A 63,737-nucleotide genomic window follows, 5' to 3' on the forward strand; every position below is an offset into this window, starting at 1 on the left:
GTCCGGCCTATGTAACTTTTGTAACTTTTGCTCTTCACCAACACACTGGCATTTAAAAAAATGAAAATAAAAATAAAAATAAAAATAAAAATAAAAATAAAAATAAAAATAAAAATAAAAATAAAAATAAAAATAAAAATGAGGGATGCCTGGTCTAAAAGTGCAAGGTGCAAAGACTTGAAAGGACAGGTGTGGCAGGAGGAACAGAATTTACCAAACTTATACAGCTTATCAGGTGTATAAAAGAGGCAGATGACGACTCAGCTATGTATATCTGAAGTATTGCTCTAATGATTAAATCCAAAAAAAACCCAAGTCCATAAGAAACATTAGCTGTGATGGGTTACCCTGTGACATGTGTAGCTGACCTTTCTAATCAGATCAGTGGGGAAAGTGAAATGCAAACCAGCAGCAGTGTTCGAAACACACCCCAATGAGTCACTGTTACAGCAGGCAACATCAATGAGAAATGCTGACTGCCACTTTTCCATGCCTTCCCCAGATATTGCTTCCTTAACAGTGCCCTTCACACATCTCTTACGCTGCTGAATGTGTTCCTCTGAACAGCTCCTTCCTGCAGCTCTCACCAGCTCCCTGAGGAGCCAGAAATGCCAGCAGCAGCTCCAATGAGAGTTCGGGCCCCTGGGAATCCTTGTTTGTAATCCAGAGATGGAGATCAGTCCAGCTGCCTACATCAGGCAGCTGTAAGGAGCAAGGCACATTATTTTCTCAATTCCATTTGCAGAATTTGCAGTAGCAGCACTTATGAAAGGCTTTGCCAGACAACAGGCTCCCATTGATTTAGGGCATTCATTCTGTAAATATGAGTGACTGTGACAGTTATGTGGCTGTCATCACAGCAATGGTAATAGAGAATGACATTTTGTCTGTCTCTCCCTCAGATGTTTAGGTCTTGTGCTGCCACATGTGGGCTCAGTCATTCTGCAAATAGATTAACACAGAGGTTACATGGCATATATCTATTGAGTGTGTGTCTAGCCAAAAATATATCTTATGCTCAATGAGGATGGGCAATTTGTTTTCAGCAGGTAATTCTTTCATTGGAATATAGAGCTGGAGGAAGATTGTTCTTTGATGTGGATGAAGAAGCTACTTATGTCCTGTGAACAACTGCAGGAGGGCAGAAAGTAGTGAAAAATATTCCAATAAATTCAAAAGTTTTCTTTTTTCTTCTCCCTCTTTTTTTTTTTTTTTTTTTCCTTCTTAATGAGTTCAGCATGGGCTGTAATGAATAGTTTCTGGTCAAATAAAATCTTCCAGATGAACTAGCTCATTTGAGGATTTCTTTTTCACTTTTTTTGAGAAGTATTTTCATTTTGAGTCATCCCTGAGTAATTTATCACTCAATGAACTGGAATGTTCATTACTTACATGACTTTGGATTAATACTTCTCTTTCACGCTGGAGGCCGGAGCAGACACTTTGCTATTAACCTTACTTTGACTCAAACTCAGTCACAGTACCTGCTGAGATGCCCAGGGATGCAGGCAGAGAAACTCGACATCAGCATTTGCAACCCAGAGCATCACCCCCAGCTGTGCCTCTGCCCTTTGAGGCAGTTACGCAGCAGTGAAGCTGAGATCCAATGTAGATCCCAGACCAAGACATCTCTGCTGGATGCTGCAGCTGAGATCCCAGGGACCTCCTGGCTGCTGCCTGCCTCAGGCTGAAGGCACCGCTCACGGCGCTCGGAGGCTGCCACCTGCCGGGGGAGGGACCGCAGGAACCGCCCCGTGCCGGGGGGAAGGATTAGGCTGGGGAAATTCACCCCGGTTTTACATTTCAGAACGGCTACAGTTTGGAAGTTGTGGTTTATTTTGTTTCGTTTAATTTCTTTTCTTTTATTATTTATTTATTTTATTTCATTTATTTATTTATTGCTTTGTTTCATGCAAAGTTGCCATTACCTGCCAAATCAAAAAATTAAAAAGAAAAAGAAAAAAAATCACCACTACAAAAGACATGTTGGTAATTTAATACGTTGATAGCTTATAAACAAAATCTATGGGGTATATTAATTTCTATCCATGAATGAATTATCCCAGTAGCAGCCTGATCTCTGGGGAATATATATATATATGTATATATATTAGGAGAAATTACAGTTTGTAAAGTCTTCCCTGCAAATCACAGCTCTGAACTTGCATTCCCCTGCACTATGTGCCATATAAACACCAGCCCCCAGGGGTTCCTACCCCATGCCATATGGCTGTAAGATTGAAGAGAAGGATAAGGCAGAGAGGAATAAAAGGTGTAAAACAGGCAATAGGCCTCTTCTAATTGTGAAAGGAGGTTCAAAAGGTTATCACTTCCCCAGGTAAATATTTCTACTGGCAGCTGGTTATATACAGGTGTTTCTAAGGAGGAAGCTTACAGCTCTGTAGTGGAAGAGGTGGTAGCAAAGAACGAATTTCTTCTAGCCTATTTCTCAACAGAAATCTGAGGTGAAATCTTGGCTCTCTTCTAAAGGGCTTGGGCATGTAAATGCCCACAATTCAGAAACTGCAGAGCCTTGGCGTGCAAACAGCTTTTTTCCTGTTTGTCACAATAGAGCTGTAGAAAGTCTGGCTCCAGTGATAGCTTTGCTCCATCTGTGAGATTTCTCACCAGCCCTGACTCACCTGATAGTGATTCAGCGCCTTCAAGGTAAACTTTAATTTTATTGAATTAGGAGGAAAAAGTGATGTGGAGAGCTGTCACCATTATTTACTGGCAGCACTGACAGTAGCCTATGAAGAAGTCATTTAGAGGATAAAGAATTGTGCACACTATAAAAAATAAACCCAACCATTGTGAAAACCATGCTTCAACATAAAGACCTATGGGGAAGAATAAAAGTAGGATACAGTAAATACGAAAAGACACCAGTAGCAATGGGCAACAAATTAATCATTTGATTTGCATTGTAACTACATAAAAAGCTTTCAAAAATATATGAAGCTACATTCATAAAAAACAAGGGAACTTTCTTGTGATGTCTTTGGAATTAAAATGACATTTATATATCTAGATTACATACGTCATTTCCAAATTGGCAAAGGAGAGAAAGGCTCAAGAATAACACCCAAAATGGACTCAAACTACACAGAAAAAAAATAAAAATAAAAATAAAAAGTCTTCTTTAAGTACTGGATGAAGAGGTGGGTGGTTATCAGAGGAGGGTTAAATTAAAATAAATCATGGAGTGAGAAGACTTTGTTGAGCCTTCGTTAGAAGCAATAAGAGAAAGGTGTCAACAAGACGATCTCTTGCACATCTCTTGCCCCTCAGCTACTCCTGGTTTTGATCAAGGGAAAAAGAATTTGTAGATAAGTAAAATATTTGCACTCTGTATTTCATGTTTTTAATGTATATGTAACTCTCTCAATGTGATATTTTAAAGCTGTTTTTGTGTGTGTGTGTTTTTATGTGCTTTTTTTTGTTTGTTTTGTTTTGTTTTTGTATTGTTTTTGTTTGTTTTTGTTTTTGTTTTGTTTTGTTTTGTTTTTTCACTGTAAAGTGCAGAAAACTCCAGGGACCTCTTGAAAGGGTTTTTGGATCTCCCCAAGATGTACATGTGCCGAAAGGCTTCCAGTCCACATATCTCTGCTCTGAGCAGGATACAGGAAAACTGCCGCAGGCAGGGCACAGGAGGCAGCGACAGGGCAGGAGGCTGGCACACACACCTCCCACTCTGCCACAGCCCCTGCAGGACCAGTCTCAGGAAAAGGTGTGCAACTGTGTGGGCAACAAGTTAGAGCAGTTGCTTGTAGACTTGGGATCGCTGTGCTTTGACCACGCCATCTCACAACACCTGCCTTTGTAGAGTTCCTGCTGTGCTGAAATTATTTGGCAACCGATTTCTCAGTGTTGCAGTGTTGTTGTAAGCACAGTTATACAATTAGGCATCCTTAATCATCCTCGTGAGCACGGTGCAGCCTGATACACGCAGGGGCTCACTGGAAGGTGGGAGCACAGCGGCCCTGTGCTCCTACAGACTGGTCCATCGCCTCCTGGAGCACGTGGTTGGCTGGCCAAGAAGTTCAGGTCATTTCCAGTTATCAGCCAGTGTTTATTTCCAGGGGAGGGCTAGCTCACACACCTTCCAGTCAGCCATGCCTAGATCCGTGCGGTTTGTTTAACAACGTTTAAACACCTGTTCATGCCTTGGACCATCTGGCAAGGTGGCAGCAGCAGCTCTCCTGCCTGGAGCAGCTGCAGGAGGGCTGGCAGAGCACTTCTCACCCCCCACATGGAGGAGCAGACCAGGCAAGGCTTCCTCTGCTTCATCTACCCAAGCCTTTACAAAAGCTGGCCAGCAGATGTGCTTTTCCACCTTGAGGGCATTCCCTTTGGCACTTGTCCCAAAGGCAAAGTGCAATTGCTCTGTACCAAGACCAATAGGTGTTTTCACCCAACCCACGTTTGCTCCTGCACTTTGTTTATTTATCTGATCTGCAATTTGCTTACTTTTGGGTGCATTACTCATTCAGCTATCACCTGGATTGTTTTATTGTATATCCTCAATGTTGATTTTTAGGGCCACACAAGAGTTTGTGATACTATACCACAGCATTAAGAATCTAGACAATATCAGCTAGAGATACAAAATGGGAACAAACCTCAAGTTTTATTGAAGTTTATGACATTATAAATCCATGAAATTCAAGCGAAAGTCATTTTGGTCAGGCATCTGTATAATGAGCTGCTTCCAAGGAACCTGACTGCACAATGTGTGTTTTCTGAATCCCACACAGTCACCTGTGCTGCATAAAAAATCCCTCTGTCACAATTATTTCAGCACCTCTAATTCAATTGCTAATGTAATGTAGCACATATTGACAGATTAACAAAACCCCTGAATTCAGGCCAGTCCTCTGATGCTCACCGAGGAGCGCAGGAAGGGCTCCCCACTGTTTGCCCTGGAGAAATCCCTCTCATGGGAGGGGTGCCACAGCCTGCCAGAACTTCGCCTCTGCCATCCAAAGCTTGGCTCTCAGCTGAATTTTGGGTGTTAGGAGGACTGCAGTGGGGCAACAGGTTGGAGAATATCATCACAACCAGTCCTAAAGGACAGAGAAAAAAAGAGTTGGATTTTTCACCTTAAAAAAAAAATACATCCAGGGGAAACAGCTTAATGAGCTATTGGAGAGAAAGCCTTCAGCAGTGTTTGGGGATACATGTTTGAAATAGAGAAAGAAAACAAGTCTTTGCATTTCTTTGAGTCTGGATGTCTTCTTCTTGAACCCTAAGAGCAAGAACTTGAGCTTTGTCTTCTCTTTGGACATCTGGGAGTCCATTTGCAGCAATATCTCAGTACTCCCCAAGCCTTTACAAAATGATGCTGTGTGTGGTTGGGAGAGAAAGTTGTCATTACATTTTACGAGTGAGGGAAATGAAGTACAGATTTGAAAATTATGCAGAAAGTACAAATCCAACCTCGAGGTCTGTCCTGCTTCCCATAGATCAAGCCATGTCATGGTCACTGAAAGGCACAGTGTGTCAAATACTAGCCTGTCACTTCTGGAGAGCTCCATTTAAATTAGGTGAATCTTCACTTAAAGCACAAAAACCGATGCATGATTTTGAATCCAGAAATAGTTATTCCAAGCTGCATCAAGCCTAGAAAGATTTAATTAATTTATTTATTTTCCTTCCTAAATTTGAATCGAGATAGAACAAATTAAAATGAATGCAGTTTCATTTCTGCCCCAGGGAATACTGCTACTTACTACAAAATTAATAACAGAGAGCTTTCACTGCAGCAGTGATCTCTTGGAGGAGGAATTGCAGTGGGAAGTTAGAGCTAAACTGCAATGTCAGAGCTACAGATGAGAGAAATTTGCTTAGCTGCTATCTTTCTTATACATAACTCTCACTTTGCTATTGAGAATTTACAGTTTTAAATATTAAATTAAGTTGTGAAGTTATTATCTGGTAATATTATCCCCTACAGAAAATGTAAAATATTACTGGATTTATAGAGTTACAGTAATACTGTAGAGCTCTTGAATAGCAGTATGAATTCTGAAAATCTGATAACACCTCTTTTTTTTTTTTTCTCATATCAACAACTTTTTTTTCAAGTTGAATTATTGAAAAAATAATTCACGTCACCTGCATGGCTGCTGGCACCAGGAATTTGACAAGCTAAAACCTGACTTAGGGACTTACAAAAGCCCTAAAAGCCAAGGCAGGTCTCCATCCCATCCCATCCCATCCCATCCCATCCCATCCCATCCCATCCCATCCCATGCCCCATGCTGGGGCAATCTTAACCCCACTTTTGGCTCTCCTCAGGACAGCAAAGCATCATAGGCAAGATCCCCATGCATCAAGCACACTCTTTAAGATAACTGCATGTTTACTATTAGAGCTGCTGCAGGTTCATGCTGTTTGTGGCATTGCTAGTTTCTCTGTAAAATAAGAAATGAAATGCACAGTCTGCAACGAACCTCTTTTTTTTTCTTTTTTCTTTTTTTTCTTTTTTAATTATTCATCTTTTTTTTTTTTTTTTTTTTTTTCTTTTTTTTTTTTTTTTTTTAATTGTTAGTAATCCAAGCTCCTCACATTTTATATTTTAGGCTTGGGAGGAAGAAGGGTAATAGACTGCTGGGGGAAAACACCATCATCAGGCTCCAAAGCTGTGACAGCTGGCAAAAGCAGTGACCCAGCCTTTGCAGAAGCTGTATTAATGAAGTGAAATATTTAACATAGTATTGTTATCATCAGTGCATATTTGATGGAAACATAAAATGCTCATACAGGAGAGTAATTGTGGTTCAAATGCCTGTCCCACCCACTAAGGAACTATGTATACAATAACTCTCTGTTTCAATCCTGACACAGTCACTTTTTATCTGTTCTAGAAGCTCCCACATGAAGAAATAGCTGGTGTATATTTTGTAATTCTTCCTCAAAAAAAAAAAAAAAAAAAAAAAAAAAAAAGTGGCAGCAGGAACCTGATTTTGTGATGGGAAAGCAGAGGCAATAACAGATCACCAGTTCTCTTCTTACATCAGCACTCTGAACCACAATCAAAGTCTGGAGCAACCAGAGGCCATGATACATAGCTTGGAAAACCACGTTCAGGCTCTTTCTGGTAAGCAGCCTGAGCAAATGTTTCTCATTCAGCTTTGCATTTCAGCTGAAGCATCTGAGCCAAATTCTGCTTTGGGATCTCATGGAACCAGTGGGATTCCGCCCAGCCCAGTGGCGTTGGCTCAGCGTGAGGCCACAGCAACTGCGGCCACAGCCGCACTTGCCATCCCCCTGAGATACTGGCAGTACACGGCTCTAACTCTCTAACTGCTGCTCCTCCTGCTTCCCCGGGGCCCCCCACACTGAAGCAATCACTCACTCCTTTTCATTACCCGTTCAGACTGCGTTGGCTTAAATACAAGACAGATTCAGCGATTAATATGGGCTCTGTCAGAGACAGTGGGGGAAACCTACTTGCTGAAAACATAATTCTTCAGGAATAGGAAGCGCTAACTGTGAAGGAGCCAGATTCAATAAAGTTTAAAACTTAGGCATAATTTAAGCAGAAACAGCTTTTGCTGTAACTCTGAGTCAGGCATGCAAGTTTTGGAGGGACAGGAGTTCGGATGTACTCTTCTGGGCCTAGCTCATTAGAGCACCTGCTCTCAAGGAGGGGATATTCACATCGCTGGTGTGATGTCTGCAACTAACTGCACATTGTCTCTCCAGCCCATGTCTGACCCAAGAATTATGGATTTCCTCCCAGGGATCAGGTGTGCAGGAGTGCCAACATCACAGTTTGGGAATGCCCAGGTCTGCGAAAAGCTCACTCACACATTGCACTGCCTGCGAGCTTCTGCTCTGCCATTACTGAAGTAACTTCACTGATCTGACAGAGTTGAACCTCGCAGATCTCACTCAAAATTTCTTAGAAATGCAAGGGTCCATCTGAAGACTCAAACTCTTGCTGTGCCATTTGCTCACTGAAGTGTTAGCAAGGATAGGCTCTCTCCCACCCTCCTGAGAGGACTATGCCAGTACAAAAGCCAGGATGGCCTTCCCTGACACAGGGTATCAAATTATGGCAAACAATTTATTTGGGGAAAATTCCCACTGAAACAGTCAGATGATGTTAAATGTAGTTTGGATATTTAGATTAAGCTGAAACCACAGAAAGGGAGGTGGTTATGTAGTTTCTGATGGATTTACAGAGAAACAGTTCCATATCACCTGCTTGATTTCAGTACCCACTTCCTCTGATGCTTCCCTGGAGGCCCCATATCACCTAATGCAGGCCTGTAACTCCAGCTGAATCCTCCTCCCTTAGCCTATTTCTTTGGCTAAAGAAGACAAAAATGTACCCAATTTACCCTTTCCACTGTCCTCTTGGACAGAAATTAAATTGAACTCAATGAACTTGGAATTTTTCACTGTAAGTGAAGTATCCTCTATTTCACAACCCATCGGTGTTTACAGCTGTTACTCAGCCACCAGGATGGGGCAGGCCCTGCAGACCCTGGGATCTGTGTGAAATCCCTCAGGCCATCCATCCAAACCTTCGCTCCTCCTCGCCACCCTCTGGGCAGCTCCTGTGCCTTGGAAACAGGACAAATTGAGCAATGTAAGTGTTGAGCTGGTCTTCCCTCATGGGAAAGAAGAAAGCCTGTGACTCACTTCATCCATCCTATTGGGACTGAAATGGGAAAGTCTGAGTCAAAGCGTCATTTGTGTTTTGTCTGAAGCTGTAAAAATCCAACTGGAGTTGTGCCGAATTGTTTCTTCCCTCGGCTGATCTGGAGGTTCCCTCTTGCAGCTCTCTCTGGTGTTGCTGAGGTTGTACTGCTGCTCATCCCTCCTGCTCTGTGACATAAGCCACAGCAGCCAGATGGATGTCACCTTAAATTGACATCACCCCCTTCTAGACCTCAAATGCAAAACCGTGTGGAAATACAAACCAATGTTAATCTTCTCTTCAATTGTCAATATTTGAATGCTGTTGGCTCCCATGCTGGACTGTAATAAAAGAAACTGGCTAATCATATATAATTGTCAGGAGCTCTGTGCCATTAATTAACAGGAAGTTTTATGCAGCTGTCAGATGCACAAGCTGAGCATTCCCTGCAGGGGAGAAAGATTTATCTTGTGACAGTTTCATTATAGATTTTGGATTTAAAAAATAATAATAATAAAAAAAATCACTGAAAATTCATGAAAAAGCAGTTTCTTCTGCTTTGGAAAGGAAATTCTGTGTCCAAGTCTTCCTCCCTCTGCCAGCATCCTCCTGAGACATTCCCAAGCATAATGCAGAAAACAACTGCCCACCAGGACAGCAAAGCAGGCAGTGCTTTGCCATGGGCACCTCTTGTCTGCCATTGATGGGAACATGGGAAACACATGGGAAAGCAAAATATACTCCAAGAATTAATGAATCTTAATGACATTTTTTAGGGAATGAAGTATTCCTGGAATTAAATATTTATACCTTGCATCTCAAAATTATTTCATAACAATAATAATTAAACACAACAAGAAAGACCAAAATCTAAAATAATAATAATAATTTTTAAAAATTAGTGGAAGCTAGTCCAGAGACACTGAACAGATGACTTATTTTGCAATCAGGTTCGTGTTTTGTGCCATAGCCTGCAGATAATTTTTCTGGCTACCACCATGTTTATCACCCAGAGACAGGATGGACAGGATTGTAAGACTGAACTTGGGCATCTTCTGAGCTTGTAGACAAAGATTTGCAATATCTAAGTGATAAAATAAGGAAAAAAAAATGACAAAGATGCTTGACCTATAATGCTTGAAGACGTAAAAGAATCAGAATATTCATCCAACTTCCCATGCTCTGCTGAGCTGATGGTAACCAGGACCTCTGGTTTCATGCATATTGTTTCTTCATCATCTTCTGAAACAGCTGACACCATTCACAGCCAGCACATCACCCTTGTTACAGATCTGCTTCTGTTTCTTTGTCATGCTTAATAACAAAATTATATTCAAAAACAAAGCACCACAGAGAAATAAAAGTGCCATGTAGATGATATGAGCAAGCCAGCAGGGGAAAAGATTGAGGGGATTGCACTGGTGCTCTAATGTAGTTGAATCCTGAGGCACACGGTGCAGACAATGCGCAACCTGAAACTAGCTGATTAATATATTTGAACACTCGAAGCTGACAGTCAAGTGATCTACGTACAGCAGGCTGCGATGAAAGGAAACCTAAAGAGAACCTCTGGGAACCCCTGGCCTCGGGATATTTCATTAATAATTAAGGAGAATTTGCCATTATGCTTTTAGTATTTTCACATCCTGCCAGCATTAGCAGCATGGCCAATGCCACCCGGTGCGCTGGGGAGGAGCAAGCTCCCTCGAGCCCTGCTGCAGACTCTTTGCTGTTGCTTTCTCAAGCTATCAAATAAAGGATCTTTTTGTTGGTTGTGTTACGAGAGTCTCTGGGAACCCCAGTTCATGAAACCAAGTTTTATTTTTTGTGAGGTAGCAAGAAATCAAAGAACAAAATCCTGTTCCTGCTGCAGACACCCCAGTCCAAGCATGGGCTTCATGACTCACGTGAGGGAGCAGTAAGTCCTGAAAACAGGTTTCAGATACAAAAGCTTGGTCCATTTGCACATTATGGAGGGATATTAAGATCCACTTTGAGTAGAGCAAACAGCCGTGTCAATAAATGCACTTTGTTTTTTCTGCCGCTGTGGGAAACACCCATGTTTAGAAAGAGTTTTCAGGTGCTCAGCACAACGCCACAACTTCCAACACAGTGACTGCACTGGGCTGCCCCCAGAGCCATAAAAATAAATACACATTTGAACAGGTTTGGGTGGCCAGAAAGCTCAAGAGCAGAACATATTTTGTGAAGGGCCGGGAAGGTGGACAACTCCACCCTCTGTGTTTGCACCCAGTGTGTGAGCAGTGCCGGAGTAGAGGCAGAGCCACCAGTAGCACCGGGCCCTGAGCAGATCCAGCTTCCGGGGGACTGGTGCCTGACCACCCACCCTGAGGTAACTCATGCTGCTGCTGCTCTTCTCTGGGCTTTTCTTGGCTTCGCTTCTCTTCTTCCTTCTTCACTTCTGTCCCATGCTTGAACCCTGCATGTGCTCTCACATTAAATGGTCCTGGGTGATTCTACAAGTGCTTGGCTCGTTTTGTTTGGGCTTTAAGGTACCTGCTATAAGTTCTTCCTTTCTTTGCATTGGCATTTCCGGCAAAAGGACAGAAGACAAAAAAGATCGGCGTTCTGATAGCATTTCTACCAGCCAGGTCAGGACTGTTCCCACCCTGAAAGCCTGGGGTGTGAATGTTTGAACAATTTTGCTTTTCCCATTTAAGTACAATGCAGAGTGGCTGAAATAATTGTGTTAAAAACTGCCCGTAAAGCCTCAAGGACTGTAATTTTGCATGTCCTGAATGTACGGCCAGCTGCCTGGTTGCTGCTCAGATTGTTCTTGGGTGTTTCTTGTTTGCTTTGGGTGAGTCATCTCAGTCCTTCCTTCTCCTGTCACTTCTTTGTTGTCTATTGTCTGTCCATTTCTTTGCCTTAGCCACTGACAATCCTCAGATGCCTTTGCCCACTGGTGTCTTTCTACCCAATACGTGTCCAAGTAATCTTTGCCTGCAACAGAGCAACTGAGATCTGCACGGAAGGAAGGTAAGGAGACTTTCTAAAACCCTGTCCTATTATTAGTCCTTACTTGGCTCCTCATGGATCAGAGCAGGATCTGTTCCTCTAGCTGGCCACTGGCTGACACATCCCCAAGTTCACCTGTTCTCCAAGAGGCAGGATTCAGGAGAGGGATGTACTGGGGAGCTGAGGATCCAGTCCTTGCCCTGGGACTGCTTTTTGCGTGAACTGATGCCTCTAGGTTCTTCTGCTGCCTCTGGAACATACACAAGTTTAAGTTTTTCTCCAATGCTTGCAGAGCGGACGTATCTATAATGAAATTATATACAAAGTGAACTAGGCAAAGTTGATCTTTTTCTTTTCTGACATTTAAGTATAACATATGGCAAGTTCTGGCATGAAATTAATTGAATCTGTGTGTACTTTTTATATTAATAAACGCTGCAACACAGGCAATTGTAATATTGTAGGTTGGTCAATACATTAAAAAGGTCAAGCTTATCTGGCTTTAGGCAGAGTACACAGTAGATCATGGATTTTGTTGTAATTTTCTCTCTTAGTTTTCAAAAGTTTTACCACATTACAAAGACCAAAATAATGCTTCCGAGAGCGAGAGAAAGAGACAAATTTTGCCAAGTCTTGAGCCCATGATCGGGGCACACTACAGTTCATGTAACACAAAAATAATGATAAAAACACTATTTCTCTTTTGGATTCCTTTCTGCATTACAATTGAAGCAGTGAAGCATAATTTGGGACAGGAACTGTTTCTGAGCTGTGTCTGACTGGGAGGCTGGTAGCAAATGTTCCTTTTTAAACCAGTCAGGCTGCATTCCAGTGGGTCTGGTTGAGCCCCCCATGAGGATAAAATCCTTGAAACCTAATCAGAAAATCTATATCTAGAAAGGAAGCCCAAGGATAAGAATGTGCTTACTCCAGTTCCTCGTCATTTCTAAGGGTTTCTTTTCATTTTGGAAAAAAAAATATATATACATGTTCTTGCATCAGGATCCTCTCTTTTCCCCTCTCAGTCCTTGAGAATTGCCTTGTCCTGTGTGAATAACATAGACATCATGCCAGCAACACCTCCCAGGTTTGGTGAGGGTTTGCTCTGTTCTCACAGCTTACTACAGAGACCAGCTTTGTGCTTATCACATGCAGGACAGGGCTGCCTGGTGGTTGCACCACTCATAGATAAACCCTGATTAATATCTGAGACATACCAAGAACACCCAACAGACAGACCAAGTCAGCACCCAAGTGACAGTGTAGGACTCTGTACTGGGTTTGGCTGGGATCGAGTTAATTTACCAGGATAGACTCACAGCTGGACACAGGTTTCCAGCAGTTGACAATATCTAGTTCTACCCACTAGAAACAGGTACATGGCCAGATCTTCAATGCTCCTGAAGACCAATGCTGTGTATGTAATTTTTGTTGGCACTGGGAGCCCTTTATTTTTTCCTAAATCCTTGTGGCTCCACATTTAATATTTCTAGCTTCAAACAGACCTGAGAAGATGTTTCAAATAAGAGAAAAAATGATTTATTTGTATAAACTAGAGGCATAAGCACTTTGGGAAAAATGTAACCATTTAATTTTTTCGAGCAGAGCTCTTGTTTTTTGCAAATCTGGAGCCACGTATGCATGCAGTCAGAAGCAGTAGTCTCTGCAGCAGCAATTCCTAGATGCTATGGCAGAAATGAATAGCTATGACATTGCTTGCTTGGCATCTTGAATCTCTGCCAGTTTGATACCATTTTATATTTGTTATCATTTCTGCCAATACTCAGTTTTGTCTATAGGTGGCAGTGACCTTTCATTTTTTCTTTAATATAAGGCAGAAGCATGCATGCATATATATTTTCCTAATTTTACTGGAGGATCTGGGCTAGGACAGTGAGTTCTGTACACATAGAAATGGCCACAGACTTATCACCTTTTTTTCTGTATCCACTTTTTGCCTCAGAGCATGATAAAAAGGCAACTACTTACACCATACAAAAACCAATGCAATGTAATAATCAACTACTGCTGCAAGAAGGTAAGTCTGAAGATTTATAATATACATTCTTGATGGAGCACTGCATTCAGTGCTCTGGAGACATATTCTGAGGTGGTTATGTAGGAAGTTAGTCCTGCTCTTTTATCAAAAATAGCCTCCAAGACTTTTCCAGCTTCTGGTAAAGTGAAAATCTTTTAAAATTCCATGTAGCCTTTGTGCATGTTTTATTTCAGTCTGAATTATAAACTTGACTGTAGAAAATGGGCATTTTTTTCTAGGACAAAATATGCCAGAAATCAGAGCCTATGATCTCTGCTCTGTATCAGTTAAAGATAACTTACTTGACGTGAGTAGAGCTGGACAGGAAACAGGAGTAACTCTGAATCAAGCTACAAATCATTGTAGAAATAAATAAGAAAAAATAGGAATTTGCTTCTCAACTCCCCTCAGATATATGCTTATTTCACAGCACATGTGAAAAAGGAAGCACGTAACCTGCAAATATTCCACCCTTTGCTTAAGTTGTCTCCTGGCATAAACCAGGAGGCCTTGTGAATGGAAAACAAAAGTAAATCCTCCAGATTCAACTGGATACTAAATTTATCACTGAGACTAAGCAGCAGGATTTGAATCTTGTTTTCTTCCGTTCCGATAGGATAATACTTAATGTTGCTAGGAGACAGAACTACATAGCAAGGACAAGAGGCCATTGTACATCCACAGGGAGATGTTGGCTGTTTTCCACAATAAATCAGAAGTTCTGATTTATAGTGGAAATATCAGCTGAGAAGATAAAATCCCTGTAAAACAACTCAGCAGTCTGAAATCAAGGCTCGGTGCTACAGCCACTATTTCTGCAGCGTTTCTCAGCACCACATGTCCTCTGTTCATGTTTCAGCATCAGCGGGGCTGTTTAGTGTCCAGCTCAGCACTGGGCACTCAGAGAACAAAAACCATGCCTGGAAGAGAGGCCCAGCTTCGATTTCATGTCAGCTAGGATGCAGCATAAAATAGAAACCAGATCTGAACTACCCCTGTCAAGCAAAAGTTTGTAGATTGAGGTTACCAAAAAAAGCACAACCAGCTGGAACTCTAAGCAGTAACTGGAAGCCGAAATGAGAGGTTCCCCCTGCTTCCGAGATTCAAATTCTAATGAAGGTGATTTAGCAAAACTGCTCTTTTCCTCCTTTTCTCTAATAGTCAAAGGCTGTTACTGTTTAGTCAAAGCACCAAGGAAGAAGTTGCTCTTCCACGCCCCTGCGGCTACGCTGGTCCATACAGGCACACAGCACAGCAGCAAGGAGCAGAGGAGCACCTGGCACCCATGGTGCCCATGCAGGAAATCCAGCGGGATGAGCACTGAGGTTGGAGTGGGGCTGCAGCCCTCAGCCTTCCTCTCTCTGGAGACCTTCCTATTTCAAGGCATGGCTCAGAAGCATCTCCCCTTATTGTTTGCTTGTGCAGCTTTAATGCTCCATATGTATGTATATCCTGAGCCAAAGTCAACAGGAGCCTTCCTCCACCCTCAGCCTTCAACCATGTTGCAGGGAGTGTGTTTGGTCCCAAGGAATTCACAGTCCACAGGGCACATAAATATACATAAGGGGGAAAAGACAACACAGTTGAATGTATACTTCTACATAGGAAAGATTGAATTGAAAAAATTCTAAAATTGAATCAAATATACTGCTCCTTAAACACACTTTAGGGAAATAAGAACAGTTTAAATAAACATTGAATTATCTAATGACTTAATGTTAATTAACTAGATAGAATTATGCTTTTATTGCAGTCAGAGATCTGACTCCAGTAGGTGCGAACATGAGAAAGCTGTTCCAAACTGCCCAGTTTGGGTAGCAGTAATGCTGCTGTTGTGACAACACAAGATGCAGCTTACTTGAAAAATGCATCCAAGACCACAGATGAAGTCAGTGGTGGCTGGTTTGCATTGCTTCTGTCTTGCTGCAGCTCCAGCTAGCTGAGAAAACATCTGTGTATCTGTGAGCTGCAACTGACCCGTGGATCTGCCTAGAGCTGCCCCATACTTTCACAGCCATATTCAACGGGATAGTTTCTCTGTAGGATTTGCTATACAGAATGACTTACCACACAGGGCCAGATTTTCAGAACTAACACGTGAACGTGTGTGATTTCTTTGCATGCTGCCTCTTTTCTGTTCATCTTTTTCTCACATTTAAAAAAAAAAAAAAAAAAAAATGGCGAAACCCTACAAAGCTGCTATAATTCATTCATATTATTTGGTCTTTGTCATTTTATTCTGCTACTAACTCCACACATCTTTCCTATCTACTGAGTCCTAACAAAATGATGCTGGAGCAATGGTATCTAGTTTTCTTCAAGAAAGAAGAATTCATTAATCTGTGCCATTTGCAGAGAGCAGCTGTGACCCCTGTGTGTAATCTGCTTTGAATACTTCTGGTGGGTGCAGACTGGTGGGTGCAGACTGATGACAAGGACAGGTGCTTTGGGGCAAGCAGGTGGGGCTTACAAGGAATTTAACAGGCTATCAAAGTCTGTTGCCATTGGCTGTCTCTTAATTTTAGTTAGGTAGTAAATCTATTAATGGGAAAGAAGGTACATTTTCTTTTTTTTTTTTCCCCATCTCACAGGAGCTATGGGTAATACAGTGAGTGTCCCAGAGGAAGTTAAAGAAGACAGTGCATGCCCAGTGATAAGTTATCAGGTAATCAAGAGCTGGCCCTTTTCATCTTCTTTGATTACAACTTATTGAGAAGTCAATACTTTTCAAATGTCCTGGTATGTCTAATTCTAAGAACTATTTTATCTGGTATTTCAGGCTCTACCTGAATCTCCTACCAGTGTCAAAAATGGATCTGCTGTATTTGTTCAGGCTCATCCTCCTGCAAAGAACTGTGGAGGTATGTACCGGGCAGCATTTATGTCTCTTTTGCCACCAGACAGAGAGAGAAGTTTATGCTAGAACAACAATAAATGGTGATATACAGTCTCATATTAAAACATGAGATTATATTTTGATTCTTACCTATGAATCAACATATGCAGCTGCTCAGAAACTTGAGAGTTAAAATATTTCAAAAAAATGAAATAGGAAATTAATTCCAAGTCATCAGGAATCTGTTTAATTATTCTAGGAGCTTGGTTCTGCTTTTGGTCCCCCAAAGGGGTTATTAGACCACAGAATTTGGTTAGCATGAAGTATGATAGTATAGGCACATTTTGACACTGGTCCCTTTCAGGGTGTCCTGTGATAAACTGCTTCTGCTGGGGTTCTGGAGGAAATTGTGCCTCTAAGAAGTCTCTGAGGAGTCTCAGAGCACAAACTGGGGCATAATGTGTCAATGACACCAATGCAAGGATGAGCTGGCTTGTTAGCAAGGCTCTGTGTTTGTGGGGGATGCGATGGGAAGCTGTTCTGCAGGATGGAAGGAGGCAGAAGTGCACGTTTCTGAGGGAGAACAAGTTGTCTTTAAATAATTTCATGGCATCCCTAATGCTAGCAGGGAGTTACCAAGTGAGGTCATTGTGCTCAGATGCCAGACTGAAATATCTGCTAGTGTGGAAACTGATAGTCTGGAGAGGAGATTATCAAAAAACAAACAAAGAAGTTACTGAATGTGTCTAAGAATGTAGATCTATGCAGGCTAGAAAGTAAATATGTTAAACTTTAAAACATTTCCCAGCTTCTGTGGAGGAGTAACTTCCAGGGGGCAAATGTCTGCACTCTTGGTCAGGATGCTTTCCTTTGCCAAGCCCATTCTCAGTCAGAGCAGCATACACAGAAGTCTACTTTGCTCTCATTTTAGAGGTAGTACGCCTTGGAGAGAGAGGGGCATGTCTGTCTAATCTGCAGTGGTATCTTCATAAATAAAATTCATCTGTCACCTTAAATTTTCTAGAATTGAGTTATGGCACGGTAGTTTAGAGAGCTAGATAAGTGAAAGCTAAGAATGTAGTACAGCTGAAAATACTGCCAGAGGTTAGTCTTATTTACTAGAAGTTTATTCAAACTGTGTCATAAAAGACTAATGTAACCATGACCACCTCTCTACTGTTACAGGACGTGTTGGATGTTATTCACCAAGTACCTGGGTAACCGGAGCATAAGGGTGGAGTTTTCTCTTTATCTGTACATTAACAAAATCATGTTGATATGCCCTTGTGTGTAAACTGGGGGTGTTAGTCTGGAAGAATGGTATCTAGAATGGCTTGGTTCTTGCACAGTGCTTTTTTATACTTTGTAAAGAACAAAAGGAGAGAGATATCAGGTACTTTTGCAGGGGTGTGGGTACATCACTGCTGAGTTAGTACATCTCATTTCAGACCTATTTCATGGTGTACATAACAGGACACCAACCAGACTTTCAAGTGATGGTAAAGCTGAACCTTGGGCTCCCCAGGGAGAGGTGCCTGTCAGCAGCTGAGACTGCTTTAAATGTTCACATCCTTTTTTGAAAATCTGGTGTGAAGTATATGGCCTGACCACTAAAAATTGGGCTGAAAAATTGGGCTGCAAACAGTCTTAAGAAGTTGTCTCCACGTATTCACGGGCAATTGCTCTCAGCCACAGATGTGTCTCTCTCTCTCCTTGTCTTTCAGCACCTCATTAATTTCTCCTACTACCTCTTGTTGGCTTTGGAGCCTTCTTGACCAGTGTTCAGCAGTGCTCATTTGTAGCAGCGTTGCTACATTTTACAACACTGAAGATCCAGCCAAGTTAATTTTGTCAGTGTTTTCCTCGTATTGGATTTATTTCTGTTCTCAGAAAATAATGAAAGCCAACTATTCTCTCCAATCTCTGTAAGGAGAGAAAAAGTTCTATTACTTGTTGTTAAGAGAAACTTATCAGACTTGCATCTAGTTAAAAAAAAAAAAAAAAAAAAAGAGAAATAATCAAGATAGGTATGGGGATATGTAGATGGTACTGATTACAGTTCAGAATCTCGACTCTGTGACTAATTTCTGAATGTCATCTAGCTATAAGAAATCAGTTTAAATGGTTGTCCACTAAAAAATAATAGCCTGTAGTTGTGTTTCTGGTCGTGCAAGCTAGCAGGGTTCTGGGCAGTAAATAAAAGCCAGATGATTTACACTGTCTGAAGTCTTAGGAAGTAAATGTATGGTGATTTATTTCTTTTAAATACATAAAAGGAAGTATGTTTTACTTAAATGGATTACCTAATTAATGTAATTATTAAACTGTTTTATGTAGCAAGTTGAAAAAATTGACTGGCCTATGATAATATTACACATATTTTAATTTTATTCATGTTTAAGCAGCAGTTAAGTCATTAACTATGTAGACAGCACTGAAATTGCACTAGTTTCTATAATTTAATCAAGGCGTTGGTGATAAAGAAGTGAATGCTTCTTGGAAATAGAAGTTATTCTTATAGAAAATGTAGTTGATATTTCTATTAAAAAAATACAGCGATCTATTTTATATCCATAAAGTAAGCATTTCTAGAGAAGACAACAGAGCTGCAAAAGGCAAGTGAAGCAAGAGGATTTCATTAATAGATGTGTTTGTGGCCTTTGTCTTATTAGCTTGCATTTTTGTGATTGCTAGTGATCTGACCATGTGCTCTGTGTTAAATAGTATAGCTGATAAATGAGTCTATGAAATCCATATCTGCTAATATAATGGGGAAAAAAGTAACGCAGAGAACTAACTTAATATAACTAGGGGAAGTAATGTTATTTGGAAGGGCCCCGTAACCATCTGCTTCACATCTGGGTGAGCAGATTGGTGACTGGTTCTCTGCTGCTTCTGCTCAAACAGGCTGACAGATGTGTGGGCTCAGGGATTCTTTCCATTGCTTGCCTTTTCTGCTTCTGATTACCAGGGCTGCGGACGTTGCACAGTGCTATCATCCACCTTCTCTTTCTGTAAAGCCATTGAAGTAGTAGTGGTGCCCTTACTGCTATTTATTGACGTCTTGCTTTGTGAGCAAAAGGATAGCAAATTTTATCCTGACTTCTTAATGTTTTCTGATGGCCTTTTTGAAGAAGTAATGTGGGACAAGAAAGATTGGAAAAGAATATTAATGTATTTTTTCCTTTTAAGAAAGGAGGGAAAGTCTTAATTTGGAACTCTAATGCTTCTGAAAATTCATGTAGTCTCATCACAACACTGTTTTTTTGGCTTTGTTTTTTTTGGGGGGTGGGGTGGTGTCTCCCATGCAAACACTAGATGGATTTTTTTCTGTTGTCCAAAGCATCAATAGCAGAAAACCTAGCACTTATTTTATGGCATGTCCTTCACACAGTAGTAGCCCATAGCAGGAGATATCTGTGAGGACCTTGGCAATTAAAGCTCTTCCTCATTCAGCAGCTAAAAATGAGTTGCTGCGCAGTTTTTGATTAAAAAAAATTATATGTCAAATCTAGCACAGAAAAATATCCTTAACTCTAGGGTGGTCTTACACAAGTTGGACTTTGCAGCTGAAATACTGTTTTGTTTTGTTTGTTTGTTTGTTTGTTTTTTGTTTTGTTTTTGGTTTTTTTTTTTTACATATCCTGCTGAAGTAAAGGGAAAGGAAGGATAAACCTGTAGTGTGGTTCTCTGTTGATAAACACTTGACAGTGAAATGCCTGTGTAGTAGTGGTAAGAGATGTAATCTCACAGCAGTGCTGCAAATTGTGCGTTGATTTTAGTTTCAGAGCTGTTATTAATCTTATTCAGGGTGAAGTGCTTTGATCCACTTGCAGAAGTGACCTAGAATATTGGAGGCTTTGCTTCTGTTTCTAACTCTGCTTCTTGCAGAGTAATTTGGAAAAGAATGGTACTTCTGTGTTTAAAAAAAAAAAAAAAGTCTGTCTTATGGCTGTCTATCTATGAATGAATGCAACAAATGGTGTGCTTTTATTATCAAGGGTCTGACAGAGAAATGGGATAGTGGAAGCCTCCTGGGTGGGTACAGAGGTTTAAAGTGCTGTAAAATAGAAACAACTGAAAGGAACAAGCAGTTGGGATTTGAGTTCAAGTGCCAGTGAACTTGCTGAGAGGTGGGTTAAGCTTCAGCCAGCTAATTGGGAGAAATCAGTTGGAAAAGGGCATCTGTGAAGGTGTTTCCAAATCTTGTGGACATCATTGTGCATTTACAAGCAATAGTAAGGACTTGGTTAAAAATGAATCCCTTTGTGGGAATGAAAAGAGGCTGAAATGGAAGTGTTGAGGGGTTGGAAAACATTGTCAAAACTGCAACATTTTCATCCAAACAACGTGATTTCAAAAACTTTCTCCTCCACAGTTTGCTGAGAATATGGCATGAGTCAAATCCTTCTGTTCAGCCCACCACATGAATGTCTCCTCTCTGGTGGTAGGATCTGCCTTGCCTGGTGTCTGAGCAGACTTTCCCTGAAACTGTTTGAACTGTTTTGACACAAAAGACATGCTGCAGAGCTCATGCCAGTGATATTTTCCAGGTCTTTCATTCCTTCTATGATAATTAGAGATAAAAGGAGCTTGATAGGTTCATGAGCTACTTTTTGTTTAGTTGGTTTCTTCATGATGAGCTTATATGTCTATTTTTATACTAAAGACAGCTTTTCTGTACTTCATTTTTAATCTATTACATAAAACAGGAGTTCAGCATTTATTACAATTATTTTCCAGTGGATGTTTTTTTTTCTACTTTAGCTGGGGAAGGGCTTGCTTCTTTACTTCCTTCCCTAGTTTCCAACTATAATTAGAAGTCAGTGCTTCAGTTCTTTTCTCATAGTACTACAGGAGGCTTAGGAAACTGACGCCTAGTGGCCGTGACAGATACGATGGTGGTAAAATAGCTAATTATTTGTACCTTTTCTTTGCATGTCATTATGTTGAAATGGGTGTTCATGGAATATTGTAGAAGAATATTAGTGACAAACGAGTCTTGCCAGCATGAGTCATTTTCTTACATGAATAGTAACAAAGAATCCAGGGAAAGAAATTTTCTCTATTAGAGAGCACAAAGAAATGAAAATTTATTACCCTGGACAGAACAGGATGTACTGATGTGCTCTCACCCCTCTGCATGCTTGCATATGCACAAAAAAACAATAAGAAAGCAAATGTCAGACTTAAAATGTTGGAAGCAGAGAAGCTGAGAGGCAGCCCTCCTGGTGGCTGGTGAAGTGCTGGCCTCAGTTGTGAATCTTGCAGCAGCAGGCCTTGCTTTGTCAGCTGTTGCTCCTGCTGCTGGAGAGTATTTCAGTAAATTCACTTGATGTAAATGCTGGCATGTCAGTATGCAGTACATCTTCTTCTTCTTTTTCTTTCTCTTTTTTTTTTTTTTTTTTTTGGAAGCCCCCACCTCCGGAAGCAGGGACTTCCAGTCCCTGGATGCTTGCTGATGGGAACCGGGCAGTATTTGTGGATGTGGGCTCTGCTCTTGTTCTGCACAGAGATGTGGCTAGGAGCCCTGAGCACGGCCACAGGAGGAGAGCATGAAATGGATAAGGACACATGTTGTACCGTGCCTGCTGCTGTCTGTTATGCAAAATCCTTGGTGGGGAGGATCAGAATGTTAGTGTAATTCTGCTGTGAAAAGCGAACTGGTAGTTTTAGAAGCTGTGATTATTCTGTTCAGTTTTCCTTATCATGAAAAGGAATTTTAAAAATGAAACAATGCTGAAAGTGTGTACTGTGGAAGACAAGCATTTTAGTCAAGTTTTATTGGCAACTAGGGTTTCATTTCTGTTACAGTAAAATCCAAAGGGCATAATATTGACTAAAGACAATTATAATTATTTAAAATGATTTCTATTTTACACTGAAACCAGCAATTTTTAAATTAATATTTAGCAAGTCAGTTTGAGACTGACAGTTTAGCACAGCTATAATTAAGTAGACCTAAATTTATGCTTGAAATCTGTGCTGGTTAATAACAGGGAAAATAGATACATATTCCAGTCAAAGCAGAGAATAGAAGCTCAAAATGTAAGATTTACCTCTGTACAAGATTCTTCTTGTTTTCAGGGGTTTCACACCACATGAGCAGTCTGATTTGGCCTCCCATACACAAAGCAGATATAAGAGATTTTTTTCTCATTTTTGTCTTCCTTTTGTCTTCTATAAAGCAAGAACCTACTGTTTCCATATGCACATACAGGATTAGGGATTTTCACCTCAGCTGTCTTACCAAACTGCAATTGTAATAAAAATCATAAAATATACTTCTAAGATAAAAGACTTTTTAAATCTAAAGTGTAATGGCTGTGAGTACACAAGCAGGAATTACTTGAGATTTTTTTTTTTTGTTTATTTGGAAAAGAAATGTGATAGATCCATATTGCTTTTGGGTGAAAAAAGTCAAAAACAAAAGGATAAAAGGCCTTGTTCAGATATGATTTGTAACTATTCGAATCAGGCTTAAACTAACCTACAGAAAATAGAGGAAAAAAGTAGAAACTCTACTATAGAGAGTAGGCAGCAAGGCAACAGCATTGGAAAAATGAATGAAATACGTTGTGACTGCACAGGCCTTGGGGAATTTGGCAAGCCAGGAAACAAAATCAGTCCTCTCTGTCTCCAGTCTTTATTTATGTCTAGTTTTGACAAAGGAAAGTGTAATATTAATGTAAAACTGTCTTAAGTTTTATTGATGCTTTCACATATAATGTATTTAATTGGAAGGTAACATATTCTCAGATGAAATGAAATCACCCAGTCCACTCGATTAAAATGCTAAAGGCATCAGGGCTGTTTTTTTTTTTCTTTTAGCACGTCTGCCAGGTTGAGCGCTCCAAAACCTCAGCCACGACCTGACACAGCTGAGCAGGGGCTGTGTAGAACATAATTTGCGCCAACATCAGTAAGGAATGACAGAGGAAGGAAAATCAGATGGGCAGGTCCAATTGATGAGCTACAGCTCGTGTTTAGTGCAGGAAAACAACGGGGTCCTGAAACAAGCCATGCTGTGTGTGGTCCTCCCTGGGGCTTCACGTTCCGAACTACTTAGTTTATTAAGTAGCGAAGTGACCGCAATTAATTGTACAACCTGTATAACTTTGCTGTGTGGGATAATTGCTGTTTTATGCTTGTTTGCAGTTGATGCGAAGGCAAGTGTTGCGCGGGATAATGCGGCCGCTTCTTCCCCAAAGACAAAGGAGCAGAGCGCCGGCGCTGCAGGCGGGGAGGTTGCTGGGAGCACTGCCAGCAGGGCCCTGCCATCTGCTAAACCCCTCTCTGTCTTCGCGTTTTCATGGTCTGTACCAGGGCGTACTGAAGATCCAGCATCAGACTCATCAGTTGGATCGGCGAAGCTTGATGTCAGCTCGGAGGCGCCCAACGTGAACAAAGCTCCAAGTGACAGCACGGCCTTGCCCACGGCAGCTGCGCCACAGCCTGGCACCCATAAAATCCTGGCCCAGGCCCAGTCAGCTTCAGTGCCTCACCACAGCAGCCTAGCAGCACCTGGGATACCTGACGGAGAATCTACAGCCACACCGAAGCCAAAACAAGTAAACTTTTTTGACAAGATCTTCAAACTGGAGAAGGGGAAGGAAAGGAGCCAAGAGCAGACTCCCACCCAGAAGGAAACAAGGGCTTTAGACGCTCCCGACGGGTGCAGTGAAGTGCAAGAAGCTGCCAGATCACAGAGAACTTCAAATGGCATCCCACTGGGGAAGGCAAGTGCTGGGTTAGGAATTTCCATGTCACAATGACACCTCCTAGGAATAATGATTATAGCCCAGGACAAACTGATGTCATGGTGGCTCAGTGAGTGAGTTGGTTTTGCTCTTAAAATTATTGTAGGTAACCCCTGGAGGGGTGGCTGGGAGAAGAACCAATGGCAGAGCAATAATAACTCTGATGCCTGCTCCATGGCTCAGTGTTGGCACCTGGCTGAGGGTTTCAGTTCCTTTGCATTGCTGTGAAAGGCGTAGGCAAGGTAGCTGTGTTCGTGCTCCAATAGTCTTAATAGTGAACATCAGCCAGCTACAGATGAAGGCAGAATTACCTGAAAGCAAAATTGTTTCTTGTACTTGATGATTTTGGAATTTGATACTGAATGGTTCGAATAAATTAGTATAAGATGGTCACTTTTCTTGAACAATAGCTTATTGTTGCATCCTGCACATACCAGCAAAAGGAATAATATACAGTAACAATTTCTGTGCTCTTTGTGACTTTTAGTCAAACAAATACAGTCTTTAGAAATGATTTTTACAGGAGAATGCAATATAGAATAACCTATCTGAGAGAGCTTGCTAGTCAAAGAAAGGATCTGAAAATAGGCAGGAATTCAGTGTGGTTTGTTAAGCATCATGGATGGAAATTTGTTGCTGCTTTTAGCAGTAGCCACTTTGTAGCCCTAACACTTGCATTTTGTCTAAAGCAGAATGGCAGGTAGTAATAAAGGAGCGATTTTATTCAACTTCTTCCTTGTTTATTCTATTATCATCATAACCAACTGGTCAGACCTAATCCAAGCCCACAGTAGTCCTATGTTACTAGGATAGATGAGTGTAACATCTCAGTTGTTAGATCTGTCACTGGTATAGTTCATTGACTATAGTAAAGTTTCTCTTCAGCCCGGGTGCATACCCAAGGCAAACACTTCTTAAGGACAGCAGGATAAGATTTTTATACCTCCAGCAGAGTCTAATATCAGTAAATGCACTGGAGGATTTATTTTCAGCAACTACTGAAAATGTTCATCCCCTGGATTGTGAACAAGTAGCATAACTCTTACTAGTCTCACTGGAATAGTGTCAGTCCATACTACCTGGTGATCTAGCTCAAGCCCTGTCCAAACCAGGAATGGGAGGAAAGAAATAGTTTCATGGATTCCTTATCAGAATCTGTGTGTAAGTGCCATTCTAATGAGAATTAGTTTTGTTTTAGTTCAGGCTTTTAAACAACATTTGCTGAGTAATCACTAATGCTTTTAATAGTGTTGAACACTTGAGGTGAGCTCACAGGATGCTCACTGCTTGTACTGACAATGCTGCAGGTTATCCCCAAAGGCTTCTTCAATTGCTATTCTTTGTGTGTTGTTTTTTTCTATTTTGTCTCCTCAAAATTGAAGTTTTCATTAGTTGTATAAACTTATTGTGGTATTTTTGAAAATTAGTTTGTAAGACTTAAATGTTACACTTTTGACCCCTGCATTTCAAAGGAGACACCCATCACCAGTGTCTCTGTTATGTATGTGCCTTTAAAGAATTGGTAGTCTCAGCCTAGCAGAATATCAAGTGTTTCACTACAGAAACAGAACTGGGTCAATAATACTGAATGAATAACCTATTCAGTGCATTACTGCCACATCTATTTGCAGCTATAAACTAAAGTTTTTCAGCTTTATAAACTCCCCACAGATATTAATGACTAATACACACAAAGGATAAATTTTGCCTGTGGCTCACAAGAATAAAAAATGGTTATAAAATATATATTTTATATACAAATGTAAAATTCATAATTTCCAATTTTGCTGTGATTGTGAACTACAGACTGTGAAATGTTATCGTTCATGCTGTGTAAGTAGAACATCTAAATTTGATTAATTTTGAATTCTGTTCTATTTGTCATCTTATTCATATGCTGAACTTCTAATGGGGATAATAGGAAATCCCAAGCACTAATCAGCTGTGGGGTGTTTGACATGTACAAGTATTTGCATTATCTTAGCACATACAGCAGCTTTTTTATGCCTGGTGCCTTCTTGAGCACAGGTGTCACACTTAACAAAAGTGCCTGTACATCTTTCACATGCATGCTTAAAGCTGGAGCATTGAAAATGTTTGAGGGCTCATAAAATCAGGGTTTAAGTTAGTATACATGGGTCCTGAAACTATATAACAACATCGAGTTAAAATTTAACCTTATCCTTAGGCTTTCTGTCTATAAGCTTTGTCTTTCATTCCTCAAATATACAAAGGAGTATGTGTTGGGGATGGGGGAGAGTTGATAAGGACCTTTTCTGGGAAAGATGTAGCAGCAAAACACTTCTGACATGTTGCCAGATCTTAACTCTGTTCCTAAAACAAAGGCTGTGGCTCTGCCTTGCAGCACAGTTGCCTTCTGTTTCCTCTAAAGTTGTTCATTCCCATGTAGGATGGAGGAATGACCAAATCTAATTTAATTGCTGTTACTGTAGTAACTTCAAACAGTTACCAAATAATCATACTAAAAATCCAGATATTGCTGCCAACATTTTATTATTTTTTTTTTGTGGATTATTGCTTATAGTATCTGTAAAAGCTAAAGAAAAGTTTCCCTGAACTGGGTGCCAGCACATAACAAATAACATTGCTGGTAAGTAAGAGAGAGACTCCACAGTTGTAGCTCGAGCTGCACAAACATTCTGTGTTTGGTGAACCACTCTTTATTTTTGTGGTCTACAAAACTACATTCAGAAGACAGCATAATTAAAACAAGGACAGAATTCACGAATTCATGAAGCATTTACTATGTAAGCCAAAGAAAAGATAAATTATATGCCTGAAATGTTTCACTGAGCCATGATTCATACAAACAAAAGTGCTGGCAGGAATATATTCTTTTGATATGTTTTTCTAATGACTGGACTAAAGCTACAGTATAAGTATTTAAGGTGTTTATTACCCCCAAATTTGGCTCCCCAAAGAAATGAATTGAGCATTTATACAGGAACTGTTAACTTCTAATGTCAGTTTTCTTCTTCTGTTATTTCTGGAGTTTTCTTTCATTATTATTTGCCTTCGGGACTTTGCACAGAATATTACACAGTGAGCTTCTGGAGAAGTTTTTGTGGTTGTTTGGCTGTGGCTTAGAAAATGTGATATTGTAGGACTTTGCACTATCTCTGCTTGATTTTCACACTGAAGGCCTGAGCCTGTATTCCTTCCTGCAGTGGTATCCCTATGAAAGCACAAGATGGATCACATTATCTGTCAAAGTCCAGATCTGTCTGTCTAGCAGCAGTCTTGGCTTGGGAATTCTGGAGTAGGGGCTTCTTGTGCCATGGGTCACTACATGGCCCGTTTGTGTTCTGCAAGCCTGGAGGGATTTTTTCGATGGCTTTGTGCCTGAAGCTCTGCATGGTTTGCAATAGCTGCCACATCTGGACAGTGTGGCGATAGCAGGAGATGCATTTCTAGTGCTGCCAGTCGTGGTGACTGTCACCTCTGCAACTGTTTCAGGTTGTATCTGCTGCTAATAATAACTGTTTGTTGTAGTGTCTAACAAAAAAGAGCCCTTCCTCCTAAACAGCATGCACCTCAGAAGGGTTTATACATGTGTGAAAATAAATAAGTTTATTTTTCTTTGATAGCATCAAGTACTTTGTTAATGAAATTTTGTTTAGCAATGTATATACTGCTTTTTGCTTCTTCAGTCTCTTGCCTCATGTTTCTGTTGCCCCTTTGATATCTGAAATAGAGCCAGCATTTTTCATAGAACCAAAGCTCTTTAGATGGCATCCCCGGAGGAAGGGCTTCTGGAGCTGGTGTGGCCGTGTGTGTCTGCATGGGACATATTGTTCTTGGAACGACTCAGGCCTGTAGCTGGCAGCTGGACAAAGTGGCGTGTTAGAACCTTTGCGAGCAACTCCTAAATAGCCTGTTGAAACCTTCTGAACTACTGTGCTGTGTTTCTTCATGGGTAAATTTGGAAAATGGTGGAATTAAACTGAATTCTCTTCTTGCAAGTCAAACGTATGTTTAACTCCTTAAATGCTGCATTGAGACTGGCCACTCCACGCTCATTTTTCCTGATCCCAAATTAGCCCTCTGAAGATTTAACTTGTCTGTGTGTTTATTCTCCTTCCTTCAGTGACCTATAGAAATGTAGGGTCTTTGAAAATCCTATATGAATACTGCTTTTAAATTCCTTGGTACAGGGAAAAGAGTCATTGGGGCATCTAGTGTCCTAAAACCTGCTCCTCTAGTCACTGCTTCCTAACTGAGCATGTGTGTGCTTCAGTCTAGCTGAAGGTAAGTTCTGGAGAAATACAGAACTGCTATGATGGTCCATTCAGTAAAATTTCAATTTTCCTACCAAGGTCACCACACTTCACTGCTCTAATAAATGCAGGGCTGGATCTGTCAGTTATAGTACAAACAGATAAACAAAAGGGAAAAGTGTTGTTGATAAGACTTGGATATTAATAATTATGTGTAGTGCTCTTTAAAAGGAAATATTGAATTGGACATGAGAATTTGTCTCAAGCTGTTCTGTCCTGCAAAAAGTTTGTGTTGGCTTTACCTGTGCAGTCTGAAAGCAAAAGTGTCCAGAATGGCAGGAAAAAAAAGTGCAGAAGGGTGCCAAGCTCTCCAAAACTGGTCTAACTGTTGTTTGTTTTAAAAATAAATAAAAATAAAACAGACCCTTGTCTAGGTTTCTAAATAGAAATTAAGTAGTCTTTAAGAATATTGCATACATGTGAGTGCTTGAGCACTGGGAAACTATTCTGGGGCTCTGGTGAATGTAATTCCAGGAGGAGAGGAGACAACTATCTGTCTCAGAAGAATTACTTTGTGGTGGTGTTGTTTTTTTCTTTTTAACCTATACCATGTTGGTATTTACTAGATAAATTATTTCTGGAGTTGCAGAATAATAGGGTGTCGGAAGCAATCTTTGTATGGTACAATCAGACACTGAGCAAGCCATCAAAGGCTAAAAATCTCAGTGTTTGTTCCTATTCACAAGTTCAGCCTTGAAAAGAGAAAAGCAGTGTTGTTTAGGATGCTGTGTGCAACTTTACTTGTGTTTGTTATACTTGGTAGCTCAGAACAATGTTCCTCCAATCAACAGCAAATGCTGAATATATTAGAAAAGAGGGGAAAGAGATGTATAAATGCTCAATTGTTCTGAATACGTAGGCTGGAGAAATATGGTTGGAATTAGGGTTGTGACTTTGAGCAACATAATGCAAGTCACAAATGTTACTTTTGCATTCCACTGGAAATCAAGCAAGCTGGGACTGAGGAAACTGCCCCATTTTTTTTTTCCTTCTAGGAGATAGATGACCGCAACCGAAGCGATCTACGGCAGGACTTGGCAAGTGGCAACAGTCTTGCTGCTGAGCAACCTGCAAAGTCAGAGGTAAACCAAGACAGCCCCCAGGCAGCTGCTGCAGTGGACAACCACTCCGTCATGAGTTTCTTTAAAACACTGGTAAGCCATTGCTCTCCTCTAGGTCTTAAGGCTATGGCTCAAAATGAGTGCTTGTAAAAACCCCTTGTGGATGTGCTTAGCTAAATGTAATGTGCTCTGTCATGAACACTGAGGAATAATGAAGCCAAATAGATGTTTTAGAGAATGGCATGAGATGACAGATGTAGGTATGGTGCAGTTTTGATAAAATGATGACCTACTCTGAGAACTTCCTCTGCTGCACAAGTACTTGTAAACTTGTAGGTATTTAGCTGTCTTAAATATTTTTTGCATGTTTAAATTTTGATTTGTAAAACCTTGAAGTTCATTTTCATGGATTTTTGGTTGTAGAATCTTCAATAACACTTTTCCTCTAGATATTTTTCATCTTTGCCACTGCCTTTAACTTACTCTTAAGAAACGTTTGTCGTAGAAATTTTCTCATATGTGAGAGGGGAAAAAAAAAAAGTACTTTCACCTCTGTGCTGAGGGGAAAAACCTGCTAGTTTCAAACAGATGAACTTTCAGATCTTTTGAAAGATTGAGCTGGGTATGACTGTTTTTTGTGGTGTTTTTCCTCAAATATATTTAAGGTCTCACCAAGCAAAGCTGAAACCAAAAGTGAACCTGAAGACAAGGTAGGCAAATTTCTTGTTCTGTTACTGGTCGCTGTTTTTTAACACAGGTATTTATTCTTCATTGTATTGCCTCTTCCCCTACTGATGATATCATTTGCAGTCACAATTTAAAATATTTTCTGCCTGAATAAATTTGAAAGGAAGATGAGTATGAACAGTGTGATTCCCCAGATCAAATGGTTTAGTTAAGATCAGATTTGTAGCATTTCTGTGAAGTTCATGAGCTGGTAATGATTTTGGCTGTTACTCTGACTTGCCCTTGATCTGAAGAGTCCTTGCAGTGAAACCCTCCTGAGTCCACAAAAGCTCCATTTTCTCATAGAGCTGAGCAAAGTGTATCATTCTTTGCATCCTGTAATGCATGTGCTCATCAATGTTACCTCTTCGTACATCTGCAGTACTGCAGAAAGGACATATGAGGCCTCCTGCCTACAGCAGCTTCTGGATTATTTGGGCAGGGGCAGCACAGCTATCCTGCCCCCCATCTCTGAGTGTGGGAAGATGGGGAGGATCATCTTTGTGTTGAAATCAATAAGGAAGAGTGGGAAGCAGAAGAGAGCTCCCAGTGCTTCCTCTCTGGGACTCCTCTGGCTGAAGCACCCTTGTTTGAACCATGCTACAGTTGGAGCTAGTGATCTGAGGAGAATGGGTGGGCAGATGTTGTTTTTGTGTTTTGTTTTGTGTTGTTTTTTTTTTTTTTTTTTCATATATATATATTTCTTTTTAAATGAAAGTGAAAACATAATCTTTTAAAATGGAAAAATGTAGGTGTTTAAAGTATTTTCCTTCTCCCTTCTATCCCATTGTTAAGCTAGTGCCAAAGCTTGTAATTGCTTCAACAGAAGCAGGAGTTTGCCAGATGATCTGTATTAAGCTGCCTTCTCCTCCTTCAGTGTTTCATTAGCCTACAGGCATGTCACTGACTGTCTCATTGACTGGGAACTCCCAGATTAAATGATGCTATAACTAGAACTGAAATATTTTTTTCTTCTGCAATGCTTGTGATAAAAATTTAAATAACACAAAGAATAAATCCCCTACCCCCCCCCCCCCCCCAAAAAAAAAAAAAAGTTATTTCCATGCATCTATTAGGTAACAAAACTCACTACCTGCATCAACATTTGTTTTCTATCCCATTTTTATCCTTTGTCCTATTCAATCTTTATATAGTACGGTACTAAGATGGTGAATATTTTTTTACGGGACTTTGTAAGTACATTCAATTTTTTTAGCTCAATTCTGGGAGCTGTTAATCAGGGCTGATCTTTAAGATGTCCAGAAAAGGTGGTTATCAAATTGCACTGTTTCAGTGAGGTTTGTGTCTCTTTCAACACATTGTGAAAAATCCAGCTGTTCAGTACAGTTTGCATAATTTATCATGTGCTTCTGTAGCAGGTAACTGATGCAGGCATATCATAATTTGGAAACAAATATGCTGTTTGGGTTTGGTTTGCTATCACACCTGTGAGGGTAAACAAATCCAGATGACTAGCAGGATATGCAACCTTTTTGCATAGAGGTTAATGGGAGTTGCTTTTTACAAAGAATTTCTTTATCTTCACTAGTGCTTTCCTGACACAAAGAATTGAATTTTCACTATATTCAATAAAAATACATGAAAGTGTATTACATACATATGTAATTACATTACATATTACATACATGTCAACAGCCATAGAAAATTTGCAAATTTTATAGCTGATAAGTATAATGAAATAATGGTCAATTCCCCCCTGAAAAAATAATTCGTCTTTAACAGATGTGTTCTCAAGTGTGGCTTTCTGCCTCATTCAGGCTGAGCCGTTCCCAAGTGCCAGCTTTTTGGCTAGGTTGGTTGGCACAGGGGCCACGATGTATTTAAGTAAGTCCTGGTCACGCTTTCATTTTGGCTGCTTACGCGCCCACTTGTTTTGTGTTTTCCCACGGCTAAGAGGACTGACAAGTGTTCTTGTACTTCCGAGAAACAGCTCAGCAAAGCACGGCAGCACCCTCCCTCCTGGTGAAATGCAGAGGTGTGCAGTATCACCAAGTTCAGAAAACCTGCAGTCTGTGCAACAATATGCTGTCATCAGTGGTGCCCCTGGCTTTAATCTGCTGGTTAGAGACATGTATGCTTCCAGCAGCATGGGCGCACCCTTAATGATTGTCGCTTCGTCCGTGTAAACACGAGAGTTTAGCCTACATAATAAATAATACTGAGCTGAGTCAGACATCCTGGGATTAATCGATCCTTTGCAAGTTTATACTAACCAACATGGCATTCATTTGGATCAGATCTGCTCCAGACCACCTATTTGAGCCTTCAGTAACTGCTTCTCATAGTTATGACACTGCACATGTGGGAATGCTGCACTACAGCAGGGAAGCACGGCCAATTCTGAGGCAACTAGCCGCAACCTCTCCATAGTACATGGCGTTCTGCTTCATTCAGTGACATTAGATGCTTCTTACAATCTTGAAACCAAGATCTCAGCTTAACGTGCTCAGAAGCATTATGTTCTTTGTTTTGGACCTTTCCTCCTATCCTGTTCATTGTAGTCAGCTGCAATGCTTTATATTACAGATGCTATAGGCCAATTTGTTTCTTTGGAGTTTGGGTCACTTGTTCCTGTACTTCCTGGAATTCTTGTCAACTTCTTTGAAAGCTCTCAGAAACTAAATAGCCTAAGGAAAATGTTATGGGAATCAGAATGAAGTCCTGGATACTAGCAAGTAACAACTAGAAGAATATTATGTCCTCCTTTGTCCTAAGTAATCACAAATACATCATCTTTAGAACCTGACACTGAAACACTGTAGAGGGAAGAATGCTACCCTGTATTTGTGATTAGTCATATATTGTGGGCATATGTACAGGGCTGTTACCATAGTGCATATACTCCTGTGTTAACTTGTTTGGATGTTGAAGCTTGGTTAAACAACCTTGGATATGTTTGTTTTTTTTTTATTGAAAATTATGAAAGTGATGGAGAAGGAGGGAGGAAAAAAAAGCCATTATTCATAACAGTAAAACTTTAATCTTTTTTTTTCTGCACTAATACACAACCTTGCAGAGGGTTGTGTTGAAGATCTGGGGGAAGGGGGAAAAAAGACAACACTGAACAGTGATGTTTTGAGGAGGTTCTTGGCTTTTTTTTTTTTTAAAGATTATTTTCTAATGGTGTGAAAAGTTAAATAGAACATTTCTTCTAAAACGTTACTCAATTTCTTTCCAAAGACTTGTAGAAAAGTCATGTAGTTGAAAAGACCCACTTCTACTTGATGCATGGTAATTTAATCTGCTGTAAGCTGCAGGTTGTTTGCTATCACTATTTTAAAATAACCTGATATTACTTTTTCCATATAGACATCAGTGTCAAATGTTTTTCTTTGATACTTAGCCCTTTGTAATGCATTTTTCAATGAGGTGCCTAGAGTTCCTGTCTCTAATTTCAATGCGTATTGACTCCCAAAATCAGTGTTGTTTTTTTTGCAGGCACTTGGAATGGAGTAAAAGGGAAACGGTGCTTTTCAATTCAATGCTCTTAGTATCAGTATATCATTAATATTTCTTATACTTTTATTTCTAGCTAATTTTATGTGTATTAATGCAGATTTGTAATATTTTTATGTAGCATATCATGAATATTCATACTGTGCTCTTCATAAACACTTCATCATGCAGAACACTTTAAAGCCCCTACAAAACTGGGGGGAAAAAATGTTCAAAAGGTATTTTCCAAGTGATATATCTGCCCAGTTTACAAATAACCCCAAATTCAGTTGATTACTTATTCATTAAATTTAAGCTTCTGTATTTTATATTTATGTTTAGGCAAATTGATTTAACTTTGAGTGAAGTGGATTACCATAGCTTTTATTTTTCATTCACTACTTGCTGCACTGAGTAATTGGGGGGGGGGGGAGGGATGTTCAGAGCAAAGAGGGGTGTCCAGAGCAAAAAGGAGATATTTGTTTTGAAAGCAAAGTATGAGTGTTTGAATCTTTTTCATGAACAAATTCTACAAGTTCTGTAACAAGTACTGAACTTCAAATGATGTTGTACAAAAGGGATCGAAAGCAGAAAAAGGCCATGGTGGGCAACCTGCTCCGAAGACGGTGCCAGAATCCCAGACTAAAGGAGCCAAGAAAAAGAAGGCAGAGAGTCCCAAGCTAGGACACAGTACTTTTAGCAAACTCTTTAGGCATAAGGTCTGTATGAAACCCTAGGAAGAGCAGAACCCTGAGCAGTAACAGATGGTTCCTGTCACAGAGTGGAATTTAATTGGTAACTGAACTCAGTCTGGCCAGCTGTGCTGTGCAGTGCTCTGAAAACCAACAATGTGAGCATTTCTGAGCCACGCATTATAGAAACAAGCTTAGTGAGCAATGTTTCACTTGTACCATCTGTGAATTCAGGATTCTGAAACAATTCCTCTAACCTGCCGAGCTCCGTGCTGCACAGGTTATGCTTCTTACTAACACCTGCTAAGTTTCATTGGTCTCCTAAAATAAAAATAAAAGGTACTGACAAACAATGAACTGTACGGATATGTACATTTCCTTTACATCTCCTATAGGGCAGGTTTAAGAGCTCAGCCAAACTATAATTAAGGCTTTAAGTTTCATGTTGACTTAATATACACAGTCATGTGGTTGAAATTAGTGATTTGATGAATGGGGGCATAACTCATATGACACAGGGAAGGAATAAGAACTTGCATTCACAAATAGTTACTTTTCACTTGAAACATAAAATTTAATATCTAATTTTAGTTTGGATGGAAAAAGCTTTGTTTTCAAGGACAACTTTAAAATGTTGGAAGAGCACACTCTTCATGCAAGTGGTTTTAGTTTTATTTTTAATAAATTGCTGAAAACATTTCACCAGCTTTTGTCTCAAGGTCCATATGGGCACTTCTATTTTTTTCTGAAGAGGATAATATGCCACGATGTTCTGTGGCAGGGAAGCAGAGAATTGAGGCTGTTTAGACCAAAGAATGCAGAAGCAGAACCCCTTTCACCGGGGGAGGAAAATAATTAATATTTAATGCTCATTTAAAACACCCACAAGGAGTTTTTGGTGAGTAGGGGGCTTTATAATTGACAGTTATATTTGAGCACAAGGCCAAGGGAATTCTTTAACACTTCCAAAACGAGAATGTTCTTTCCACTGTCCTCTCTTTTTTGGAAATTAGAACTATAATCTGAAGGAATAAACTTCCCAATGCATTAGTACTACAATTCTTGCCAACTACTTAAAAAGTTAAAGTATCTACTACATTGATTGTATTTTAAATGTATTAAATGAAAACAAATTTAATTATTCATCATTCATTAGGGCTTGCTTCTAGGTAAAAACATAACCAGTTACCATTTCTTAAGGTGCTAGCCTCTCTTTAAAACATTTCAATCTTGAGATAAGTTCTAGGGAGTGGTGACTTTTTCCTTTAGACTTTGATAGTTTTTTTGTTTGTTTTATATCTGGGTCTGGATGAAAGCTGTTATCTTTAAGAAAAGCAACACTAGTATTTTATAGTAATAAAACTTGTCTTATAAAACCTCTCTATTTTATTTACACAACTTTCTTTCCACATACAAAATACAGAAACAACTGGGATATAATTTGTGACACTAGGAATAAACACGATGGATTAAAATAGTGTTAAGTTAGCTTGTAAGGCTGATTGAAAGTGAAAATTCAAATCAGAAATCAGAGCACAGATGGGACAGGCAAGCCCTGACATTGTCACCTCTGGTTTAAAAACATGTTCTGCTTATGTCTTTGAAATGCCTTATGTGTTAACTAGATGAATAGGGAATTAATTGGTTTGTTTGAAAGGATCATTTTATTTAAGTATATGTAGTCTTTCTCATTAATTTTAGGCACTTTGCAGGTTCTTCTGGAAGTACTGACTCTCAAGCCTTCCAAACTGCACTTACCTTAGTAAAGAAGAGATTGACTCCTAGGTTATCAGAAGCATTGTTTCTCAGTGTCCTGTTTACGTAAATGCTTACAACTTGTAAATATTGTTTGTAAGCAATGTATGCATCCTAATACAAATTAATAACAAAGCTGATGCAATAGGGTTTGGCAATTTGACTTCAGAGTTTTGATGGGATTTCACAGCTGAGGCTGTGTCCATGCTTTTATTCCCATCCACATATGTTTGCCTTGCATTGCATGCCAGTTTTGTAGTGTAACTGTACTGACTTTTGACTGGGAAGAAGAGAGTTAATCACTTACTTTCAGCATTAGCACTGAAGCCAGCTTGTAGCATTTACATTGCTTTTTACCAGTTGTTCTGGATCCTGCTCCTTAGAGCTAACCACAAAAAAGAAGTTCTTGGCTCCTGCAAAATATTTCTTAGCTGTTCTTTTAAGAAGGCTGCAAAGAGTGTAGCAGGCTGCCAAAACCCAGTGGGCTGGGCTGACATTTACCTGTGTCTGGGGCTTGCTGCTGCCCTTTCATACAGAACTTACTTTTTACTGTACAGATACTTCAGTATAAGCAAAGACGGATGTCAGGGTTAATAGATACTTGTATGTATTACTGGCTGGAAATGACTTTAACAAACTGGATTCCTCCTGGCTTCATGCATTTTGATGAAAGGGACCTGTGCACATGAATTAATTTCTACAGGAAAAAAATAAATTACATCTCATTGAGAAAAGTATAAGTGGATGGACTAAACAACCCTACTGCACCTGCAGAGCTCTTCTTTGCAGTGCTGCAACTCCTGCTTCTCAGCTGCTGCTGTTCTGTGCCTGTCGTTCCCAGGCAGTCGTCTGTCTGTGCAGCCCGGAGAGCAGAGCCTACTGCTCCAAAGGCTGACATTAGCACGTCTGTGGCAGGCATGCAGCTCCCTTGGCTCTGGCTTGTACGTGTGCACTGAAAGACACACAGAGCTCAGAAAAAATGTCTGCTAATGTCTTAAAACTCTGCATCATGTCTTCCCTGAAGAGACTGGAAACACATATGTAAACATAGCGTTCTTTTTAGAGAACAAGCTAAGGACTGCAAGCACAATAGAATGAGCATGAAATGATTCAGTGAAAAGCTGCAGCACTGCTGCAGGTAGGACAGGGGCCGGCAGTCCCTTCAGGCAGCCTTGCCTCTGTCAGGGATCAGTTTCCATGGTTGCAGGAGCCAAGACTTCCCACAAACATTAACTAAAAATTAAAAAATAAAAAATTGACAGACAATTCCTGAACCGTGTAACTGAGTGCTGACATTGTCAGACTTGTCTTTGTTTTGTTTCCCTCCAGGCTGCAAAGGAGACCCAACAGACAACTAACACCAAAGTGAGTAGGGTGATGCAAGTTATCTGAATGAATAATGCTGTCAAAGAATGATTAATCTCGCTGTTTTTTTTTCAGTTTCAAAGACTGTGTTTTAATTTCTTTATCAATTAATCATCTCTATTATGAAGGGCAGGTTGCTGTGTAATTTGTTTCCACTGTTCAAGGCACTACTTCAAGACAGGGCAAAGCAGCTCAAGCTGCCTTATTGCTTTACATGTCCAGTGCAGTGGCAGCCTGTTGTGTGCTTACCATTTAAATCAGGTGATGCTTAAACATGCTGTGATTATCTTGTCATTCACATTTCCAACAGCCTGTGTGTTTGTTTATTTCTAGAGCACTGAACAGCAGCCTGTTAGCTCAGTGAAATCAGACAAAAATGTCCCTTCCTCTCAAGAGCTGCAGACAGCTAAGCAGAATACAAAAGCCCCCGAGCCTGCTGCCCAGCAGCAGGCAGCAGCCACTGAAGCCCCCAAAGAGGTGACGAAGGAGAAAGCATCATCCACTCCCATGCCACTGAGCAAACTCTTTTGGAAAAAGGTATGTCTGAATTTCAAAGCTGGTCCATCCCACAGCTCCCTGTTCACATAGTGTCTGGAGACACTGTGGAGTACACAGCAACGGTAAAGCAGTCACATCTGTGCAGCTGAGCACATCCTGCGTGCTAAGTGCATAGGGGCATAAATACTACATCCAGCTGCAAGTGTTTGTATGAGCTTTGGGCAGTCATGTATACACATGGCTAATAATGGCAATTATGATCCTCTGGAAAAATCTTGTAAAACCATAGTCTTTAAAACCTGTCTGTAGTATTTTTGAAAAATATTATTGAAGAAATACTAGGTGTTTTTTTGTTTGTTTTGTGTTTTTTGTTTTGTTTTGTTTTGAGAAATGGTTTATTTCTGAAAACCCTAAAAAAAAAAAAAAAAAAAATTATTCAAAATATTTTATTCAAACAAACAAAAAAAAGTCATACAAGAGTGTATCAGTCTTTAAGTTTGGAGATTGAGGTCAATTGTTTAGAAAAATGCTCTCTCTCATGGTTAAACAGCTTTAGCTAAAATAAAGATTAACTTCGAAAACACATTTCCTGTTTCCAAGATCTTTAGTGCTTTATGAACTGAAAAATGAGAGCATTTTTCTAAACAATTGACCTCAATCTCCAAACTTAAAGACTGATACACTCTTGTATGACTTTTTTTTGTTTGTTTGTTTGAATAAAAATAGACCTACCAGATTCCAGGTTTTCAAATATGAACTTTATGAACTGAAGGATGCTTTCTTCATTTCATTTCATTTAAAAGAAGAGCTGTATTAAGCTTTGCTGAAATATTGTATGTTGAATAATTGCTTTCCTGGGCTTCTGTTTAAATTCAAAACCCAGAAATGAAATGCTTCTAAATACATAGAGGCTGAAGGAGTGGCTAGCCCTGCACAGCTTCTTTAGTTGTTTTTTCCCTACTGGGCAGAAATGGATTGAGTTCGTTATTTGCATATTTAAAAAAGAAAAAAATTGCTTGGATATTTACTGAGTAAACAATCTTCAAAATGATTTAAGCTTGAAATGCTTGTTATTTGGGACTTAATTTCCTGTGGAATTGGGTAGATCAAGTATCTAGAATGACAGGGAGATTTTTTTCCATGTAGTTATTATTGCTACGGAAACCTCCTCCTCCATCTGAATAGTCTGGCTTATTTGAAAATAAATGGGAAGCAGGATGTATGCTGAGCATCATAAGAACGAGTCCTTCTGGCAAATGTTTGCATGAAGTTTCAATGTAAAGCTGAGTAATCCAGTCTGAAGTTCATATTTAATATTATAGCAAATATTTCATATTACAGTTAAGTTAAACTAGGTCTAGGTCTTTACAACAACTTTCATAGAAATTCTGGAATCTCAAGCACCTCAGGCCTTTTTACTAAAATTCCATCTTTCACTTTTTTATTCATAATTCTCCATTTAATTTTACCTACATCATCACTGAAATAAAACTGTTCACCTCAGTGAATGGAAAGCATTGTGGAGAAACACGTACATTCCAGTGCTGAGTTTGCTTGCTATCAAAAATACTAAGGGTTACTTATATCATTGTACCAAATACACAAAATTATATTGGAAAATGAAATCTGACATTGAACTTTGTAGAAAAAGGTTATTTATTCTCCGTATGAACTTTTTGTTTCTGGAATCACCCTTAGACCAAGTGTTTTTGTAAGTTTTCTGAAGTAAATTTCTGCAACAGAGAATTTAATTTGTTGTTGTTTTGTTTTGTTGTTGTTTTGTTTTGTTGTTGTTTTCATTGAATCATTACTTATAAAAGGCTGTTTTTACTTTATTTCTTCTATTTCTTGACAGAGAATAATACTATATTTGCTTTGAAAGACCTGGCTGACCCATTCAACTTGAAGGTTAAAAAAATATATATATATAGATGTATAGAAGTCCTCAGAGTACAGGTTAACCTCAAATTTCAGTTTGGTTTGAGGACTGTATTTTTTTAATCCTGCAGTGATTTTTTTAATATACTGCTCTTCTGTTAGGACAGAGGATTGAAGCTAACAACTGTCCCAAATAGGTACATAATTCAGTCATGTGTAATTCTTTTTTTTGAACTAACAAATGGCAGCTATGGTACTCAGTATTCCAGAATTCAGAACCCACTTCTCTCTTTCCAGGCAGTCTCTCAGATATCTATCTTTTGATGAGCTTTCACTTCAAAGTATAGCTAATGAAGTGCTTGTCAACATGTTGCAGTTAATGCTGAATTGAATAAATATGTTGAATTAGGATATTATTTATTTTTTTTTAACTCTGCAGATGGAAACCGCTTTAACTGTATTTGCCCCACTTCCTGATCAGTCCACAAGAGAAATCTCATGTTACTCAAATGTTTGGCATATAAGTGTTTTTTAGCAAATGCTAAGGGATATTAAGAGAAAATTACAGATAATAATTTCACATATCTGTGTTGGAAAGTTGGTTTCAAGACCTTGCAGATATCTGATCAGGGCAGAAAAACGTGACACTTCATTTATATCTGATCAAAGTATGCAAGTAAATGATGGCGGGAGGGGACTCAGTATTAAGACTGATCTGAATTATCTTTAAAAGCAGTTATATTTAAAATTGCAATTCTGTTGTTACAAGACACAGAAAAAGCACTCTTTTTACTGGAAGGTATTTATGTACTGATAATACAAATAGCAAAATAGTTAGCTGTTAGGTAAAGCAGAACAACACCTTTTATTGCTGAGCCTGAGACCATACTCTGCCATAGGAAAGAAAAGGTAAATATTTGGGTGGAGTGTGCAAGGCAAATGTTAAAACTACCCAGGACTTATCAAGTTCCTGACAGAGTTTACCTGCTCCCATCCTGCAATATACCACCTGGCAGGCAGGAAAGGAGGAGATTCTGGGATTCTGGCATTTTATTTTTTTTATTTTTTTTTTGCTGGATAGCTGGATGCAGAAAAATTTTAAAGAGAATTCCCTCTGGTTCAGTGAGTGAGTAAGACAAGCAATAGGTTTTTGAGGGCCAGTTCAAAACCTGTCTGGTTTTAACCATGATGACTGCTGGTATAGCTGGTGTTCTTATAGCTGGGAGAAGCCTTAACATCTTCAAACCAGTGACTAAAAACAATAGGACTTGAGCCAGCACCATGTTCCTGGCTTGTTTACAGAACAGTATGATTTTCACCATCATCTGGCAGTGATGAATATTAATTAGTCTGAACTGTGAGAGCTGCTTATGTGCTGGGTGACACCTTCAGGCAGCAGCTGCACGTGAGAAGAGGCTCAGGGTGGGGGTCCAAGGCTGCACTGATGGTTAAGGCTGAGCTGCCTCCACTGCAGCAGCCTCTGCTGTCTTTGTGCTGGCAAAGAAGGGCAGGAAGGTGGTTAAAGTCTTGCTAACCCTCCCTGCTTCCTGCCTGAGAGTCTGCAAGAGGCAGGAACAGACCTCAAGCATGACTGCTCTTTTAAGGGGAAACTTCTTGAGCAAAAGGCCATCTCTCATAGCTTTTCTTTTATCTTAAAAATATGTTTCAGATGCATGGTATGATTGACGTAAGACAGAAGAACTGTACCTTGATTCTTATGCAGTGGACTCCAGCATGAAATTAAAGCAGGGTACAGTGTTTACCTCAATTTTGAGGAAAGATGAAGCAAGCAAAATGGAAACTCTTATCAAAGTTATCCAGATCACAAAATAAGTTATGTTATCATAAGGCAACAATTTCTATGGTCAAGAAAGTGGTGTAGTAATAGTTACCCATAAAAACAGGAAGGTTTGTAAGAACCAGAAAGAGGACTCAAAGGGTGAACAAACACTTTCAACTGTAACTGGTTAAGCTTATTACTAGAAGAAAATTAGAGACAGCAATGTTTAATAGCTAGTAGAATGTTTTAGAAACATAGTGAAAGAAAGACCCTACTAAACTACTCTTATAAAGCACATCTAGCAAAGATAGATTAAAATATGTTGGAAAACAGTGGTAGCTCTATAATAGGAAGAGCAGAGAATGGTGCTCATTGTAAATTCAGACAAATTTTTCATTAAATGTATTCTAAACTTGTCAAAGAGTGCCTTTTAAAAAATAACAACAACCTACTATAACAATAGCTGCTGACTCAGGTTGAATATATTGCAGTTTGTATCTAAGGAAACTGGAGGCAGAATTTACACCTATGAATCCAACAACCTCAGTTAATGTAATTATACCTACAAGTAGATAACATGTTCATGAGGACACTTATGTGTAAAAGATACATGAAGCTGATGGAACTTGGTTGTTTGCAAATTATTATTATATACAAGAAGTGGTGTCCTCTTAAAACTAGTCACAACTTTTGATACTATTTGGTTTTGTCCCAGGTGAAGCAAAGGGGAAATTTAGCCATTGCTCTAGAGAACAGTTTAGGTTAACACATCATTCAAAAATTATTGACTATTTATCTTTGTCAGACTCTTCCTAATACTTTCAATTCCTGCCAGAATCACCTTCGTGATTCTCTTGAATGCACAAATGCAAATTTTTCTTCTAGCTTCTTAGGGGAAACAGGAACAAAAAATAAAAATTCTAATCTTAAAAGTGTCAGAAAACCTTCTTAGCAGGAAGAGGTTTTCTCCTCTGCTGAAAGACTATACACAGGCATTCTCTGCGTCTCTGAAGTAATATGCCTTGGTCATTTGTCATTAGTCTCCAAGGATCTCAGAAATAACAAAATCATAAAAGTAAATATTCAGTATTCCATCTTGGAGAGTGAGAAGGGTAAACAAGAATGTTTTCTGGGGATAATTACAAGAAAATTAGCATAAGATGATATTTTTAATTACGAGATAACCTGTAACTTCTACAACAACTTTGCCTAATAGAGCAAAAAATGAAAGTAACTCTAGAGGTAAATGGTTTATCTGTTTAAAAAAAAATACCAATTAAGTATTCTAAAGCATGATTTAAACCTTCCTTAAGCCTTCTGTGTAATATACAAGAAATGTATTAAAAGACACTGAAGATGCTTATTACTTAAAAAAAAAAAAAATCCATCTCTGAATAACTATCACTTAGCTCTCTATTTTATTTTTTAAATAGACAGTGCTTTTCAGAGTTTGGCATTTCCCCTCAGGATGCATTTGTTAGTAGTGACACTAATGTTATTGCATAGAAGTAGCTTGAGAGACAAAACTCATTTGGGTTGCAGCTGTAACAGCATAGCAGTAATATGATGCCAAACTGTAATCTCTGAATGATGAGCTCCCAGAAGCTACGTTGCTGCTTTATTGAGCCAGTGTTCTAACATGTGCAATGAATCTTCTCTTCAAGTAAAATAGATGGTGAATTGATTATATGTATGTGAATGAGGCAGAAGTACAGGCTAAAATTATTATAGATTATCTCAGAAATGTTCATAAATATAAATTAAATATACAATTCTGTGGGGATGGGGGCTGTGGTGCAGTCACCTCAGGTAGTAGGAGATGAGGAATATTTATCCCTGCATTATTGCTCTCCCTCACTCCCCCAAAGTCATTTTATCCATAAAAGGGAAGGAGTAAAGTACAAAGCAGAATCTGTCATGTTGCTCTAGAAGTCCATGGTGAGTGGTGTGAAGCCCTGGTCCCCTCAACACAAAAAGAATATCATTAAACTAAAGGTATAATACTAAGAGTGAAAAAGTCCATGATTATTTTGAAAGGCTTCGTTAGAAGATCTACATACATAAAGGGTTTTTTTTGGCTTAAAAAATTTGGCAGAAACAAAGGTGACAGCAATGCAGAATGACTACTGTAACATTAAACGTGAACAAGAAAGATCAGTTGTTTTTGCTCAAAGTAAAATCAATAGAGTATTAAATGGAATTATTTGGTCACCAAAAGTACTTCCCACACAATGCATACTTCAGCTGCAGATTTATTTAGCTAGTTAGTCACAGGGTGCTGCTGGATATCAGGAGATTTCAGCAACTCAAGGTGTTTAGCTAAATTTAGGTAGGAAAAAATCTATCAGGAGCTGTTAAACTAGAGATACATGGGAATCACTGAGTTGAAGAGGATCAGAAAAGTATTTGAGGGTAGTAGTATTTTAAGCTGCTGCTGCAGGAGGCACCCATTTTTTGACCACAGAGATAACATCTGATGCTGTGGTGAATCTTTGGTCTTATCCTTTAAATTGTTCCCATGTTGTGCATGTGGCTAAAATTAGTTTCATCAAAATTCTTATGAGTATGCATTAAATGTGAGCTACTGCATATATATGTAAAAATTGTGAAATATAAATTATTGAGATTTATTTTCAGCATTCTTTCCTGTAGTAACCAGTATGCATTTCAGCCGTAGCTACTATACTTTTAAACAGAAGTCTGTGTTTAAAATGCCTATAACGAAGGTACCCGCTTTTGTTTGATTTGATATTGAAGGCTGAGTGCAACTTATGCTACCCTTTTAATGTTCTGCACTTTTCTGGGTAGGCTGCAAAATGACAAAGTGCTGGCTTCAGGTCAAATTACCTGGTTATTAACGTAATAGCTTCTTTATGGCAGAAAGGAAGACATTTCATACAGTTTCAGTGGGATGGGAATTAATTAGTGGTTCTTGTGGGCACAGGAGAATGCTATTTACCAGGGCATTTATAAAAGGCAGAAGAATCAGCTAAGGGAAGTCTTGCCCGGCCTCCTGCCCAGGTGTGCTTCCACCTCTTCCAGCAAGAAGCCTCCTGTTCATGCATGCTGCACTGCCCAGCTTTTGTCCTCCCCTTAAACTCATCGAGGACTCCCAGGACAACCTTGACAAGGCTGCAAAATGAGCCAAGAAGGAGATTAATAAGTCTTAGGGAGATCCATATTTCAAAGGAGTTTACAAACTGCATGCCTCCTGTTGAAGTCTTCTTATAATAGAAGGAACTTTCTAGTAATGCACTAAAGCTCAGTGGGATTCAAAATCTTTCCATAAAAGCAAAATTGCTGAGTACCCAGCAGATTTTCTTGAACTCAAATGGGGGTCAAGATTATTGAAGAGGGTGACTGTGACCCAGGGGATTAGGTGCGATAATAAATGAGCTATGTGAATACCGTATACCTCAAGAAGTCTTTTGTCTTTGCAACTGGGAAAGGAAGCTAGTGAGGCAAATGTGGCTGGCCTGAGAACGCTGTGACTGTGATCCTAAGTTTCAATATTTCACTGTCAAAGAAGAGTGTTAAACAGTTTTAACAATTAATGTCTACACTGTTGTGTGTGTTTCTTCTTGAATTACTTAATCTTATTACTGCTTCTGGGTGTGAACTCCTAGGCATGAGCTTTTTCTCATTTTTTTTTTAAAAGGTTTTACCTAAGTGTCACCTACTCACGGCACATACTGCTATAAATAATTGTAGTTAAAATTTCCTTAAAAATTGTGTTTAGGAACTGTTACCCCGCTATTCAAGAACAGCTATTTCTTCAATGTAGTGAGTGCTTAAAATCCCACTGGTTTATACACTTTGTTGAACTGGAATGACTAGGTTTCCTAAAGAACATGTGCAAATGTAAAGAAGCTAAGAGAATGTTTTCACACAATATTTATATTTGTTCCTCTTGTCCCACCTTACTGTACTGCTGAAACATTTTGATTGTAATCTCTTAATGAGTGAATTTGATTTTTTTGTCTGACTTTTTTTTCTGCGTTTTTAATGTTTGCTCAAACTAACCCCCAGAACACATCGGAAGAAGCAGAGATCATAAGCAATGAAAAAACAGATGCATCTTCAGAAGCTGTGGCTCCTGACAAAGACGAGAAAAGCCCAGAAGCAACAGAAGTGAAACCTAGAAAAGAAGAAAGCAAAACCCCCAAAGCAAACCTAAGGAAGTTTTTCAAACTGGTAAGCGGGACGCTGTGAATTGCAGCTCGAACTGCGAGTCTGGGGGGAGGGGGGGGGGGGGTTATGTTTGAAGCTATTTCCAAAGCTCCCTAAGAGGTGCAGGAGCGCAGGCATGCCTGCTTGCAGCAGCCAGGGATGCTGCTACCCACACAGCATCCAGAGCATTCGGCATCCTGCAGCTCCCTCTGGCGGCTCGGCCGGGGGCTGCCCGGGGCTGCCGCAGCTCGGCCGGCTCCGAGCTGGCCCCAGCTCCCCTGCCCAGGTGGGCCAGGGCCCTTCAGGGGCGACCCAGCAGCCTGAAGTGCCTCCGTGCCTTCAGCTTCCCGGCTTGCTTCTGCTGGATGGGAGGTTTGGGGCGCTGCTCCTAGAGGCAGGTGAAATGTCTCCGCACCGCTGTGAGCGCTGGGCTTGCTGCAGGGAGTTCTGCTTCTACCTCTGAAACCCGTTATTGCAGCTTGTGCTCAGTTAGCTAGGCTGGCACGTACTAAGATGCAGTTGCTGCTTCAGTGATGTTATAAATTAGATGAAAGAAAGGCACAAAGTAGAGTTTAATCGTAATAAAAAATTGGAAAGCAGAAGGAAGGCACTGAGGTGATAACATGGCTGGTGTTGTCCTGGAGTTGTAGGTATGAAGAGCTACCCTGACTAATCTGTGCGCAAAAGACAGCCAGACAGCGTTCTTCAAAAGAGGAATGCTGCTAAACAACTAGCTTCTGTAATGCATGTGAGCTAATGATGAACACTGAAAATGAATGAAATGAAATAACCTCATATTATCATTCATTCAAACTCTTTCACTCGGAATTTGGACAAACCTCAACCCAATGCCTACATGTATCTTGTGTTCCATCTCTCACCATTGGTACTGGGGCAGGAGGCTCCTCCAGGAGGGGTAGGAAATGCCTCGAAATGCTATCAGTCTGCACAAACCGTACCATCCTTATGATGCAGGTCACTGACTCATCTGGTGTATCATCTTTGAGCTCTCCTCTTGCTTTGCTGTAGATGAAGCAAGCCATGAAACCTTGTAAGATAGGATCTTAACAAGTGCAAGTTATGGCCTCTGAAACAAATGGTGCTGGGTATGGTAAGGAAGGTGGCAGGACCTCTGCTGTAAAACCCATGCTCCTGCTGTAGATGTACTTTATTGTTCAGTCTCCTGTTTGGCAAGTTATAGTTATATCAGTTACCTATCTGGCTGCTGAAACTTGAATTTATTTATTTATTTTTACATTATTATGATTGTCTACTGTATTTCTCTTCTGCATGAAGGTGATAGTCCCAAGGTTACTTTATAACTTTCTGCAAAGACAGAAGACATTTGTGTATTGCTACTTTTGGTATTGGGCAAGAAATTTTTTTTAAAGTTAAAAACAGGTGGTTGTTTTAGCATAAATTTTCTTAATGTTAGTAAATTTTTCTGAAGGCATTTAAAGACTTGTTGAAATAGAAATGCAAGCTAGATGTTATCACAACACATCTTCATGCACTCTGGACTGAGTTTCTATCCTGCAGTGTTAAGACAGACCACACTGTGCTTCCTCTCCTCCATTTTTACAACCTCTTACACAGATAAAAAGAGTCACGAGCAGAAACATGCAAGAGACTGAGCAGAGGCACGTTCCAGAAAGAGTATCTTCCCCACAATTTGTGACAAGTAATTAATTGTCATAGTGAGTCAGTTTTATACCATGCTGTTGCTACATACTGATTTTTCTGTGGCTTTATGAGAAAATCAGAGACTGAAAAAACTCCTTGCAATAACACCATACTTAGGATCAAGCAGATAATGTTGTGCTTCAAATAACAAATCTACAAGCAGCAGAAAACCACAAATCCTCCTGATCTATCTTTAGAACAAAAGTCACATCCTTACATTGTTTTCATTGAACTTATGCAATGAAAAAATTACATTTAAATTTGGGCACTTTGAAATTTTGGTGTTTATTTTATTCTTTACTGCTAAGCTCTTTGGCTTATATAGTACTCAAGAGACTACTACGTTGAAGCATCTAACACTTTTTAATTAAATGTGTACAGGCCATTCCTTGTCTTTCATATTACTAATTGTAACTAAACCTTAATCTAGTCGTCACAAACCTTGTAATATTCACTCATTGAGCTTGTTTGTCAAACAGGTTTTTTTCATGTTAAGTCTAGATAGAAGGGATCGTACCTTGACAATGTATTTCAGAGTCAAGGCTTACTCTGCCTGTGCTATAGCCTCAGGGTCTGCTTTGATTCTTCTGGCTGGGAAGAGTGGGCACCAAGAAGGGCTGCTATATAACATAGATGCATGTAGAGAGAAGGCAAAAACTGAAAAGCAAAAATTGGTGAGAATGGATGCTGATAAAATCTAAAAAATATATCTGTAATGTTAAGTGTGCTTTAATTATTCATGGAATACGCACTTAGTGTGATAGTAAACTAGAAAGGAACTTACACTAGACCTTATAAGGCAGGTTTGTCTCTGAAAAGCAAGCAAAAGCTTTTTCGTAAAACATTACAATGGCAGGGTTGATAGCACTGTCTTGTTTACTGCCGATGATCTCTGGTCCACTGAGACTTCATTGAAATTTCTAACTCCTTAATGGGAAAATTACCATGCAAAAGGCAGTTGTGTCATATACCAAAAACCAAACAAACAAATAAACAAAAAAACTTTGATTTGTTGGTATTTCAAAAATGTTGGTAGAGGTCCTGAAATGTCTGCTTTTGTTTTAGTACTGTAAAGAGTATCCTTAATCAAACCTTGCATTGTTTGATTTGTGTGTTTTCATATTGATTAATGTTTCAGACAAGAACCTAGATAGAATTCCTATAATCCTTTGTTATTTTAGTCAGGCAAGGGTGATGGAGGGACAACCCGTTCAGAAGAGGTAAATGGCCCAAGCCCCAGTCACCAAGTAAGTGCCTAGATTTTTTTCATCTTTTGGTGATGGATTGCTATCACCTAATTCCACGCAGCTTTAGCTTTTGAAATGTAAAAAAAAAAAAAAAAAAAAAAAAAATCCCTGAGGAAAAAATGTATGCTCACTTTCATCTATTTCCTTATTTCTTTACTGCTCTCTATTTTATCTGTTTATACCATTAAACAAGATTTTAAAGAATCACATTAGAAATCATGCTGTTTGCCTTTTGCTAAAATAATGGTGTTTTTTCTTTTTAATTTTCTCTTTTTCTTGTTATTTATTTTCTGCTGGTATAGGCAGTGAAACTAAATATAATGATTTTTACTTTAATGTAGATGTGTCTGCAGAGGAAAGGATCATTTAGGTGTAAAATCACATAGAAGAAAAGTGAAAGTGAAAATGAAAACTCTTACTGCCATTTAACAAAAGCCATGAAAATATTTTTTCTTATTGTTTCTTTTTGCTTTATTCTATGTTCATAAAATTTGTATCAAAAATTCAATATGACCTTTTATTACTTATGGCTTAAAAAATGCCCTAGAAAAATCATACTTTTATTAGAAATGGAAATATTATTAACTTTTCTGAAAGTCAAATCCTCAGGTTGCGATATCCAGTGACAAGAGATAAGACTCAGGGTCTGTGAAGGTTGTACTGAAAAGTAACCCTTCAGAATTTTATTTTTATATCTCTTCTTAATTATTTGGAAAAATGATTTTCTCCCTTTTATTTATTTTTTTCATGGTGTTCTCAGTTAAACTTTATGAATTCTTTCTTTAAAACATCCCAGAATACAGAAGGTCTGGTCTTGTGACATTTTATTCTTTATTTCATAGAACAGTTTTCTGAAATGATCTGCTAAGTGGCTAAAAGTTACCATCCCAGATATTTTATTTTTAGTATTTTATTATTTTAATTATCAGTCAGGTTACTTCATTATTTTTTTTAACCAACTTATTAGTTCTGCTGCTTATTTGTTCTGGTATAGCTTAGCATAGCTTTGTGCTCAAGGAAGTCTTCATTTGCTGTAGACTTCCATTTTTAGATTTTCTGTGTAACAATCCCCTTAATTTTTGTCATTCCACTTCTAGAATTCTGCAATTCTTCATTTTTCATCACTGCCATTCTGCAGAAATGCATAACAGCAGTTATCCAAAGTTTGTCAAAATTTATGGTGTTGGTCTTTTGCATTTAAAAAGCAGCCTTGGATTGAGGCTTCCTGTAACATGATGGGAAAAACACTATCCTGTTGATTTTTATTTTTTTTCCTTTCAGTGGCACTGTTATAGCTGAGAGAGTAAAAGCAATCTGTCAGGTGCAGATCAGCCTTTAGTATAAGAAACATTAGCATGTTTCATTATTCATAGGTTTCACTTTGTATTTCCTGAGCTGCTCCCATCAATATAAAATATGCCAATTTCATGCCTTTCAAGGTTAATATGAAACACCTCAAAGAGATTATCAGACTGATCTTTTTTTTTCTTATTTTGCCTGGAAAATGTATTATGAATATTTCTTTAAGTGTTTTGTTTGACTAACATCAAAGGGCCAAACCTGCTCCCAGAAATAGTCCTGTTGTAGCCAGTTTGCATTCAGCTGCAATACTGCAACTATCAGACACCTACACAATCAAATATGTGTGGTGAGCAAGACTTGACTCTAATTTAACACCCACAGAATAAACCCACAGATTTCACAGTGTGTTATTAAGGGCTAGAAGTTATGGCACCTTTGAACTCTGACATATCCAGTCTCATCGCTGTATTTTGGGTGCTGTGGTTATTTTTGAATCGAATGTACACATCTGCAATTGCACCAAAGGGAAATGTTTCAAAAGCAAACTAAGGCAAATAAGAGTAAGAAGGATCTGAGTGCTTCCTGTTTTATAGTTGAAATGAATCAAAATGAAAGACACAATTAAATTTGGGCTTATGAAGCTCTGTTTATCCCTGTGCTGGGAGAGCTCCTACGTCACTCAGGTACTTGGAGGTGCGTCCAAGCAGGACTCTTTCCTCAAGCAAGGTGGACAAGGTGCAGGCAGTGTGCAATGTCTGTGCAGCTCCCCGGACTGTTCTCCTGAACTCTGGGCTTCCTGAATTTGTGCTGATAAACTACTGGCATTCAGATGGTGTCTGCCTGTGGTGTACAGGGCTGCATCTCCAGGTTTCATGTGCTGTCTTCATGAGTTGCCTGCAGAACTAATGTAAAGACTAGCTTTGTGATTGTCCTTTAAGCAGGCAAATCCAGATGTAAGCAAACACACACCCACGTCTGTTCTCTGGAAAAGGAAATAGTTAAATACTAGCCCATATTTTGTTGAGGACTTAAGATAGCTGGTCAAGACTGAATATATTAAACGTTTGCAATACAAACAACTTTGCAAGTTTTATAACTTTCATGTGTTTGGTGGTTTTCTTTCTAAGATTAGGTGGGGAAAGAAAGAAGAATCAAGTGAAAAAAAGCAAGTAGCAGTATTGCTAACCATTCTCATTCTTGTTTCCCAGAAAATTAGAGTGTCTTGAGGGTTGTGTTGTCGTTGTTTCTGTTTGTTTTTAAATAGATCTCAGAGGTGTATTTGCATTCTATTTGTCTAGAGTTTCTGCTTTCAGGTTTTTATCTGAAATTGTCTAAATATGTATTTGTTTTGAACGAAAGCTAACCTTCACATAAGTGTATAAGTCCAGGCTTTCAGAAGAACACGAAACATTTGAAGAGTAACAGCAAAATCCACAAAGTTGGAAAAATTACATATCGTTAAGCTCTTAGCTGTGCCATAAGTGCAGATGTAAGATTTCCAGCTTTTCAACATGGTAAATGTATATGTTCATTTATCGTAGTATTTTAAATATTATTTTAGAAAATAAATAAGGTAATGTGATTTTTGGCATAAGGAAAAAACATATCTAGTCGTTTGCTACTATGGAAATAGTGACAGTTTAATTGTCTTATCAGTTGTTTGCCAGGTCTACGTGTTTTTCCTTTGAACTTCAAACATATCCCATACTTCTCTAAGTTTCAGAATCTCTGCCTTTACTATAAATAGGTGCACTGCCGTTGTGTTTGTCTTTGGAATATTTACTATCTCTTCTTTTGCATTTATACATGGGATTTTCTATGTGCTATTCCCTATGTTTTTAATTTTTGATGGAGCATTGCATTTTGTAGAGATGTTTTTAATCTTTTGCTTAATATGTCTTTTACTTCCGTCCTCCCCCAGACCTTTCCCTAGCACTTTTTGGGTGCTTGCACAGCCTGGAATGCAAAAGCTGGGAGAGTAACAGTGGGAGTGCATGCCTGCGACTGTGCATCTTTGCATGCATGTTCCCTGGCTCCTAAAGCAGCTTGAGCATAGATGTGTGTAAATAATTCTGTGCAGTGATGGCTTGATCTTGCAGTCCTTGCTCATGTAAGTAACTCTGTCAGCTCCCTGGGAGTACTTCCCTGAGTCAAGGTTGCAGGAGTCAGTCATGAAATCTGGAGACGAAAACCTGTTGGACAGCAGGATTTCTCCCTGCCAGGTGGCCTTTCATTTCTAAATATATTTATGGATCGCCTTCCAAAATGTTTACATTTCCCTCTAAAAATAACCATTGTTTGAAACTGCTTTAGACATCAAACTCCACAGAGAGGCCAGTTGCCACAGCTGAAAGTGAACCTGTGGGCCAAAAGAGCAAAGAGAGTTCAAAAGACAAGAAGTCAACAGTGGAGCTGAGCAAGCAGAAAGGCAGCAAACAGGAAGCCAGAGAGCAGCCAGACTCCAGGGAGCAGCAAACAGCCGAGACCGACTCCATCCAGAACGGAGGAGACACTTCAAAGGAACCCTCCTCCTACAAGAGGACAGAGAAGAGGCAGTCACTTGGAGGGTTTTTTAAGAGCCTTGTATGTTAATTTAATCCTATCTTTTAAGTTATTTCTCAGCTGAATTAAGTACCTGACCTGCAAGCTGTTAACCCTGCGAGTTTTGTGCTTCACTGCACAGTGCTCTAGTGTCAGGACTGGAATTTCATAAGCAGCTTGCAGGTCTAAAGGTAAAAAGAAAATTTTGGCAAAGGTGAGAAAACTTGGACCTCAGGGCACTGATTCACAGCAGGTACAATTTACTATGGGACAGCAATAATTGCTCCCACACCCTTTTTATAGGTTCATGCTTTGGTTATGGGGATGATTCAGCTGCTCCAGTAGCAGGTGCTGAACTGCCTACAAATTATGGTGTGTATATAAAGGAAAAGTGAGGGTGATGTCAGTTTGCTGGAGTAACCTGCCTCCTGTGATGGTGGCTCAAATGCTGCTCGAGAGCACCTGGGACATCCCTGCAAGGAGCTGTAGACCCAACTTCCAGGAGAAAAATCAAGATAGAGATCTTGATGGATGGGAGCCAGCACAGATGTCACAAGATAAGCTCCTAGCATTAGTAATTAATTATGGACTAGTTAAAGAAACAAAAACACATGGTACTTTTAACTTTTTTTTATTATGTTTTTGTTTTATTTTGTAAAATTGTACCCTAAACTTGATATATACCCCCCACTTCACTGAAACCTGGAGATATGAAAGAATTCAGGACACTACAAATCTGAGTTTCTGTAAGACTTTTTATTACTGATGCAACAAGTGCTTCTTCAGACCACTAAATAGATGGATTTTTCTGGGGCTGCTTCTCGAGCCTCTCTGCAAGAGGACAGATTTCCATTACTTGTTATAAATCAATTGGAAGAGAGTGTTTTGCTTCTCTTTCCTCCCATTGCCACAGCAGCAATGAATTATGTTATGGGGTTATTATTTTTTTTAGCAACTTTTGGGAACCTTATCTGTAACCTGAGCTTCATCACAAAATTCAAGGGGTGTAAAAAAAAAAATCAGCTGATTCGACTACATTACCTGCAATGATTCCTAGTGAATCTGTTTCCTCTTGAGAGATGTATAGCTCTTTTTCTTCCTCCTTCCCTAGTTTATTTCTAAGGCTGTCATGAATGAAAAAGACAGCCAGTCATCCCTCCAGGTCTGAAAGAACAAATGTCAAGCAATACAGTGTGAAAGGATAATGTGCATTTGAAAATTAGCCCTATTAGGACACGGGGTTATAAAATCAGGCTGCCATGCAGACCAATATGACTCATTCTGAGGCAGATGTTTTTCCATATCATAAGAAGTATTTAATTTGCACTCATTTCACAGAATTACTATATATCCTACAGAGGGCTATTTGCATTACCAAAATAATTATGCATTATCAGGGGAGTTAAGAGCAAAAGAAAAATAACTTTTTGAAATGTTGATTAGCAACAGTTCAGCCATTTCTGCTTTCTGCATTTCACCCTGTTGTGCTGGGGTAAAATCCTGGTCCATCATGAACCACTGGAATGTTCCTGTGTGTTTCAGTGGAGCAAGAAAGTTTTGGAGCTCATCTGTAATAACCACCAGCTTCCATTTTCTTCTTTCATCTTGGGTCCCAGTGAAGTCAAAAAGAAATTTTTTTATTATTGTTTTTGCTTAGCACAGCATGAGAAAGAGAGATGTAGTTTTACACGTATCTGCATATTATACTATTTAATTGAATTACCAAACACATGCACGTTCACATGCATGAACACTTTTCTTTCCTCACCTCTGTCTCCAAATTTCTGTATAAAATTTCCACGGCACACAACATCAGTGCATGTGTGTAACACCTGATCCATGCTCCCAAGCATGGTGTGTCGGTGTAGTATTCAGATGTGGAGGCCTGCAACATCCCCCATCCCAGCAGTAAAATCAGGAATCCAGGCTTACACCATGTACATGATGGTAACATTTTTTTGTTGTTGTTATTGTTTTAGGTTATCTAGAAACGGGCCAAAGGTTAACTACCTCTATGATTTCTGGAGACAACTGAGGTTTTTTTCTTTTCCTAGTCTGGTAATTTATTGTAATTAAGCACTGACAGCTCTCCTTTATCATGATTCTCATTGAATGTATGAGGAAGGTTTTTTCTGTTGACAACTGCACTTTGCATAACGTCATTCATATGAACTGTGCCCAAATTTATTTTTTTTGTAGAGTTTAAAAGTAGACACTAATTTAGAATTATTCCAAAAAGGATCTAGAGATAGTAGGAACTATAAAATAGTGAGGAAAAGTGCTTTTAAGTGCAAGTTCATGAAAGAGTCAAAGATGCAGAAAAGGTATCTGTGATTCGGGGGGGGGGGGGAAGCTTTTTGATCAAGAGAGAAGGTTATGCAGGGGTTAAAAGACAGTTCTGGGGGGAAAAAAAAGAATGCAGTATAAAGGTAGAGGAAGTAGAGAGATTCTGTGAGATATTTTTCTTGCTCAAGTAGGATACCAGACAGCTTGACTGTGTAGCCCCTTGTCTTCTGTTGCAATTGTAGATGGAGGGAGGGGGAAAAAAAAAGAGGTATGTTTATGGAAAATATATCCCAGGAAATGACTACCTCTTTCTCAGTATCACAAAGATTACCCACACCTAAGAAACCTAGTTCTGTAATGCTTTGAAAAAAATAATCTACACATCTCCTAAGTAATCAAACTAAGACCCAGGAAGGTGTAATCATTAATCTAAAAGTATTAGATCAGACACAAACCAATGCCAGAAGTTTCCTTTCAAGGTAACAGATCGGGTATCTGGTAACAACTCAGGGAAAAAAAAAACATATATATGTATACGTACATATATATAAAGCTTTATAGTGATAAAATGGAAGCAGAAGATGTTTAACGAGATCTTGCGAGGTCTTACTTGCTCACATAACCCATGCCCACTGAGCTCCTCCTAAATTCTGATGAGCTGTTTCAATAGCAGCTATTTTAACAACACTTTCTCCTCAATCTGTTGATTCGTCTGGGAAAGGGCACAGAGTAAGAGGATGTCATAGTGCAGGAATGCAGCTGATGAGAATGCTTCAGTACAAGCATCTGCTCCCAGTTGGGCTAAAAATTACTGAAACTTTTGATACAAACGGAGCCACTTATGCAAGCAAATAGTATTATGGCCTGGTTGTGTGGTTTTGGCACAGACAGTAAGGTCCAGTGGCTGTTCCTATGTGAAAAGAGATGAATTTCTAAGCTATATAAAATGCATAGGTATTTAGTAGAAATTAGAAAGATTAGATTAGAAATTTAAAGGAGGGGGTGGGGTCACAGAAGATTAATGGTATTGTTTTCTGAGCTGGAATAATTCATACTGAAGTTGTCAGAAGCTGGAAGTGCTTAGCATGTGGAAACTATTCTGACCTATTCTGATCTGTGTATCTGGTACACTGACATAAATTTCTGAGCACAAGCTGGGGAAAAAATAAAAAAGAATACTCCAACACCAGGACTTTCCTGCATGTATACTTTAAAGTGTTCTGCCCAAAATATGTTCCAGTCTAACTGTCACAAATGCAGGCAACTTTCACTGCGTTGAAAGAGATTATGCAGAGTAATCAAAAGCAAGACATAAGCCAGTGGTACCCGTGCTTCTGAATCTGAGGGCAGAGCTGGAATTTGTCCGTTAAAAGGGCAGGAACAAAGTTCTTTATTTCACATCAGGCTTGGAAATTCCAGTTTAACAAGAATCATCAGCTTGTCTCTCTTAAAGCTTCCTGCTTTAATCAGCAACCACCGTGAAAATGGGTGCAGCAGGGAGACTGTAGTATAGGCAAATAACAACGAGACATTCTGCATATGTACTAAATGAGTCAAAATGGGGATTATGTGAAATGAGCTTCCCCTTCCCCTAGTCTCCACCCAGTCTGCATCATTTATAGGAAGGCTGGCAAATGGTATCGTCTTATTTCCTAGGTCAGCCTACGAATGGCTTAATGTGGTCACTTACAGCTATGGTTGAGAGACTCCACTCTACTTTTGTAACGGAGGAAATCTAAGCGTTGAGCAGGTTTTTAGGGTTGCTGGACAAATTTGAAATGACTAGCTCATTTGGCATTTTTGATAGATGTTAGAACTGTTTTTTATTGTTGTGTGTTTGTCTTTTTTTAATGCCTTATATTTGCTCCTACGTGTAAGTGGCAAAAAAGAAAAAAAAAAAATCATTCTGTTCCAGAGTGTCTTCAAAACTCAACATTAGTGTAAGCAGAAGCAAACCCACTGCAGTCAATGGAGTGTTTTGTTTTGTTTTGTTTCCTGGCCCACCCCAGCACAGTATTACGGTTAGTTTAAGGCAGGGGCTGTTTTCAGTCCATTGTGATTGTTGTCTGCTCTTTTTATACTTAGATTTTCAAAGGTGAAAAGTTGAAAACATGTCAGTGAGGTGAAGTCTAATCGATATACAAAAATACTGATCTTACCACCCTGAAAGGGATGAGGAAGTTGAGATCTTTCCCTTTCCCAATCTGACACAAAATAGTCCCATGGTGACCTGAAGTGGTGAGTCAGGTTTCCAGAATGAATTGTACTATGTGAAAGGACAATTTATATATGATTCTGCAAAGTTCATATTGTAGGAAAAGCACATAGCCGCTTTTAGCATTGTCACTATATTTTTCTGTTCAGTATGTAATGATTTAGGCATCTGGTTGCAAACAGGATTGGCATCCATACACGCTGTTAACAGTGACCTCTTAGTGTTTGTGGATCCATTCTGCTGCAACGTTCAATGCCAGTAAAATTGGGCCAAGCATTGTAAACTAAAACCAAGTTTCTATTAATTACTGGTCGAAGATTTTGTTAGTAGAGCTAGATCTATGCATTTCCTTCATCTAAACCAGATTAGTGTCTTGAACTTTTTCCAAAACCAGAATTATATTTGTAGCATAGAAAAGCTTTATCACTCTAACATTGTCAAATACCTGTCATGCATAAAAGTATTTAATGTTCCTGTAAGTTAGAGCAGACCAAGGCTGGCTATAATACACTATTAATCATGCTTGATGGACTCTTAGTATGGTTTCAGTGAAGCATTTAGACCAGAGATATTTTGGTGAGAATTATGCCAAAACTACAATACTGCAAGCAGGAACACGTCTCTGTTATGTTAGCTAGTCCGCTTTCTTAAGAACAATCACTTTTCATGACAATTGGAGAAATTATATAAAAATTATATTGAATGAACCAATGCATTTAGGCAAAATTTCAGGCAGTAGCATTCTGGGATTGTTGTGATATAGATGGTGTTCATGTACTTACATACTAAGTAAAGAGCAAATTAAGAAGAACAGGGAACTGAAATGAGTGGAAAACATCTACTAGCAAAGTTCTAACACATAATTCCCCACTTAACATTTAGAAATATTCATTTTTTTTTAATAAATTTCTGTATCTTATTCCACAGGGTTCCAAAAGGATGTCTGATGCCGAAGTGCAAACAGATCCAGTGTCTATCCTACCTGCTGGGAAATCCAAGTAATGAATACAATTGGCTGCTGAAGGATCAGCAGCTCTCTCTACGCTCACTTGCAATAGGGATGACTCATTATTTTCCTTTACATGGCTGTCATCAGATGCCTGAGGCTAAAATAAACATTGGTGTATCATTTAAGGTATATCATTTACAGGGTTTGTTCATTAGATGTTAGAAAGCAACTGTAAAGATCATCAAGAAGCAATGTGGAGTATTATATTTAAAGAAAGGTCATGTGGATGATTTTCAGTATATAGAGGGTAGTAAGGTAAGAAGAAATGGGCAGTGAATTAAATAGCAGAAAAAATGCATGTGACAAAGGAATGCAGTTTGTGCAGCAAGGCATGAGCAACAAATCCTCAGTTTTAGAGAGCTTCAAAGCAGCCAGGAAAAAAATCTGTTTTGATAAATGTTATACTTAAATGTAAAAACAACCAAGTCACCTTCTGTGGTATTAAATACTGCTAAAATTAGCAAAAAGTCTGCAGTATGATAGAATCAGAGGTTATAAAGTTATGCTTCGTATTGGTTATTAATGTAGATTAAAAAGCTAAAATGCAAAAGCTTTACATGATTGAGACAACTTCTGTCCTGGTGAGGTAGGATAACAAATTAAAAATTATTTAAGGTTCTAATAGGAACACAAGGGGGCACCCGTGTCCCCACCGTAGTCCTAACTCCAAGGCTGTACCTACAATCCTGTTATTAATGTTTTTCAGATGACAGAGAAGAAAAAAAAAAAAAAGTTAGTTGTTTCATCAGATATTTGTTTATATCTATACTTGTAATTAATCCTAATAAAATCAAAATCAAGGCTGTCCAGGCACCTCCCTGCTTCACAAGGTTCCTGTAATAAATGTAGTTAATAAATTTTACAGAAAAATAAGATTTCTGCGGTTTATGCAGCCATTTACTCAGACAAAAAGCTATAAGCCTGATGTTTGAAGTCACACTAGCATCTGAAAGATATATATTGTATATTTTGATCTCATTATGATTAAATAAACATACTAATCCTTTCACAAAATCATTTGCTGCTTTAATCTTAAAACAAAGTTTATTATTTGCATCCCTATTTTCTGATGATTGATGTGACATTAAGGTATAAATCAACATATGAAAGCCCTGCCTGTGGAGTGAATATCTGTCTGTCTTTATTTGAGGAAAGATTATGACTGGCAATTGAGTGAGAATTCTGTAAAATCTGCAGAACTACATTTCTAAATAGTCATAGATGGGTAAAAGAGACATTTTTCTCAATACTATTCACTGTAGAAAGATAGCATTTTTGCACTTGCCTTGCAAACGTGGAGTTGAGGCATAACACTAAAACTTGCCACTGTTTCTATGTGTAGAGAGCAGAAACAAAAGGTCTTTTAGTTATATCAGCACTTTCTGTTCTCCTCCCTGGCACAATGGGTCTTTGATGCCACACAAAGTGATATCAATCAAGACTGACCGCTTACAGATTTCAAACCTGATTTGTAACAACCTACTTCTACAGCTGCGTAGGACCTGTGACTTCTGGGATCATCATATCCAGTATTGCAACACAAAAAAACAGTCTTAGGTTTCATCTACTACAAGAGTATACAGTTTTAATTAGATCAGTGCATGTAAAGCTACATACAGAGAGACAACCATCTTAGTTACGTGCTTGTATAAAAGTGCCAGATGTCAGCATAGTGAGTGCCATCAGAAAAGAGGAATAAACTATCGTGTTATATCATGACTTCATACCTGTGTAATTGCCTCTGTATTAGAATTGTATTTAATCTATTTTCAAATAAAAAATGTTCTAGCTAATTATATTATATATTCTATAGATGTTATAATTAGTATATTATAGATAGCATAGATATTGTTATTATATTGTGGATAGTTCAGGCCTTCTGTAGAAGATAACTCTTTGTTGGCCCTTGCTTTAGAAGCAGATCTGTACTGACTGCCTTTCTGTATTCCTGAGGCAATTAGGACTGGTGACCATGTGATTTGACCATATCACTTGGCAATAGGGCTAATTTCAGGAATCAGGAAATCCTCTTGGCAGAAAAACAAGAAAAACAGTAAGTTTGGCCGTGGATGCCCCTGTGCCATGGAACTATTATTGCAGATGAAATAACGGTTAGGGTTGGCACTGCCTCCCACAGAGAAACTCCACGTTTTTTTTGATTCCTCTCTGATAACAGGAACAACACTAGCTTTGAAGAAGCGAGTCAGCCTTCTCATAAAGCAGCAACACATGGAGCCCCAGGAGGAAGAAAGGTCTTAGGAGATGCATCCACAGTTAAGTTGAGCTTCCGCATTCCACATACTGTATAAGAAACATGAAAGTACAGCTTTTATGTTCAGGCCCGGTAAAGCTTAACAAGTCATTTGGAAATCAAAGCTTTGGAAAAGGCTGCAATCCAAGACAAAGGAAAAGAGCAGCCAAACCAAGACATTGCATTTAGGCTTTGTTGTCAGCAAACAAGGTCTGTTTTTATACATAGGATCTTTTGAGGGGAACTGAAGCAGATCAGATTTCTTGCGGGATCTTAAGGTGTGTTTCATGCACTAGTATTTGAAAAAGTTTAAGAATCAAATGCCATCTCAGGAATATACAAATAACCCAGGAATGGGTTTAAACTGCTGCTTTTTGTGTAATAAGCACTTCTTTACAATAGGCAGGTGTTTGCACCTAGCCTCCACTCCTTGTTGCGGTTCAGGGATGAGCTCAGGGTGGGCCATGCTCAGTCCAAGCACAGAATGACAAGCACCTCCTCACCAGTCTGGGTGCCATGGGTTTCTGTAACCTGAAATCAAATTATCTCCTTTGAAAGTATATCTGAGCTCAGTTGTTCTTCCCTGGAATCTGTCCAGATGTTTAACTTCATTATACTTCAAAGTTTTTATAGATAATTCCTGGCAAAACTGCCCTGCACTGACTCGTACAATACACAGCCTGTGTAGAACAATGTAATTTCCGTTATTAAACAGTCCACCCATTAATTGTGCGTGTAACCAGCAGCTAATTACCAGCACACACAAAATAGATAATTGCACTTCAGCAGCTATTACTTATTTGGTGTAAGCATTGCCTACAGCCCATTTTTTCAGCCTGACATATATGTTGGTTGTCTTGTGTGCATCTTCATGGCTGCTGCTCTGAGGAGGCCCTGAGGAGGCCTTGTTGGGTCTGAGGAGGCCCTGTGGGCCAGAAGCAGCCAGGCAGGCAGTCCCAGGGTGCCCCCTCGGGCCCCTCAGACACTCTCTGCACCCCAAAACCCCGTTCCTCTCACATCATGATGCCCTTGGCCTGCTCGCCACCTGAGGAGTTCATCGGAGCACGAGACTGTCAGGCAGGACAGTTTTCTGGGGCACTGAGTTTCGAGATACATTACTTCTTGTGGTCTCCAGATTGTATTAGCTGTTCTTATATGCCTGAAAATATCATAATTATGGTCTTGTTCCTGCATAATATGGTGTTCTGAAGTTCCTGTGAGGTTGCTTGTCTACTGAAACCTCTTGTTGAATTGTGTGCACCAATCAGTCACACAAAGCAAAATAGAGAAATACCCCAGAGTTTCCCTCACACCTGTACTTTCTACATGTTCATAGAATTATAGAATCATTAAAGTTGGAAAAGGCCTTCAAGATCATCTGGTCCAACCATCACGCTACTACTACCAATGTCACCCACTAAAACATGTCCCTAAGCACCACATCCAACCTTTTCCTAAACACCCCCAGGGGTGGTGACTCCACCAGCTCCCTGGGCAACCTGTTCCAATGCCTGACTACTCTTTCTGAGAAGTCTGTGGAGTATTTCTGGCACTCCTTGTTATCATATTTGTAATAAGGCAGTTTGCTAAATGCAGTTCTGAAAGATAAAGTCAAATTCTGACCATGCCAGGCCTGTATCTCACCCCAACCCATTGTAAAGCTGGAGCAGGTTTCCAGCTGGGAACGTGAGCAGTATCCTACCCCTTGTAAGCACAAGGCTGTGCTTTAGGAGATGACTGGGGAAGGTCTGCTCATGCTGAGACCAGAGTCCAACCATAGGAAGGACAAAGCTGCTTCCAAGGGGGTGTGAGTGTGTGTCACGCTGCTAGCTCTGCACCCCACATTTAGAACATGATTTATGACTACATCCACATCCTTTTGTATGTTTACAGCTGGTTTTGGGATGACTTACACAACAAAATCAATGGTTTCATACACAGAAAGAATAGTGTGGCAGGACATAAACACAAAGGGTTAGTGAACGAATGAGTTGTGGTTGTGGGAGCTGACCCTACTTGTGAGGTTACAGATGGAATAGTTCTAATTTTTTTTATACTCATCTGAGAATATCAGTGAAGAATCTGGATTTGCTACAGGCTCCACCTCTTCTGGATAACACACCCAGGTCTTTACTGGCAACTTCAGCAGTTTAGCAGTTCTGAGAACACAAAAACAGGAAATTCTGCACCAGCCTTGACAGAGGCTGAAGAACTGTATAAATTCCTTAAAGACTGCATTATTTTTTCAAAAACAAATTATCAAAAGCATTGAAGAAAAAGAATAAATCTGTTATTGGCATTCTTTGTTTTTACTTAATCATTTCCTATTAAATTTGTCACCTACTAAACTCTGTAGGAAAACAGCTTACTGCACAGGAAGCATTAACAATTTGCTTTTTATACCGGAAAGGTACAAAGTCCAAATTCCTTCTTTATCACATCCCAATGTAATCAGGTGATGCAGCATTTGACACTACCCCTTCACCTACCTTTACACAGAGTAGGAGTAGGGTCCTACTATGACTATTGCAGTGCACAAAGAACAATAAAGACCCTGGACACAATCTTTAGGACATTTAAAATATTACTAGAATTTTGCAGGCTCATCTTTGTTGCAAGAATTCAGAAATGTTAAGGACGTTTGTGAGTTCTTCATTAGGGTTGTTTGGAAAACAAGGGAAGTAAGGATTAAGTTTCAAATTTTTTTATTTATTTATTTTTTTTTCTGTCTGCAATTTTTAGGTTATTGAAGGAATAGATTCTTGGTATAAACTGAAATTACATTACTTGAGTAAATGAGATTGAAGCATCCCAACATGTTGAGGCACTATCACTAGAAGCTTTCTCTTGGCAGCTTTTGAGAGCTGGCAGTGGCTGTCATGAGTGGAGGAAAATAATTGCATGTGCAAAACTTTGTTTGTAAAATTCAGCTTACCTCTGAAGCTTTTTTTTTTTTTTCTTTTCTTTTTTTTTTTTTTTTTTTTAACATCAATTCACAGTATTGGAAAAGCATGCAATTATCAAATTACCTGCTCCTCCACAGATAGATCATTTAATCCCTGATAAGTGAGAGAACAGAAATGAGAAAATATGTCTGGTAGAAATGAAAGCCTTCCCTTCTTTCATTTGACTCAAACCAAAGCACTGCTGTCCCAATTCCTCAGCAGGCCAGCACTGTGTTCAGGGGGCTCTGCAATGCCTCCCTTCCAGGGCACAAGGAGAGAATTTGGAAGAATGCATGAGATTTTGCCAGCAGCT

The 63,737-nt window shown here is 39.3% G+C and overlaps 1 protein-coding gene and 1 long non-coding RNA gene across 7 annotated transcripts; both read left to right on the plus strand.

The window, feature by feature from the left end:
• The first annotated feature begins 2,541 nt into the window (after positions 1-2,541).
• Positions 2,542-4,334, plus strand: LOC311445972. The gene is made up of 2 exons (XR_014698692.1): positions 2,542-2,667; positions 3,521-4,334. It is a non-coding gene; the product is annotated as an uncharacterized lncRNA (long non-coding RNA).
• A 6,392-nt stretch (positions 4,335-10,726) lies between these two features.
• BCAS1 (brain enriched myelin associated protein 1) lies at positions 10,727-59,337 on the plus strand. 6 transcript variants are annotated; one of them, XM_084537595.1, is made up of 13 exons: positions 10,743-11,006; positions 11,547-11,653; positions 16,262-16,335; positions 16,450-16,531; positions 23,665-24,245; positions 29,560-29,718; positions 30,291-30,335; positions 37,584-37,619; positions 37,953-38,156; positions 45,805-45,969; positions 48,810-48,875; positions 52,491-52,760; positions 58,147-59,337. In XM_084537595.1, the coding sequence occupies exons 3-13, from the start codon at positions 16,267-16,269 to the stop codon at positions 58,219-58,221; spliced, it is 1,752 nt and encodes a 583-aa protein (XP_084393721.1). In that variant the 5' UTR covers positions 10,743-11,006; positions 11,547-11,653; positions 16,262-16,266; the 3' UTR covers positions 58,222-59,337. The 6 variants fall into 6 exon arrangements, with proteins under 6 accessions (XP_084393722.1, XP_084393724.1, XP_084393721.1 ...); XM_084537597.1 differs by having other exon boundaries at positions 10,747-11,006; positions 23,833-24,245; XM_084537593.1 differs by lacking the exons at positions 10,743-11,006; positions 11,547-11,653 and adding exons at positions 13,622-13,670; positions 34,386-34,526.
• The last annotated feature ends 4,400 nt before the right edge of the window (positions 59,338-63,737 follow it).

Source organism: Aythya ferina, assembly GCF_964211825.1.
Source record: "Aythya ferina genome assembly, chromosome: 16".
NCBI classification, from domain to species: Eukaryota; Metazoa; Chordata; class Aves; order Anseriformes; family Anatidae; genus Aythya; species Aythya ferina.

Excerpts from the sequence above, each read along its gene's own strand:
- BCAS1 (XM_084537593.1), top strand. The coding sequence starts at position 13,637 with ATGCAATGTAATAATCAACTACTGCTGCAAGAAG. Across the intron at positions 16,532-23,664 it reads TCCTGCAAAGAACTGTGGAG|TTGATGCGAAGGCAAGTGTT; the intron begins GTATGTACCGGG and ends GCTTGTTTGCAG. Across the intron at positions 24,246-29,559 it reads ATGGCATCCCACTGGGGAAG|GAGATAGATGACCGCAACCG; the intron begins GCAAGTGCTGGG and ends TTTTCCTTCTAG.